Here is a 60,948-nt window from a genome sequence, read left to right as displayed (position 1 = left end):
TTCTAACGCTTCAGTAACTTAGTTATAGTTGTCGGAAATTTTCGATGTGTTTTGATTCATTTGAGAATTTTCTTTTTTCGGCAGAACATTTGTAGATTTAGTGTGTTTGTGCAAACTTAAATGCCCTTTCAACAAAAAATTATTTAGTTTATTTTGGAACATAAACATTTTTGTAATCCAATGTCTCTTGGTTGTGATTTTTTTAAATTATAAATGAAACAGAGTAGGTTGGAAGTTCCAATCGTGTTGACTTTTTTTCGCTAATTGCTTAGAAAAATCAACAATATTAGTCTAATAGTGCAACGAATTCTGTAAAAGCAATAATAGAAGGATTTGAAATTGGTCTTTTACCATCATAGTAATTTTACGATAAGCTGCATGAAGTATTACCGCTCATCTAAAATATATTTTACACGTGGCACGACAATGGCTTCTGTTGGCTAGTTTCTGAATAGAAATAGTAAAGCACATGATGTAAAATTGGTCCTAATAATTTTTAAGATTTCCTGATTATTTAGCTTCGTATAACTAAAGATGTCAAAGAGCTAATATAAAGCCTCTAACTTACCTAACATCGGTATCTCTTCCAAATGTTTAGCATTAAATTTTTGTAGCACCTGCTGAATAATCTTCTGATCAGAGCTTGTGTTTGGAACGAAATTTGACCTTGTCGTTAGTTGGAGGACTCAAGTTATGTAGTACTCTTTACACTAATAGCATGTTATTTGCCATTTTCAGAGGCTAACCAATGTTTTGTCCTACAGAGTAGACAATAATTGCTTTAAAATGATAAAACAATGCTTTACATGTCAGTAGAGAATTAAAAAGAATACTCCATTGTTTACATGTTAGTATCATAGTATGTATATTACTCAAACTCTTCTTTGAAGAGGGGGTTGTTGCGGGGGAGGGGGTTGCAAAAGGGTCATGTGAGTATCAACTACCTTTTTTTATAAAGCTTCCCAATACTATTCTTGCATTCAACACAAATTTCTTCCTGGAATCATCAAGTGAAGTTATGTTTCCGTCAACTTAAATAATGAAATTTGAAGAAAAGAAACATTGAATCCACAACTTAGGAAATCAATCCCGAGAACTGGAATATCAGTAGTCAAATTAGTTGGCTATCTGAATATTCACCTTATTGGTGTGGTTTGATTCTCCATTTTGCAATCTCCTCCTCAATTTCTTCTCCCCTCTATATATAATAAAATGCTAAACAAGAAAAAAAATCCTCTGGGTGGTTAGAGTATCCATCCAATTTCATGACGGAGGAAGACATTTTTAAAGAAAATTAAAATAAATTTTTTATCTCACCTCTCTTTCAAATTAATTTTTTTATACTATCGGTATATACATAAACTAAATCTTGTTATACTTTTATAGATTGAACTAGCTAGGTTCATTTATTACTAACAATGTATAAAGTAATACTACTATATAAAAAGATCTGATAGTGTAAAAACAAAAGAGTATATTCCAAGAAATTACTCTATACGTTAAATATTATTTCTACTTATTCAGTCTACTGATTATTAAAATATATGTTGAAATTTTCTAAATAGAATAACGTTCTTGCGTGACATCTTTCGTTCAGAAATGCCAAAAATCATCACTGTGGGTAGGCCTCAATAACAGAGAGCCAAGAAGGAATTTCAATGATATTGTAACGCGGAAATCCAGCTTCTTTCAACAATTTGTTCCACTCATCTTCACTCCTTTCTTTGCCACCACTGCTGTGTGCTATCATAACCAGATCAAATACGAATCCCAAATCGTCAAATAAGCCATCACCCTCTGACTTCAACACTGCATCAACTATGATCACTTTTCCAGTTTGCATTGGTATCGCCTTTCGACAGTTCTTCAAGATCTTCACACAATCTTCGTCTCCCCAATCATGCATTATCCACTGCGTATATTACATCAAAACAATTGATAATAATCAAGAAAAGTAGGGACGAGTTAAAGTTGAAAATAGAAACAGGATTCAAAATTTTAAATTCACCGGTAAAAATAACTACTGTAACTACTATGTTTTTGTTATCATGGAACGAAATTAGCAAAAGTATATATCTTAAAAGGCCTTTTAGTAAGATATAAACAGTTTTTTGTTAAAGACAACTACTGGGTTGATCAAGGTGGCATAGTCAATGGCAGATCCATATTGATGAGTTTGATAGGTGCTCGAGCACCCATTGACCCCAATTTGAACTATCTGACATACATTACACATAAATTGATGAGCACCTAAATATTACGCAGAAAGACTGATTGGCATAGTGGCCGAGGCCAGGGTGGTAATAGAAGAAGAAGGGTTGGTGTGGTGAGTTGGTCTGCCAAATGGGTGGAGTTAATGGAGGATGGACAAATTTGAGCATTTTTATAACACTAAGGTATATATGAACCGATAGTACAACATTAAAGGTATATGTGGACCAATAGTATACCGGATGACAATATTAAACCCTTTTCAATAGTAGAAGAACACATACGACCCTATTCTCTAAAATGAGCCGGAAGAAGTAATAAAATTTGCTATAATAACATTTTACCTTGGCAAAGACAGCTTCAGCAGGTGGGATAGCCTGAAACATGTCACCCCCAACATGAGAAACACCCTCATATTTTTGAGCTGTTGAAACAACATGAGGCAAATCAAAATTTGTCCCCTTGATATGAGGATATGCCTTGACAATTTCAGATATAGCAGCCCCTGTCCCTCCACCTACATCAACAAGTGATGTAATGGAATTAAACCCATCTTTATACCCCGTAAGTACTGCCTTCATTGTGCTTTTTGTAACTGAATTCATCCCCTTGTTGAAAATCTCATTCAACTCTGCATCTTTTGAAGCCATCTCAAAAATTTCAGACCCATGAGCTTTCTTGAATGCAATTCCACCTTCTTTCACGCAGCTGCTGAAATAATGCCATGGGGCCATGAGAATTGGGTTGTTTTGGAGCAGGAATATTGGTGCCATACTTAGCTCCGTGTCATGTAATAGCCATCTTGATATAGGGGTTAGTCCGTAGAGGGTATCTTCGCCCTGAGATCAATTCAGAAGCACTTATTTGTTACTCTACTTCGTTAACTTATTTAAACCTATTTAATTGAGTACAAAATTATTTTAAAAAAAAAACTTATCTTCTTTAACATGCTATATCATGTGTGGAGCTACAAAACTTTTGAAACTTAATGGGAGATAGTAATCCCTCTGTTTCTATTTATGCAACTCTCAAAATTAATATTTTCTGTAAACGATTAACATGACAATTAAATAGGAACAGGGGGAGTAAGATAAAAATACGCGCTCTAGGAAGTTTACCTGAGAGGTAGCAGCAGTGAAGATTTTTTGACGGACTAGGAGTCTCATGATACGAGAAAGACAACTGATATCCGGAGATGAAGAGTCAATATTAGTGGCTATTTGTGACAAAGTAATAGGGTGGCCATGAGAATGAATAATATCGGCAATACGAAGCTCCACAGCGCATTTGATGGTCATGGAATCCGCGAAAGCGAACATGTATTTATATAGTTGTGCTTGGCCTTGTAGCATGGCCGCTTCATTCATGGAATCAATATCACCCATTTTGCTTAATTCTTTACTCACTAAAAGTTTGTTGAGAGGATTGAAGCTGTTATAACATGATTTAGCACAGCAATGGTGTGGTGTCTTATAAATTATACTAGTGAGTCACAGGGTTAGACTCTATTATTGTGGTATGTCTTGTCTTGATGATCCTTAGGTAGGGTTGATTTCTATTATATATAAGTGTTCAAGATAGACTAACAAAGCAATGAATACTTATATCAAAATTATATAAACAATACACTTTAATATAACAATGAATACTTGTATCAAAAGTTATATAAATTGTCCACTTTAACTAACAATTTTGTTATCTCACGTGGATATATGTCATAGTACTGGACATTTATCCTCTTCTCATGTATACACATAAGCATTTCAATTTTAATTGTCCGACACATTTATTTCCTCCGTGCATTTTTACTTGTTCACTTTTGACTTTTCACGTTTTTTAAGAATTGATAAATGTAATAATCCCTCCGTCCCATATTACTTGGCCACATTACTAAAAATATATGTCCAAATTACTTCTTCATTTACAAAATCAAGATAAAATTTATTAAATCTTTCTCAACTTACCCTCTCCGTCCCATATTACTTGGCTACTGAATATTTATTCTCTTTCTCATGTATACACGTGTTCACTTCAATTGTAATTCTCCGACACATTTATTTTCTCCATGCACTTTTACTTGCTCACTTTTGACTTTTCACGTTCTTTAAGAATTAATAAATGAAGTACTCCCTCCGTCCCATTACTTGGCCACATTACTAAACTACTTTTTTATCCCACGTAGACATATGTCATGGTACTGAATATCTATTCTCTTCTCATGTATACACGTATACACTTCAATTTTAATTCTCCGACACATATTTATTTCCTCCGTGCACTTTTACTTGCTCACTTTTGACTTTTCACATTTTTTAAGAATTAATAAATGAAGTACTCCCTTCGTCCCATATTACTTGGCCACATCACTAAAAATATATGTCCAAATTACTTGTTCATTTACAAAACCAAGATAAAATTAATTAAATCTTAATTTTAATTTCTCCGTAACAATTCTTTTTATCTATAATTGTTAATATAAAAAATTATAATTTAACTAATTTATCCCTTATTAACATATTTTTTAATTAATTTAATAGAAACATTTTATTAGTTTTGCTTTTTAAAAATCCAATATATACAACAATGGTTCTTATGTTTGGATCTAAACATTTAGTTAATTGAGATGGATATCAACCTGTCGGTATACATATAAGATATTTAAGAATTTAAAAGAAAAAATCTAGAATCAAAATATTAATTTCCCCCCATATTCTTACTAATTTTTTTTTTTCACATCGATGAACAACTTTCATTGTGTCCGACTCTTTCCATCTCAAACACTTAATTCCATCATTTTTTAATTATAACTAAAGTGATGGTACATAAAATACATTTTGTATATGGTGCTATATAAAATAACAATTAGAATGTTTATAAAAGTTATCTACAAAATACAAACTTTAAAGACTGGCTAATTAAAGCGACGGAGTTTAAGAAATAAAGATAAACGTTTGAATCTTGTGGTTCTAAATTAAAAATGTATATAATATAATAAAATATCTTTGAATCTTGTGATTATAAACTTGACATGTAAGATATTTGAATTATCAACTTACTAAATATAAAAAGATGCGGACATAACCAAAATAAGACAAATTTTAACAACAATTGAGAAATTAAGGAAAAAAATAAGAGGAAAAAAAACAAAATATAGAGACTTACTAAGGAGAATTACGGTATCCTTTGCAAAATATACAAACCATAAAGACTAACTAAAATGAATAACCAAATTAATCATATTGGGTCCCGTGCATCTCACGGGCATAGTTTGCTAGTCCTACATAAAAGGCTTGAGCCTATTTTGCCAAAAGACTTGGCTGATAAATGATCTTAGGGAGGAAGAAAAAATTTGTGGAGGATAAATTTTGAATTATTTTCCCTTCTCCTCTTTTTGCCTTCGAGGCTACGATTAGCTTGTCAATCAATAAATAGAAAATCAATTCTTCATTCAGGTAAACACCAACAGATAGAGAAAGAATGAGAGATATCACGGACAGCCTAAGAAAATAGAGGTGGAAAAAATAAAAGAGGATTATTTCTTTTGAGTGTATAGTGATAATATTAGTTGCTCCTCTCGATTCGTGATTTTTTTCTTATTCAAAAGGGTTTTCACGTAAAAAATTTGGTGTCATTATCGCTCTTTTTATTGTTAATATATACCGTGAATATTATTTCCATATACTACTTTCTATTTTTCACAACAACTTATTGGGAAATGATTAAGCAATGGGGCTCACGTTGTGTAAATACATGCGGTTTTTGTCTCAATTTGACATTTTTTCCTTTTTAGTTAGTCCTAAAAATAATGATACATAACAATTTAGCTTTGAACTTTCTATTTTACTATTTATAATTTATTTTAGACCACAAATTTCAATATTCTTCCTTTCATCTTAAACTCCGTACTTAATCAAATATTAATCACATAAATTAGAACGTTAAGAGTAATTATGTTGGAAGGTGAACTTAGAGCCCGTTTGGATTGGCTTACAGCTTAAAGCTGTTTGCAGCTTATAAGCTGAAAAAAATAAGTTGAGGTAGTCCAACTTATTTTTTTTGGCTTATAAGTTGTTTTCAGCTTATAAGCTGCTTTAGATAAACTAAGTCAAATGGGTCCAATTATTTTTTTGAGCTTATTTTAAGCATAAAATGACTTTAAGCTGGCCAGCCAAACACTCAAAAAAGCTGAAAACAGCTTATAAGCTAACTTATAAGCCAATCCAAACGGGCTCTTAATCAGTCGAATAGTCCTCCCATCCAAATATGGTATCTTTGTCTTTCTACTGATTATCATTTATAGGATTTAACTGTGTGAAAAAAAAAAAAAAAAAAAAAAAAAACTGGTCATATAATTTTAAATGGAAAAGGGTCAAATATATCCCTGTACTATGAGAAAAAGTCTAAATATACTCTTTGTTATACTTTCGGTCCAAATATACTTCAGTTATTATACTATTCATTCACTTATGTCCCTCTCTATTAAAGTTGTGCAAGGTGGACATCCAATCCTAAGTGAGATTGACATCTGATAAGGGGATACCACGTGGCATGCCACCTCAACACCCCTAACCTATTTTATTACCCCTCTCTATTTGTTCTTCTACATTTAAAATTTCCTTTCCCTCCACACTGTTGCCAAGACACGCCTACAAAAATGGAATTTGCATAAATCAGCCGCTATCAATCAGTGCTTTGTGGAATTTTTGGCCGTGCAAAAGTAAGTTTTGATCATTTAAGGTGGAAGACAGGAATAAAGGAAAGATACCTAATCAGCAACCTTTTTCAACAGGAGTATAAATCAAAGAGGACCCAACTATTTGTTAGGAATTATTGTGAATTTTCTATTTGGATTCTATATCATAATTGTATTTTATTACAAAAAGATTTTCTTGAAGAAAAATATTTCCTTCGTGGAAAAGATTTTTGATCTTTCATATTTAAATAATCCTTTCTTAGAGGAAAAATTTTTGACTTATATAAATTGAAGATCCGTCTCTCACACAAAAAACACAGAAAACCATCCACAATGTAGTCATTAAAAGAGTTTCGTTTAGGAGAGATTATTCTCTCATTGTTTTAATGTTTTCTTTCTATATTAGTTTTTCCAATATGTAGGTCACTTGACCAAATCATATTATAATACTATGCCCTTTTAGATATTTTCGTTGTTGTCTGATTTATCGTCGTTCAAGATTTATAATTGTTAGCTTCCGCATGACGCCCTATTATTTCGATCCCAACAAGCGGTATCAGTGCCAATGGTTCGACGAGGTTGAAGACAAGTTCAAGATAAAATAGTTCAAGTTGCAACCAATTCAATGATAATGAAAGTTTTTGTCCAATTCAATTGATGATTTTTTTTTTTGGAGGTGGGCGTGGGGTGTGGGGGGGGGGGGGGGAAGGAGAGAATGGGATTTGGGTGATATTGGAAGATGAGAGTTGGTGTAGAAAATTGCTGCAAGGTTTTGAAGAATCGAAGAAATTTGGGCAAAGTAGAAGAAGATAGAAGGAAGTTTGTTGGTAGGAGGAAGAAGGCCTTTGGTGGGTTGCGGGTTGGTAATTTTAATTGAAATCGGGTAATTTAATAGGATTTGGGATTTTGCATCCAAGTAGGGGTACGGGCGTAAAGTTTGAAGACGACAAGGGTATATTTATCCACAATCACTAATGGAGGTTAAAGTTAGCCAATAAACAAAATAGAGGGGTATATTTGTTCCTTTTCCCTATAATAAAATTCTAAACAACAAAAAATCCTCTTGGTGGTTAGAGTATCCATCCAGTTTTCAACGGTGGAAGGCAGCATATACTTAGTAAATTTTAGACGTTGTTGGGTAGAGTAATTCATCTACTTTGCTATTAGTGGAAGATAACATATACTTGATGAATTCGTGCATGTGGGTTAGTTAGTTCAGACATTACTTTTTTAAAAAATTAGTATTAGTACCCGCGTGATGCGCGAATGATATTAAAAGATACTAATCATGTTTGAAATGTGATGTCGCTTGTTTTTGTACATTATATCATATTGTTTTAGCAAAATATCTAGTATTATCTAATTTTTCAATATAGTACACTCAAATTAATGATATTACTGTGAAATTAAAGGAAACAAATTAAATCTTTTTGAATATTATTTGAGTTAATCTTTAAATTTAATTCAAAATATGAATATTTATACATAATTTTAACCCCTTTTTCATTCAGATTTTTTCTACTATGATATTTTTACTATTGTTTTCCATTTAGTATCTAATGTTTAATCAAAATAATAACATATATGATATTAATCGTGATTTTGAATTCATCTAAAGTATAAATAGAAACTTTCTCTTGTTACTTTTCATAAGATATATTGATAAATTTAACAATTACAATTTAGCACTATTTTACATAAGCAATTAAATTTTCTTCTCTTTTGCTTCTAGTCCACCAAATTTTGAGTTTTAATTTTAATTATATATATATATATATATATATACGAAAAATCCAAAACTTGGACATATAGAAAAAAATATAGGTAAGATTTAACAAAGATTAAACCTCGTTTCAATAATGGCTAGTTTAGTGACCCGGATAATTAGTTAATAGTACATTAAATATAAATATGTTCTCACATACATATAAAGTAGTCGGAAGACTCTCCACTACTTATCTATCCAATGGATTAATCAACAAAAAACATAATTATTTGATCCTTATTAGAGTTAAGATGCTAGTTTATCGTCTCTTTAATCCCCAAACTCAACTCGCAAGATTTAACCATAATTATTTCTTGAAAATAGATTTAAATTAAAATTTTCAAATGAAGAAAGCGTGAAAGTGGCATCTGCCAGTTCAGAAATATTTCCAAGTGTTAACTATAATTAGTAGACTATAGATAAAACAAAAATATTTTATAAACTAACTACAGGAAATATTACTTAATGTTAATTATAAAAATAAAAACTTTCATAATAAACAAACCTCATCGATGCATAATACATATTTAATCTGGCTTGTTTCAACATATTAGATCATGTTGCTTTAATACATATTTAAGTATTATTTAATTTTTTAATGGAAGATACCAAATAACCAAAATTCTATGAAATTAAAGGAAATAAAATTTAAAGTCATGAGATAATTTAGGATGAAACTAAAATATCATAATTATATAGTTTAGGATCCAAACAACCTGGAAATACATAGCAAAGTTCAAAGCAAATAAAAATACATTGTAATCAAATGAATATATTATCCCATAAATTTAATTAGATTTTTTTTTCTAATATTACTGATTTCTATTTTAACTAAAATACTCTTAATTAATAGGGGCTTTGAAACTATAACAAGGAAAACTTTGTTAATGTGTCCAGGGGCGGCTCAACCATATCGGGGCCTAAGGCTAAACTCTAATGAGGGGCCTTAAATTTTAAAAAAAAAAATATATATATATTTATTTATCTAAAATTTATTATTCTAGCTTTTTGAGACGCAATTACTAATAATTTTTTTTATAATCAATATCTTCTAATAGTTCTTTTTCAATTGACAATATAACTAATCCATTCAATCTTTCTTGACAATATAGTTAATCCGTTCAATCTTTCTTGAGACATATACAGATAAAATATTAATATCAATAAAAAGTATGAAAACTAATAAAAGATAGAAAGAAGATGGATAAATTGATTTTAAAATAATTTTCGCTCTTCCAAAAATCCAAAACCCTTGAAACTTGAAAAAGAAATCCAAAATATATCTTCGACTCTTTTTTCCTCTCAAAATAGTGATTGATCAATTGATTTTGAGCATATGGAGAATAAAGATTGAATAGTTTAGTTGGAGATTGAAGAATAAAAAATCAAAGAGAACTTTTGTATTTGATAAGTGATGAGTATTGAGGAAAAAGTTAAAAATTGTTTAGAAAAGCTAAAAAGTTAAATATAAAGTACAATAATTTATTAGAGAAAAAAATGTATGAGCTATATTCTTGACATGAAATGACGTGTTCCTAAAATATTGTCTATATGAATGGTACTTTTCCTCTTTCTCTCACCAACTTTTCTTATTCTCTCCCAATCCACCACTTTTCTTCCCCTTTTTATGCTTTTTTTTTTTTTTTGCTGATTCCGTTTTTTATGCAACAATTCAGTACGTGGTAATTATTTTCTAAACTACTAGATGCTTTTTTTAAAAAATAGTACATATAAAATAATGTGGGCCCCCCATAATTATGGGGCCTTAGGCAATTGCCTATGTGGCCTTTAAGTTGAGCCGACATTGAATGTGTCGAGAGGAATTTTAAAAAAAGAATAAAATATCTTTTTGATTGACTAAAACATCAATTATTCTAGATCAACTTTTAGATGCGAAATCGTCAATTATTTTGAATAGAAGGGAGTAACATTTTACTTTGGCAAAGACATCATCAGCATGTGGGATAGCCCGAAACATGTCACCCCCAACATGAGAAACACCCTCATATTTTGGAGCTGTTGACACAACATGAGGCAAATCAAAATTTGTCCCCTTGATATGAGGATATGCCTTGACAATTTCAACATGGCAGCCCCTGTCCCTCCACCTACATCAATAAGTGATGTAATGGAATTAAACCCATCTTTATACCCTGTTATTACTGACTTCATTATGCTTTTTGTCACTGAATTCATCCCATTGTTGAAACTCTCATTCAATTATGTATCTTTTGAAGTCATCTCAAAAAATTCACACCCATGAGTTTTCTTGAATGCAATTCCACCTTCTTTCACGCAACTGCTGAAACAATGCCATGAGGCCATGAGAATTGGGTTGGTTTCGAGCAGGAACATTGGTGCCAGACTTAGCTCTGTGTCATGTATTAGCCATCTTGGGATAGGGGTTAGTCCATAGAGGGAATTTTCGCCCTGAGATCAATGCAGAAGCACTTATGACTACTCTGCTTCGTTTAATTTATATAAACCTATAACTATTGAAACGTATCGGCTTTTTTTTCTTTTCTTTTTTTCCAGATTTCGACAATGATCCTTCATGCTATATCATGTGTGTTGTTACATAACTTTTGAAACTTTATGGGAGATAAGTAAATATCACTTTAAAGGATGCAACTCTTAAAATTTATAATTTTCTGTAAACGATTAGCATGACAAGTTGTTAGAATATTTACTTTTGGATTGCAGTAATTTTGTTTTACTGCTTTTAAATAATTTTGTTTTACTGTTAGTAATTAGTTAGTTAGAGATTCTGCAGAGATATTATAGGCTAGGTTAGTTAGTAAAAGATATACTCTGCAGAGATATTCTAGGCAAGTTTTAATTATATTTTTACTCGTTTGTTCCTATAAATGTAGAGCTAAACATAGCTAAATAAAATAATGCTCTTTCACTGCATTGTACTATATATTTCTCTCAATATTTTTCTCTCTGTTATTTCCTATATTTCTTTGTTAAAAACCAACAATTGGTATCTAGAGTCATTTTCTTGAGGGACCTGTGAGAGATGGATTCTGAAAATAGTTTTTGTCAAATAGCTCATCCTGTCTTTGATGGTGAGAATTACCATCTTTGAGTAGTTAGAATGGAGACTTATCTTGAGGTTTTAGATATTTGGGAGGTTGTGGAAGAGGATTATGATGTTCTTCCACTGCCAAATAATTCCACCGTGGCCGAGATTAAAAGTCAAAAAGAAAAGAAAATCAGAAAATCAAAAGCGAAAGCAACTTTATTTGCCGGTGTGTCTGCAACAATATTCACAAGAGTTCTGACTCTCAAAACAGCAATAGAAATTTGAGATTATCTGAAGGAAGAATACACAGGAGATAAAAGAATATGAGGCATGAAGGTGTTGAAATTACTCACTTTGTTAGCATTGTGGCAAAAAAGGTCATCCTCCATTCAAATGTTGGAAGAGGCCAAATGCATAGAGCAAGATCTGCAACAAACTTGTTCATGAGCCAGTGATTTGCAAAAGCAAATCTCCAAAATATGAAGCAGATGCCCAAGTTGTCAATAAAGAAGAAGAAGACCACTTGTTTGTAGCAACATATTTTTCAACTAAGAAAATCTGGTTTTTAGATGATTCACAGTGGTTGTACAAACCACATGACATATGACAAAAAAAAAAAAAAATTAAAGAGTTCAGGTCTATGGGAAACAAGAATGTCAGAATCAGGAATGGTAATTATATTCCTGTAAAAGGAAAAGAGACAGTTGCAATCAAAACAGGTTCAGGTACAAAAATAATTTCAGATGTTCTTTACGTGCCTAATATTGATCAAAATATGTTAAGTGTTGGCTAGCTAATAGAAAAAAGATTTCAATTGTTTTTTTGAAGACAAGTACTACCGAATATTTGATGCCACTAAGCAGGAAATTTTATGAGTTAAAATGAGAGGTAAAAACTTCTCGTTTAATCCAGCTGAAGATGAACACAAGCTAGAATTTGTTGATAATCAAAAGTTGCAACTTAGAGACGTGGATAAAGCTAACTGCACGATCAAAAATGAGTTGGCAGAATTATTCACGAAGTCAATTCCATCCAAGTCTAGAATGTGCAGTTTCAAGACCAAGAAGGAGTGTTAGAATTGGACTGCAGTAATTTTGTCTTACTGCATTTGAATATCTTTGTTTTACTATTACTAATTAGTTAGTTAGAGATATTTTAGGTTAGGTTAGTTAATTAAAGATATACTCTGCAGACATATTTTACGCTAGTTTTGATTATCTTTTTACTTGTTTGTTCTTATAAATGCAGAGCTAAACATAGCTAAATAAAATAACTCTCTTTGACTGTATTTTTTCATAGTATTTCTTTCTTTGTTATTTCCTACATTTCTTTGTTAAAAACCAAGACAAATAAATAGGGACAGAGGGAGTAAGATAAAATACGCGCTCTAGGAAGTTTACTTGAGAGGTTGCAGCAGTGAAGATTTTTCGACGGACTAGGAGTCTCATGATACGAGAAAGATAACTGATATCCGGAGATGAAGAGTCAATATTAGTGGCTATTTGTGACAAAGTAATAGGGTGGCCATGAGAATGAATAATATCAACAATACGAAGCTCCACAGCGCATTTGATGGCCATGGAACATGTATTTATATAGTTGTGCTTGGGCTTGTAGCATGGCTGCTTCATTCATGGAATCAATATCACCCATTTTGCTTAATTCTTTACTCCTAAAAGTTTGTTGAGAGGATTGAAGCTGTTATAGCATGATTTAGCACAGCAATGGTGTGGTGTCTTATATACTATACTAGTGAGTAACAGGGTTAGACTCTATTATTGTGGTATGTCTTGTCATGATGATCCTTAGGTAGTGTTCATCCTACATAAAAGGCTTGAGCCTATTTTGCCAAAAGACTTGGCTGACAAATGATCTTAGGGAGGAAGAAAAAATTTGTGGAGGATAAATTTTGAATTATTTTCCCTTCTCTCTTTTTGCCTTCGAGGCTACGATTAGCTTGTCAATCAATAAATAGAAAATCAATTCTTCATTCAGGTAATCACCAACAGATAGAGAAAGAATGAGAGATATCAGGGACAGGCTAAGAAAATAGAGGTGGACAAAATAAAAGAGAATTATTTCTTTTGAGTAATAATATCAGTTGCTCCTCTTGACCCGTGATTCTTTCTTTATTCAAAAGTGTTTTCATATAAAAATTTAGTGTCATTATCGCTCTTTTTATTGTTAAATATGCCGTGAATATTATTTCCATATACTACTTTCTATTTTTCACAACTACTTATTGGGAAATGATTAAGCAATGGGGCTCACAATGTGTAAATACATGCGGCTTCTGTCTCAATTTATGTGATTTTTTTTAGTTAATCCTAAAAATAATGATACATAACAATTTAGCTTTGAACTTTCTATTTTACTATTATTAGACTCTATTATTGTGGTATGTCTTGTAATGATGGTCCTAATGTAGGGTTCATCCTACATACATGCTTGAGCCTATTTAGCCAAAAGACTTGGCTGATAAATGATCTTAGGGAGGAAGAAAAATTTTGTGGAGGATAAATTTTGAATTATTTTCCCTTCTCTCTTTTTGCCTTCGAGGCTACGATTAGCTTGTCAATCAATAAATAGAAAATCAATTCTTCATTCAGGTAATCACCAACAAATAGAGAAATAATGAGAGATATCAGGGACAGGCTAAGAAAATAGAGGTGGACAAAATAAAAGAGGATTATTTCTTTTGAGTGATAATATAGTTGCTCCTCTCGACCCGTGATTCTTTCCTTATTCAAAAGTGTTTTCATATAAAATTTAGTGTCATTATCGCTCTTTTTATTGTTAAATATGCCGTGAATATTATTTCCATATACTACTTTCTATTTTTCACAACTACTTATTGGGAAATGATTAAGCAATGGGGCTCACAATGTGTAAATACATGCGGCTTCTGTCTCAATTTATATTTCACTTTTTGTGATTCTATGCGAAGTTTAGTTTCTCTATCTATAGAGAAGCAATTCTTCATTCAAGGACATGCCAACAGATAGAAAAGAGAGTGAGATATAACAGATAGCTAGAAAATAGTGGTGGAAAAATGAAGAGAGGGTTTTTTTTTTTTTTTTTTTAGCATGTACTATGTCCATCTCATTTTATATGAAGGTTTTTTACGGGACACTGAGTTTAATAAAAATGAAAAGACTTTTAGAATTTGTGGTCTAAAACAAGTCTTGAGTCATACATACGGCCCGTATAAAATGTACGGGGTCGTATATTGGTCCGTATATCTGGTCGGGATCAGATTTGGTTCATTAAATAAGGGACCAAGTTCTACTTCATTTCATTTCCATATCACACTCCTTCTCTCTAAAACATCTCTCTACATTTATTCCACAAGAATTCAAGAGGTATTAGTGATCAACAACATAAATTAAGTGCATCAAGTGTAAGAAAACCCATTAAAAATCATTCAAGTCAAGAAATCTCATTGGAGATGAACTAGGGTTTTTGCTCAAGTGGAGTGTTACCAACCAAGGTTTGTTCCTACAACATCTAAGGTAAGATTTATGGTATTTCTATGTTGTTTAAGGTATTTGAGAGTTGAAATACTTAGATTGTAGAAGGATATAGAAAAATGGGTCATGAATGTGGAATAGTGCCATTTTGAGTAATAGTTTGAATTGAGTCATGATTCTTGATGTGTTGTGATATAAATATGTTACAAATGATGTTGAGGACATGGGATAGGCAATGTATGTGAATGAACGTAGTCGTGTGTTATGACCATGGATATGGGTGAATGGAAGCGAAGTGAGAAATATAGATAATGTGGATGAATAAAGATTATTGTTATGATATTGTGAATGAATTATCAATGTTTGGGAGTTGATATACGATATGGAGGAATGTCATATAAATAAAGGAGATGTTTTCTGATTTTCTCTAGTTTTAGTCGTGTATGATATTGTGAATGAATTATCAATGTTTGGGAGTTGAACTTCCCATTTTACTATTTATGATTTAATTTAGACCATAAATTTCAATACTTTTTTTTTTTTACTTAATCAAACATCATCACATAAATTAGAACGTTAGGAGTAATAATGTTGAAAGATGAACTTAATCAATCGATTAGTCCTCCCACCCAAAAATGTTACCTTGTCTTTCTACTGATCATCATTAATAGATTTCAACTGTGCAAAATAATTGAAATTTCAAAAACAAGTCATATTAATTTGTTACAACATATTTGATTATATTGATAAATGAACACTCTAGAGTCTAGTGACTGGCCACTAGTTATATATATATAAAAGGTATCGAGAGGACTATCACAGTCAGGTGTGAATTTCTTACCCGAATTTGTAAACTACCCCTTTTCCTATTTAGGGAGTTGAGGCGAAAAGTGGCTTGATGAATCGTTCGTCACGTACCTACGTAGAAAAACTTCAACAGATTTACAGTCTGCCGCTTTTGACCACTCGGCCACTCTCCCCTTCCCGGGATGTATGACGGTAAAGTCATAACCGGGAAGGAAGGCAATTAGAATTAATGGACACAAGCTAAGTCTTCTTCTTGCATAGAAGAATGCAACTGTTGCAAAAACTGGGATTTTAGTATTAGGCAGCATCCTCTCTTAGTTTTGAGTAGGTGGAACCATTCTGTTTTGGTTCTTCTCCACGGATGATCCAGGAATTTGCCTATTATTTTTTCAACTAAGATTTTGATATAGAAGGATCTCTTTATTTCTTCACCGCACAAGTCATGCTTTAACTCTATTTTGTGGTCCCACCATCAGAGGTGGATCCAAGATTTGAAGGTTATGGATGCCATATTGTTTTTAATACAGATGTGTTGATCAAATCGACAAAAAAATTGCCCTATTTTCGACCTTGAAAATAGTAACTTTGGACTTTGGGTCAATTATTTGTCTTTTCGATTTATAAAGATCGAACAAAAAATGAAAAAATTATGACAATTTGGTGCAAAGAAAAAAACTTCGAACAATATTAGTAATTGCATAATATATATATATATATATATATATATACATCATTCATTTATAATTGCACTCGACGAGTTATCATATTCTAAAAACACTTAATAATGGCATAATTACTAAAAGAGACCAAATAATTTCACATACCTAATTTCAATAACAGAGACGAAGTCTTATGCGAAAGTCTCTCACAACAATGGGAGATATAAAAAAAGTCAAAGAAATCAAATGAGATTTCAGTATAGTTTTCATGTTGTCCTTTGTTGCAACAAGCATTTTATTTTGTAAATTAAAATTTTCAACAGGATTTAATTATTATAGTCTAAACTATTTTTTAACATATACATCCAAATGATTTATATAATATTACAAAGAGAAAATTACTACCGAGTTTTTAATGTTTTGACGAAAAGAGAGGAGAAAATTTTGGAGAAAAAATTACTTGGAAGAAGGAAATTAGTAGTCCCTCTCTCTCTATTTATGAGATACCGTTTGACTAGGCACAAAGTTTAAGAAAGAAAGAAAGACTTTTGAAATTTGTGATCTAAAACAAACCTTAGACATTTATATGGTTATAGATCATTTCATTAATAATAAAGAAGAATTTAAAAGTTAAGTTATTTCTAATTATAGAAAAGTGATATTTTTTTTAGATAAACTAAAAAGAATAGTGCGTTATATAAATTGAGATGAAGAGACTAAAATTTAATGCTTAAAATAAAAAGGAAGAGAAAGAAAGTCAGCAAAATTAAAACGAAAAAAATGTCAACAAAATTCAAAGTTAAACTTCAGATTAGGTGTAGTGGTTAAATAAAATATAGTAATGTAAAAGGCCATTATGGAGCTCGTGGCCTAATGGATAAGGCGTTTGATGAGGCAAGTTGTGCGTTCGAGTCTGAGCCTCTTCTATTTTTTTGTAAAAAAAAATAAAAACACAGCATAAAAAAGTCAGTACAAAGCGTGCCAAAGAATTCGAACTCGTGTGACACAAAACTTGACCTTTACTAGTGGCACCATGCCCATGATTCTTACGGGGGCTGTCAAGTTTAGTATTTGTACAATAGCTTATACATGTTATACGTATCTACACAGAATTTCACCCCAGGTGTCCAAGTGTCGTGGCATCCCCACCATAGTACATAGATCCGCTCCAGCTCACCATGAACTTGGGCTTTGCTTAGCCTGTGGTTCTTTGGATGGTGATATCTCAGCTCACATTGCTAGGTCGGATGGTAGTTGAGACACCACGAAAATAGACCAAGTTCATCCAGCCGGGGTAACATCTCTTTCATGGGTACTATCAATGTCTCGCGGTTCTTTAGTAGGTTCGGGTATGATTGAGCCTGTTGAGAAGCTAGCATCCAGTGGTTGTGATAATTAGAGGTGTCGAATGGGCAGGTTGGGCTGAATTTGAGCGGATCAAAATATGTTGAGTTAATAAATGAGCTGATTATTGACCTGTCCAAAAGTTCTTGGGCTGAAATGAGCTAAAATGCGAGTTATAACGTAACCCGCTCAATTCTTACTATGCTATAATTGTGTTATTGTTCTTTTATAATACTCTTTCTGTCCCAATTTATGTGGCACTTTTCACTTCCAGAGATTCAAACTGTATGAACTTTGACCAACATTTTAATATGTATTTTTTTTTACCAAACTGATATAAGAAAAGTTGCAACTTATAGTACTTTTCATGTAGTTCTCGAATATATACATTTTAACGTTAAAAAATTGAGATAATCTAATTCCATTTAGCTTCAAAATTTAGTCAAATTGACTCTCAAAAAGCGAAAAGTGTTACATAAATTGGGACGGAGAGAGTATTTTAGTACCTTATAAATTATTATTTTTCTTTATTATGCTATATATAACATATCAAATAAAGAAAAAATTGTTTGAAACTATTTTGACAAGATTTCTCCTCAATCAATTTGGGCTACATATCAGCTCAACTTTTGATGAGCTGAAATAGATTGGACTGAGATAATAAATGAACGGGTCAATAACTCGCTCAAACTTGGCCGGGTTAGACAGTATATATTCTTATAGGTTGATTTTGCTACTTCTAGGTCATAATACTGTAAAGGTCTGGAAGTTATATAATGGCATATGGAAGATGAATTGCTTCCTGCACTTCAGATACATAGTAATTGGGTGAGAGATGTAACCTGGGCGCCAAAATTGGGGCTTCCAAAGTCAACAATTGCTAGTGCTTCAGAGGATGGTACGGTTGTCTTATGGACATCACAAAGTAGGGCCATCAGTAGGAGGGGAAGGTTCTTAAAGGCTTCAAAAGTCCTGTTTGGAGGGTTTCATGGTCGCTAACGGAAAATTTTGTTGGTAGTGGCTACTAGGGGTGTACAAAGCAAACAAACAAACCGCATCAAATCGATAAAAAAACTTGACTAGTGGTTTGGTGTTAAAAAAAAAAACCCGACCATAATTGGTTTTGTTTGGTTTTAGCTAAAAAAAGTCAAATCCAACCAAACCGACCCGACATTAGGTGTATTCAATTTTTTAAATATTTCACACATAAAAATATTTATTTGTAATGTAATTTGTAAATATTTCTTAAATGTTTTCATAGTTTTTTGTCTTTTATCATATTATTTTAAGCTTGAACTTAGAATTTTGAATACCAATAAGTTTTATATCCCATGGATGTTAGTAACTCAAATAAAGTTCAAATCAAAACCAACTCAACACTACTGCTGATAAAAGAAATTCAATTCTAACACTAGGAATGACAATAATGTTGGATATCTATTCTTTAATTTTGCATAATTGGTTTAAAGCGTAAAATTACATAGCTTATTTTTTTTTTGTCATGTAATTAATACTTATTAGCCGTACTTATTTTAGCATAACTTAGTATTTAGATTAAAGTCATTTTCTTTATGGCTTATTAATTAGCAATACTTATTTTAACCGATTTTATTATCTTTTTTGTTGAATATTTTAATACGATGTCATCACCCATCTCACATTTTATGTTATTTTCTTAAGACACATCTTAATTATATATAGTTGTATCTTACTAGGACTGAAGAAATATTTGAAATAAAAGTCATATGTTTTGTATGAAGACTTTTTCGGAAAAAAACTCGAAAAATCCAAAAAAATCGAATAACCCGAGAAAACTCGAAGTTGGAAAACCCGAATTTTATTGTTTTGGTTTGGTTTATAAATTTAAAAATCCAACGCAATTGATTTGGTTTAGTATTCGAAAAATTCGAACCAACCCGATCCATGTACACCCCTAGTGGCTACTGGTAATAACAATGTCACATTGTGGAAAAAAGTAGTTGATGGTGAGTAGGGATGTGCATGTTAACGGTTAAACCAATAACCCGAATCGATAATTGGGTTACTGGGTTAATGGTTCGGGTTAGTGGGCTAATGGTTCGGGTTAGTGGGCTAATGGTTCAGGTATCGGGTGGTGTTCTATAATTATTGGGGTATCGGTTCGGGTCTCGGGTTCATCACTTTTGTTAACGGGTGAACCGATAACCCGATAACCATTTATTTAATTACAATTATACCCTTTCATAAATAACGTCATATATAATTTATGGAGTCCAGCCCAGTGAATTCATTTCATTATTACCCTTCCATATATAATTATTTAGTAAATCCTAAGTCAATTTATTTCTCACTGGTGAAGTCAACTGCAAGGTTTTACAAGAACTTAGCCCGAATGTCAAAGCTTCTAATTGCTTCCAAAGGTGTGAAACAAACTTTACCAAGCATCAAGTACCAAATGCTTGTGGAAATAACTTGCAGGCAGCTAACAACTCCTCTCTACAATTTTGTGCCACTGATGCAACTGGTAAAGAGAGCAAAAATGAGGAGAGTTGTTGAGGACTCGGATGAAGAAGCATAAAAAAGACAACATTGTCAAATTGGAAAGCTGTCAGCAGTGGTCTGGGTACTAGGATTCATGTAAATATGAAGAAAAGGTTTCAAGTTTTTAACGTCTTGGAGATGCCAGCCAGCTTCCAGTTTCAAACTCCATTTATGGCTAACTGTTGCAGGCACTTTCTTTTGTAGCTACTTTATTCATTTTGCATATCGTTAATTTGTTTCTGATTCTGCTGTGAAGATGGGTTCTTTGTTCTTGAAAAAAATTCGTGTGATATCTTAACGGTTAAACCGATAACCGAACCGATAACGATAAAAAACCGATTAACCAATAACCTATTAGCCGATATCTTAATGGTTCTTTAATGGTTTAACATGTTTACAAACCGATAACCGATAATTTTAACCGATAACTTTCGGGTAACACTGTTGACCACTAGAATTGGAGTTCTCTGTTTTCTTTCCACCATCCAAACCTTTTTCCCTGGCTCGAGGGTTAGTTTTTTATGTTTCAGGACTCATTAATAGCTATCTTGATAAATCCTTTTCGTTGTAGTTGATAAATGTGATGACTCAGTGTACCAAAGCTAGGAAGTTGCAAAAAATTAGTAATTCGTGGAACACATTCTTTTTATGAGAAAATACATCGAAATCCTCTAAAAAAAAAAATTAATCCAAAAAGACAATAAAATACGATTAAAAAAATTAATTTTTGCAATATCTTTTTGTTAAATGTATTTTTTAACTTTTTTCGTTTTTTTTTAACTTTCTCTTCCCTTTTTCTCTTTATTTCTTCTTTCTTCTCCTTTGAAGAGAGCTTGCACTGACCGAAAAATGCGACTCACCGGAATCACCAATAATTCAAGCGAACACCCTCTTAAAACTAGAGTAGAAATCTATTTATGTGTGGATGAGTTTCACATGGCGGTTGAGGAGGTGGGTACGATTGAAACAGGGGTGGAGATCCGATGGAGTTAGCATAGTGGACAGAGGTGTTGCTGGGTTCTCCCATGGTGGTTTCTATTTGACATAGTGATTAGGATCGGAGCTCGTGAGGGGCGCCGTGAGCTCTGTTTTCTCTTCAAATTCCTCCGATTTCCGCTTCACCAAAGCCATATCACTGGAACTCTCATTCTGTGCCTCCACATCTAATTCAAAATACTCACGTCCATTCGAAGCCGCCATTTCAAAATATTAGTTCACTATGAGTTGATAATCATTTTTTTTTTCATCCGATCACATATTCAACTTCCTATCAACTTAATTAATTCAATGTTAAATATGCTGAAACGTATATCACATGAATTAAATTTTTTGATTTTGGACAAAAAATGGCAAAGGAGTCGAATGGCTGAAATTTGTTTTTTGGGGAAGGGACGCTGAAGAAGATGAAAGGGTGGGTATAATGGGGAAGAAAGAGAAAGAGCAAAAAGAAAAAGGGAAAAGGAAAAATAAAGAAAAGAAAAAATGTTTTTAAAGAAATTGACACGTGTCACATAATGATTGGTGCGTGACAACACATTTTTTTTCTTATAGTAATAATTGGGGTTGACAGTTCTATTATCTTTTTTTTAAAAAAGGTCATAGTTGAGAGGGGTTTCTGTGTATTTTCTTTCTTTTTACTCATTTCTGGGTTCCGAGCTGTATGGACATTCTTTATATTGCCTTTTTCAGTGCATTGTTCAAGTAATTTTCAATTTTATACCCCCAGTGTGTCGAATTAGCATTTAAATTAGCTAATGGACCATAATGACTTCATATGACGACCACCTCTTGCTACTTGAAGTTTTGATTATTCGTTCAATTTATGATCCCTAATCAGTCTTTCATATTGTTGTCTGCTCAATGAGCTTGTATGAGATTGCCAACCACAAAATGTATACATAATATAGTGTGTACCTCTGATCATTCAAGAAGCATAAGGTAGTGAATGTCAGGTGATTTTTACGTGCTGTGGAAATAGGACAAACTTGCACTCCTATGATCGAAAATAATGCTTTATTCAATTATGATTAGTGAATGAAAAATTGTAGAAAAACTGCAGCAGATATTTATATAATTGATGGCATTTAGTTTGAGATTATCTTTATATATCTGAATCAATTTTGAATGCAATCTAGAGAAGAAAACAACCATTTCAGTCTGTCTATCTCATTCCAATGTTAATAGCAAACAATAAATTTTAGGCTTAAATTTGGGCGTCACTTTGGGTCGCTGAAGAAGCCATTGATAGACGGCATAATCTCTGGAGACCTGTTACGAACGAACTTCCTAAGAGCATGCTCTGCATATTTTTCCCCTTCTGAAAAGTTCTCCAGCACTCCTGCTCCCCTGTTTTCCTTGGTCACCCTATGTTTTGCAAAACACAAAGACATCAGCGAAACTATAGAATATATTGCAATTTTCTACTTCCTACATTTCTCATTTCTTTATGCGCTCCAGGAAAAACATTTAGGAAAAGCACACATCAATCCAAAGAACAAAGAGCAACATCCATTACAAGTAGCAAGAAGCTGCAGCTCCGAGAAGTTGAAGGTCGGTCCTATTTATAACTTCCTTCTCCCTTTACATGGTTTTAAAAGAAAGCATCTAATACAACAATGATCCTCTTTCACACAGTTTTCCTTCTTCCCTTCCTATATCGATTAAAAAGGAAATGTCTGACATAGAAATGCCTCAACCACTGGAGATCTCTCCACAACAAGCCCCAAAAGCTCATTTTAGACGCTGAACAAAAGTTGCAGTTGAAATTGTTTATATCTCTCATGACCTTTAAGCTTCAGTGATGAGGTGATAAACAAAAATAAAGGAATAGCAGTTGATACAAGGGAGCAAACCAAGCTGTAGAAGCAACTTAGGGATCTGAAATCCTTATGCTTTTTTAAGTCATGGAAATAACTGTTTAGTCTTTTGATAAATTATTAAACAGAAAGAAAGCACAATGCCTCAAAAAGCTCCTTCCAACTATGGATGGCAAAGGGGCAGGGATAAACCACCCTGCCCCGCAAGAATTCACCCTTTTTGAAAATTGTTTGCCTTACTTTTGCGTTCTTTTTCCTCCTTGCAGTTTCATTTCTTCCTTTCATATTTCCATAAAATCGAAAAATTGCCCTAAATATTCACACATGTATAATCTCTGCATATGAAATGGTGTACAAAAAATCTACAAATTCAGTCTCCATTGATTAAAAATGTGTACCAAGATTTTTCACTGTCAATGAATTTAACCAAATTCACAAGCACAGGTATGAAATTAACAAGATGCATTGTGCTGACAGGGACACATCCAAAATCTAAATGCTGTGGTTGCACACTTGCACCTATATTATAATACATATACAAGTTTAAATTTTTAATCTTTGGCTTTCTATATACACATATGTATGTATTACTTATATGCTGGATCAACCTTCATGCATGCCTTTTCATTAATAAGTTTGCTGCTTAGGACATCTAAACATGACATAAAATATACAAATAAAAAAAAAGTAAAACAAATTCAAGCATTCATATTATAATACTTAAGAAATAAACCTAACAGCAAAAACAGAGAAGGGGTTACCTGACTTCAGGGTTGCCACAGATATTGCGAACCAACTGAAACCCACAAATCCCAACAGCTACTCCTTCTGCTGCAAATAGTGGATACACCTATAACACCACAAATATTACATCCTCAGTACCCAGATCTAATAAGTGAAACTATAGAGAACCCAAAAAAACTCATATGTAGAACTAGTAAATGCACTATCATATTATACATGCACCCGTTGCTTCTATACTAGATCTATGACCCAAACAATAAAATACTCCATCCTTTTTAATTTATTTGTCTGGTTTTGACTTAGACATACAGTTTAAGAAAAACAGAAAAGTTTTCGAAAACTAAAAATCGTTTGGACATGGTTTGAAATCATCAGATGAAACCCTGATTTGAAACCATGTTTGGACATGCAATTTGAATTTCTTAAATTCTATTTTTTCTTATAGACATAAAAACCTCACAAGTTGTGAAAACTATCAAAATATTATCAATTTTTATGCAATCTTACTAAATAAGCAAGTCATAGTTCATAACAAAATTAATACACTACTGAAAAGTCTTTTTACAAAATACAACATCAATTAATCAAATTTTATTTCAATAAAAAAAATTAACATAAATAGTAATGTAACAACTCCTTAATATAATCCTCCCATGTGGACATAAATAAAGGTTGGTAAATAATTAATGAGAATAATTGTTAAAAATATCTACCAACTTATAGGTTTATATTTTTATAAAATATAAATTTATGAGTCAAGTTTTATATTTAAAAATTTTAAAACCATGATTTAAAATTCTAAATCATGCCTTTTTGAATGATTTAAAATTTTATGAGATGAAATGCATGTCTAAACGCTGGTAAATCATGATTTCAAATCGCATGTCTAAACGCCTGATAAAGATACGTAGAATATACCAAAATGCTTTTTAATCTTATTGTGCTAATAAGACAAACAAATTAAAATGGAAATAGTAGCAAATTTGCTAGGGACAAAACTTGAAGAGATAGAGAGACAGACCTCGGGCCTTAGCCATCGGTTGATGGTGGATGAAGCCATGGGAAGATGGAGCAGCAGAAATTGGAAAGTGAAGTCACTTCAAACAATATAGCCTTTAGCTGGCGATTGCCTAAAATGTGATTGCCCATATTTATATTTACTCTCAAATGTTCTCATTGGCTGCAATTTGTTTTAGTTCAATCAATGTACGCAAAGGCCCATAGTTTTGAATAGTAATCCAAGTGGCTCTGTTTGCCCCGTAAAACATGTTTTTTATTTCTTCTGTCTCAATTTATGTGATATAATTTGAATGATCATGAAGTTTAAGAAATAAATGATGACTTTTGAATTTTATGATCTAAAATAAATTAAAGATATTTATATGGTTATAAATCATCTCGTTAAGCGTAAAAGATAAATGTTAGATTATATAAATATTTAGTCAAATATATTTTGTAATCTTCTATTTTAGGATAGCGTATGTTAGAATTATTTAGTCAAATTAGTTTCTAATTTGTAGCCTACAATTATGTTGTAAATGTTATATATCAACTCATTCAAGGGAACAAAATAATTAAGGAAAACATTCTTTTACATGGTATCAGACTAGGTTTCTCCTAAAAACCCTAGCATCCTAAACCCTAGCCCTTAGCCGCCGATCCCCCCCCCCCCCCCCCCCCCTCTTTCGTTTTCCTCCCCTTCGGCCATTCCCCCTCCTCTCCATGGTTGACGCGTCCAAGTTGCATCCTGCGACTACAGTCACCAATATCAAATCATGCATTCCTATTGTTCTTGACTATGAAGGAAGCCAATACAATAACTGGGCTACCCTCTTCAAGTTCCATTGTCGTGCAAACTTGGTGATCGACCACATCCTACCTCCTGCCTCCTCCACCGTGCCACCACCGGCAACTGCAGCCGAAAAACTTGCTACTAAGGCCCCATGGGAACGGCTAGATGACATTGTTCGGCAATGGATATATGGTATGATATCGAATGATCTTCTCAACACAATCATTCATCAAGAGGACACCACAGCCGAGGCTTGGAATCGCCTTGTTCATCTCTTTCAGGACAACAAATCGGCTAGGGTTCTTGCTCTTGATGCAAAATTCACCAACACCAAATTGGTGGATTTTTCGAATGTGAAAGCATACTGCACCAGGCTGAAAGTTCTTGCAGACAATCTCACTAATGTCGGTCACAAAGTTTCCGACGAACGACTTGTGCTTCGTCTTCTGCGAGGGTTGTCGGATGAATATAAAACTTTTCGAACAACGGTGCAGCACCGTACTCCTCTCCCATCTTTTGACGTTTTCCGGTAGGTGCTCGAGCTTGAGGAAGATAGCCATGCCGAGGATGCCATTCACGACTCCGGGTCGAATGTTTCTCTTATTTCCCACAATGTTAATCCTCATAATTTCTCCGGTAATGGACAGCCCAATAATTTTGAAAATGCCTTCAACAATCGAGGAAATTCGCACAATCGTGGAAAGAAGAACAACCGCGATCGCAGCGGCGGCAACCGCAAAAACCGCGGTGGCAGCGGGAATGGGCAAAGCAGCGGCGGGGGCAGCTGAAACAATGCCCAGGCATACCAGCCCGCCGCGTCGCAGCAGCAGGGAACTACTGCCCCATCGTGGTATTTTCCACCGTGGGCTGCTTGGGGCCACAATCGTGGGCCACCCCACCGTGCCCGTACCTCACAGCTGGGTGGCAGCAGCCCCGCGGCTGGCAGCAGTCACGCCCAGCTCCCTCGCAGCAGGGAGTTCTTAGTCCTCGTCCTCCACAGTCGTTCTACTCGTCAGCCCCGTCATCACATGGTGGGTATGCGCCCACGGATATTGATCAGGCTATGCACACAATGTCTTTGAATCCGCCCGATGACAACAATTAGTACATGGACACCGGAGCCACATCTCACATGACCAACTCACAAGGTACTCTCTCGTCTTATTATCAATTAAGCAAAAATAATGGCATTGTTGTTGGTAATGGTAACATGATTCCGATTCGTGGTTATGGTCATACATCCCTTCAAGTAAACCCCTCCCTAAACCTAAAAAATGTCTTACATGCACCTAAACTCATCAAAAACCTTATTTCCGTTCGTAAATTTACTATCGATAATATGGTTTCTGTTGAATTTGATCCTTTTGGTTTTTCTGTGAAGGATTTACGGACAGGGAGCAAACTCATAAGATGTGAGAGTTCGGGTGATCTTTATCCATTCTTCAAAAATTATCGAGCCATCTCGTCTTCCGCACCATCTGCTTTTACCGTTATCCTTTCTCATATTTGGCACTCCCGTTTAGGTCATCCGGGGATGTGATTCTTAGTTCTTTACGTAGTAGTAATTTGATTGAATGTAATAAGGCTCGAAACAATGTTTATCATTCTTGCCCTTTGGGGAAATTAATTAAAATGCTTTTTTATGACTCTCTTTCAACTACTACTATGCCCTTTGACATTGTTCACAGTGATTTATGGACTTCACCTGTTCTTAGCTCTTCTGGTCACAGATATTATGTTTTATTTCTTGACAATTACACTAATTTTCTTTGGACTTTTCCAATCAAAACAAAGTCCCAAGTTTATGATTGTTTCTTGTCTTTCCGGATTTTCATTCGCACTCAGTTTGAAAAAGAAATCAAAACTTTTCAATGTGACAACGGGCGTGAATTTGATAATGGTCCTTTTCATAAATTTTGTGAACAAAACGGGATGCTTTTCTGATTTTCTTGCCCGCACACCTCACCCCTAAATGGTAAGGCGGAACGGAAAATTAAATCCATAAATAATATTGTTCGTACACTCCTTGCCCATGCATCCATGCCCCCCTCCTATTGGCATCACGCCTTGACCATGGCAACGTACCTACATAATATTCTCCCTTCTAAAATCTTAGCATATAAGACACCCACTCAGATTCTTTATCAAAAGAATCCATCCTACTTTCATCTTCGAGTTTTTGGTTGTCTATGCTTTCCTCTTTTTCCGTCCACACAAATTCATAAGCTCCAATCTAGGTCCACTCCGTGTGTTTTCCTGGGGTATCCTTCTAATCATCGGGGATACAAATGCTATGATTTATCGAGCCGAAAAATAATCATTGCTCGGCATGTGTGGTTTGATGAAAACTCCTTTCCATTTTCGCAAATAAATAGTTCTATCTTCTACTTCCTATGAGTTTTTGGGTGATGATAATTCCCCATTGAGAATACATTTGTTGCATGACTAGGCCGCTGCTCCACCTCCTGCAACCCACCACCCGAGCTCAACCATCCCCTCTCCTCCCTCGTCGTTTGTCCAGCCGAACCCTCCCACCACCCCAGCTGACCGCCAGCTCCCCCCCCCCCCAATCCACTCGCGGTCCAGCTGGCAGTCCCGCCACTGCCAGCCCCCCGTCTCCCTCGCTGCCAGCCCCCCACCCGCTGTCAGCCCCCCACACCGTGAGCAGGCCCTTCCCTGCCAGCCCCCCGCCTGTTCCTCGCATGACTGTCAACATGGGATATTTAAGCCGAACTTGAAATACCATAATCAAGCTTTAGGTGCCACCACCAATTCCATCTCCCTTATTCCCCGGAATCCCGTCGGTGCACTTAATGACCCGAATTGGAAAAATGCTATGCAAGATGAATATAATGCTCTTATTGATGGTAAGACTTGAGAGTTGGTCCCTCGTCCTCCCAATGCTAATATTATTCGGTCTTTATGGATTTTTCGGCATAAAAAGAAATCTGATGGTTCTTTTGAGAGGCATAAAGCCCGTCTTTTAAGTGATGGCAGGTCTCAACGGGAAGGTGTTGATTGTGACGAGACTTTCAGTCCGGTGGTCAAGCCGGCGACTATCCGTGTGGTTCTTACTATTGCTTTATCTCATTCTTAGCCCATTCACCAACTTGATGTAAAGAATGCTTTCTTACATGGCAATTTGAATGAGACCGTCTATATGTATCAGCCTCTGGGATTCCGGGATCCGGCTCGTCCTGATCATGTTTGTCTCTTGCGTAAGTCTCTTTATGGCTTGAAACAGGCACCACGGGCATGGTATCAGCGTTTTGCTGAATATGTTGCAACCATTGGTTTCTCGCATAGTACATCTGACAACTCTCTCTTCAGTTATTGTCGTGGCAAAGATACTGCTTACATTTTGTTATATGTGGATGATATTATTCTAACTGCATCTTCAGAATCTCTCAGACTAGGTATTATGTCCAAGTTAGCTACGGAATTTGCAATGAAAGACTTGGGTCCGTTGAGCTATTTTTTGGGGATTGCCGTCTCCCGGGACAAAAATACCCTATTCATGTCTCAGAGTTCGTATGCAGAGGATATTCTTGACAGGGCAGGCATGTCACAATGTAAGTCTTGCCCCACTCCAGTTGATACAAAAGGCAAACTCAGCGCCACTTCGAGCGCCCCGTATGAAGATCCTACGAAGTATCGTCGTCTGGCAGGTGCTTTGCAATACTTGACATTTACTCGGCCAGACATATCATACGCGGTCCAGCAGGTTTGCTTGTTTATGCATGATCCCAAAGTCGAGCATATGGAAGCATTAAAACGCATTTTGCGTTACATTCGAGGTACGATTGACTTTGGTACACACTTATACAAAACCTCTCTCCAGTCACTACTTTCATATACAGATGCTGATTGGGGAGGATGTCGAGACACTCGACGCTCCACATCGGGTTATTGCGTATATTTTGGAGATAACTTGATTTCTTGGTCTTCCAAGCACCAACCTACTCTATCTAAGTCAAGTGCTGAAGCTGAATACCGAGGGGTTGCTAATGTTGTCTCTGAATCTTGTTGGATTCGTAATCTGTTGCTTGAACTCAATTATCCTATTCGTAAAGCAACTTTGGTCTATTGTGATAATGTGAGTGCCATTTACTTGTCTGGAAATCCGGCACAACATCAACGTACCAAGCATATTGAAATGGACATTCACTTTGTTCGTGAAAAGGTTAGACGTGGAGAGGTTCGTTTCCTACATGTTCCGTCCCGTTATCAGATTGCCGACATTTTCACCAAAGGTCTTCTGCGCGTACTATTTGATGATTTTCGGGACAGTCTAACCGTTCGTAAACCTCCCGCTTTGACTGCGGGGGTGTGTTAGATTATGTAAATATTTAGTCAAATATATTTGTAATCTTCTATTTTAGGATAGTGTATGTTAGAATTATTTAGTCAAATTAGTTCCTAATTTGTAGCCTACAATTATGTTGTAAATGTTGTATATCAACCCATTCAAGGGAACAGAAAATCAAGGAAAACATTCTCTTACAATAAACGTTAAAGTTAAATTATTGTCAAATAAGGAAATATATCATTTTTTTAACAGGCTAAAAAGGAAATTATATCACATAAATTGGGACAGAGAGAGTACTTTTTTCTTTCTTAAAAGAATGTTTTTATTTATTTACATAATTTGGTGGAAAAAAGAAAGACACTATGTGATTTTAATTGAGCACCAAATATTACTCCTCTTATTTTCTTTTTTAATCGTGCAAAAAAGTGATATATTTTTATATTTAGTATTAATTTAACTCCAAAACACCAATTTTATTCTTAATGAGATGATTTATATTCACACAAATTATATGACTTATTTTAGAGCATGAATTTCAAAAAAAAAAATCTTTTATTTATTAAACTCCGTATTTAATTGAAACACCACACATAAATTGAAATAGAAAGAGTTTTTTTTTTATCTGAAAAACGAATAATTTCATATTAGTATTTTCAGAACCTTAAAATATTAAAATACTGAATGGTGAAGCACTTTAAGTGAACGTATGATTCTATCCAAGGCTAAAAAGTTGTGTATTGTGCCAAGGTGAGAATCATTTTACCTTTTAAACTCTAAACAATCTTCTAAAACTCGTATAATCCTTCACTATTACGTTATCTTTAAAGAACTTTCTTGCTCACTCATAAAACTTTAATATTCAAATATCAAAATGCCATCAGTAATATAAAATTAGTATAAATACACGGGTGGATATCTATTTTACCACCCGCTTTGTTTTAAAAAATCAAACTCCCCCCTCAACTTTGAACAATAGTCATTCTCTCCCCTTTATCTTAATTGAATTTTTTAGGTTCCTATTTTATCCTTACTTTATCAACTTGTCTTTTTTATTTTTACTTCTTTAAAATCAAGGTTTTTTTATCTCTTTAATCTATGTAAAAAATTTCCTATAGAAAAATAAATATTACTTTCGAGACGAAAAAAGAAAAGTGAGAAATACAAGTTGAGTATATAACTTAATGTCGTTCTATAATGAAATAAATGAGAAGAAAAAGAATTTCTTTTTATTAATAATAATCAAAACTCTGATATTTATTTATACAAGTAAAAATAACAGGTAAAAATAACTTTATAAATATCTTTCAATCAAAACTCGTTTATATATTGACAATAGAGGATAAGAGAGAAGTGAAACTTAAATATACATATACATATATATGTAAAAATAACAGATAATATGCGCGCGCGCGCGCGCGTGTGTATTAAAATATCAATCACAAAAAGTAACATTAGATTTTGTGATAAATTCATAAAACAATTATTCTACGTATAATATGAACTTAAATAATAATCTATAAATACCTAGGTTAAAAAAATAAATCTTATATAATATAAAAATGTATTACATAGATGAAGGATTGAAAATGTCAAGGGTAAAATAGACATTGCGTAGAATAAAGGGAGGAGAATGACTATTGTTCATAGTTGAGGGGGGAGTTTGATTTTTAAAACAAAGTTGGAGGTGAAAATGATTTTATCAAGAATTCCATTTGGCTGACTGGTGCAACTTGCAAGAGCACTATCCAGTTCTAAAGATAAACATTTTGCTCACAAAAATATATAGAAACTAGGTAATTTACTTGCTCTTCGTGCAGTCGTGAATGACCTCATTTAGCTTATAAATGGTCCTTCGCTAAGATCCAAATAATAAAAATAACGTAAAGGTCATTACTTGTAAAAAGTAAAGACATTTATAGCAATATTTTCAAACATAAACGTGGAGATTCAATATTGTCACATATCTCAAGAAGCTATAATAAATGATAACAAATGTCAATACTTTTTGATCAATTTTATCTTCTAATAAGTGTTTCTGATTGTAACATTTGTTCCTTGATATAAAATTTTCTCTAGTTTTGTATACAATAAAAGTATTGAATATACAATTTCACAATGGACAATATACTTTATCATGATTAAAGACTTGTGGAGATCAAAGATTTGTCGAGCCTAGACTTTTACTGCTCTCTTTATAGTGCAGTTTTAGCAGCCTTTCAACACACTTTCAGCACAATTCACCAGCCCATTTCAGCACACTATACTTCATCAATAAAAACTGTAAATTTCAAGACATTTTCTGCGCATTTTAGGACTGTAAATGTCACATTTTAGCACATATTCTACCCATATTGGGACTCTAAAACTATAGCTAAAAAATCTCCACATTTCAGCATATTTTCTGCAAATCCAGCACTCTAAATTTCACAATAAAACTTCTGGTGTACTCATTCATTATTTTATGTCTATAAAAGGAAGAAGTTTCTAACATGTTATTTTCTTAGATGCCTAGATTAATGTCTTGGTAGTTACCTTCCGAATGACTCATTCAGTGTGTGAATTTTCAGGAACTAACTTCAGATCGCAAGTTAATATTTAAGGTGATAATGGTACAACTCTTGTTCTCTTTTTCCAAGAGGCATAACTGCTAGATTTTTATGATCACGGGATCGTTTGTCTTTTCTCCTCCTTAATTGCTTTTGGTTTCTTCTTCTTTCCTTCTTTATTCTCTTAAAGTCAAAATTATAGATACACAAAAGCAACAAATCTTTGACTATTAAGAATGAGAATGGAAAAAATAACTGAGAAGTTTGTGAAAAGAATTTAGAAATACAAAATTATATGCATAATTCTATAATATGGGGAAAACGAATATCAGATAGCTTGATACTATTAGTAGAAAATCACTAAATCAATGTTACTTTCACTTATAGAGCATGCATCCAAATATGATACCATAAAAAATCATTATAAGTTGTGTCATGTGTGATAGTACGATTGTGATCCTTGCCTCATTGTGAATTTGCAAAGAGTAGCAAATTTTGGAAGTTGTTGACCAGAACTTCTTCACAGATTAGATGCATTATTAAATGTAGTTACGTTTGGTGCATTTTTTCACAAATTAGATGTATGAAATAGCAATTACAGAACACAAATAATGCCGAGCATGACTCGTGAAATCAATACAGAGCATAAAAACACTCGCTCCAAAATAGTTATCAAAGAAAAAACTGAATTAATCACGTTATATCCAAGTTTTTACCACTAGGAAAACCTCATTGTATTTACGAATTAGTATTTTTCTAATATCCAAATAATAAAGAGTATTATCTCTTCAAATGAAAAGGAGACAACAACAACCTCACAAAGGAAGTTCCATTTATTTTTTAGGAGAACTATCCCATACTCTAAAGTTAAAGCGAAGGCATTGACGATCATCAATCCCAAGTGTGGTATTGATGTGATCAACACTAACCATGTTCAAAAGTATAGATGCCAACAAAAAATGATGAATAAAAATGACTTTCAATTTTAAAGTCGAACATATCAAAGCAACTATTTAATTGTGAAGAATCATATAGTAAGAAAGTCGAAGAAGAGATGAAAAAATAACAAAGAAAAAATGCTAAAATAAGCAACAAAGAATAAATTATAGGAGTATATATATTTGTAAATCATTCAAACTTAAAACTAACGGAATAGTATATTTATGCTTTCCAAAACTCATGTGACCATATCTGACGATGAAACTTCCGCCGCCATTGAACTTCCTTTTTCGTGTTGATGAATGTATGTTCGCCTATTATGACACAAGAAGAAATTCGGAAGGGTAGATTTCTGATCTGCACCAAAGTGATGGCCTTATTTGACACAACTCGACTATTCTAAGATTTTTTTATGCTCTTCTTGTATTCTTATTTCAAATTACTCTTCTTGGGATAATTTGGAACAGAACAGAAAGGCAACAGTCAACACATCTAACTTTCTGGTGTGGTGTGAGAAGGGAAGGAAGAAAAGAAGGAAAAGTTGATGTTTGAATGTTTTTTTGTTAATTAACTTTAATTGCCACCATTACCTAGCAACATTTAAAATTGGTACGTTATTTTAGGAAGTTGCAACCATTCCACTCTTTTAGGAAGGCAACAAATGCAACTCTTGATTCCTTTTTTCATAATAATTAGGAAGATAAATAGGGGAAAAGTAAAAAAAAAACAGGGAAAAAGATAAATAGCAATACTCATCTATGAGAGTGCCACTTCATCGGGCCTTTATCCCAGAATTATAATAGATATATCGGCAAAGGCTCAAATATGCCCCTGAACTATACGAAATTGCACATATTTGTCTGTCGTTAAAAGGTTGGTGCAAAGATGCCCCTAACGTTTTTTTCCGCTATATATGCCCTTGAGTTAACGGAAAATGTTGAAGGACATATTTGTTCAGTTTCGCATAGTATAGGAGCATATTTGATCCATTGAAATTCGTGAATATCATGACACAAAATATCATTGCATTCCAAAACATAAAAAAACATTTGTAATTACAATCCATCCACCATTGCATTACATCAAAATTATACAACTAAAAGAGCAAATGCAATTACAACTATCTTTTAAAGACTGTTTTCACAAACAAGAGCACCATTTCCCCTTTTCAAAAGATTTTTTTTACTAATGATAATACCATTTTTATTTTTCAATTTGTTGATGATCTGGATAGTTCTTTCTGGATATTTTTCGTCTTCTCAGTCCCAATATCTACACGATAATGGATGCAATAATTGCCGCAATAAAACATAAACATAAAATAGGAGATAACTTACATTAGACTTATGACACATGAAAAAATGTCTCCCGCAGTGCTAAATTTTTTGATAATAATAATAGAAAGAGTATCACATTTTAAGCATTTATACGATTTCTTACATAACATTCAATGTGGTTTGGCCCTTTCGCGAATTTCACGCATAATCGAAATTTATTAGAATTATTTGAAGTCCATAAGTGAGATGGAGTGCAGTAACTCCACGTCCACAAACCCTTCCACAACTCCATATCCACAAACCCTTCCACTACTATTTAAAGAACTCGAAGCTTCCGACATTTCATAAACAAGTGAAAGAATAAGAGAGAAAAGTGAGGGGTTGTACGATAAGTGTGGAGTTTCAAAATGCAGTTGCAATAAATCATTGGCTAGCATAAAGTGCACTACAAAAAAATCTGAAAACTATTTGTGCCATAATATTCACGAATTTCAATGGATCAAATATGCCCCTATACTATGCGAAACTGAACAAATATGCCCTCCAATATTTTCCGTTAACTCAAGGGCATATATAGCCAAAAAAAAAAAAAAAACGTTAGGGGCATCTTTGCACCAACCTTTTAACGACGGGCAAATATGTGCAATTTTGTATAGTTCAGGGACATATTTGAGCCTTTGCCGTAGATATATAGATGACACTAGGTGGCTGCTTGTAGCAGAGAAAATGATCAAAATGGTCCTTAATGTATTAGGTTGTTTCATTTTGGTCCTTTACAATCACATAGTCCTTAATGCATGTACAATGTAGGTCCTAAAACCAAAACTAACAGATCTTTCAAATTTTGCTGTTACCTTTAACAGTTTTATCCATGTACACCTCATATGAAATTGTAAAACAATCAGAAGTATTTTTCCCGATCGAAAACCTTATCTTCGAAACCAGATTGTGTGTGATTTGCTATAGGATTACTTCTTAAGATGTCTCTACACCACTTTATGTCTTTGGCTCCACATAAGGCATTACATTGGTATAAGCCAACTCATTTCCTTTAACAGAAGGATTATAAAACCACTCTCTGAGCTTAAGGTGACCTATAGATTTGTTGCGAGGAGTATAATTTTAACCTTACTGATGAGTATCCGATCGCAATTGATTCTAAGGACTTCGAGTTCTCATAAACAAGAAAGGACAGCAATTTGACCGCTAAATTTAATTAATTTTCCTCTTGCTTCCATGGATGTTATGCTAATGCCAGCTCTAAGGTTAAGGTGGTGGTAGTGTCATAAATATACTTAAACTGGAGAAACAATATCAAGAGGCAGTGTAGAACCATGTCAAAAACCACATTGCAAATGTATTTGGCAACAAATTTTTTTTTGTTGCCATGGATTGATTATTGTTACAAAAAGTACTTTTGGCAACAATTTTTTTTTTTGTTGCATGAACTTTTTCCAACGGCTGTTATTGCAACAACCTGCAACAACTTTTTTTTTTGTTGCCAAAAGTACTTTTTGCAACAATAATCAATACTATGACAACAAAATTAAATTCTTTGGCAACAAAAAATCATTTGCCAACAATAAAACTAAGTTATTGCCAAATATAAAATTTTTTGTTGCGATTTCTATACTTTCTTGCAGTGTTGATGAGCTTTTTTAGGAACCTATTTAACCAAGAAAAGATTTAATCAATATGATTGATGATTTACTTATTACAAATGAGATGCACTTTCTTTGTGATTTGCTTCCCGGTTATTATCCAAATTCATGCGAGGTTACTGCAAGTTGACCAATTTTCAATTGCTTTTTCTATGGCATCACTTATAACATTGAATATCGACTTCAAAGAATTGAGTATCTTTACTGCAATACCGAGACTATTAGTATCTTCAAAGACCCTCGTAATAAATCAGTCAATATAACCCCTCAGCAATTGGAGCACATGCATCTTCATATTGTTGGACTCATCAACTCCGGAATGGGGACTGAAGGAAAACTAGTTTGTATTCCCACCTCGAAATGAAACACATGTATTTCTCTTCTTCCATTAGGAATTCAAAACTCACTAGCCCGACTAATCCACATTTGCACAGAGAAACCTACTAAGGAGAGAGTAAAAAGCTCCCCACCAAGAGGTTCGCCGGTCCCTGAGCTCGAATTGAAGACCTCTGGTTAGGATGAAAACACACACTTCATATATAACTAGACAAATACATAAATGAATGATTGAAGGAAACACCTTGCCAAGAAGGGAACAAATCTCACTTATGTTTAGCATAGTTCAGGAATTGGAATATGTATTATGTACAAGATTAGGGACTAAAACCCACTATGTAATATTTTTAATACTTATAATATATAGTAATATCTTTTAACCCAAAAAAAAAAAGGTTATTAATTATTTTTTATTTTGGGTTTCATATATTAAAACCCTGTTATATGGTCTTATCCATAGTTTGAGTTTTTCTCATTATAATTAAAAGAAATCATTCTCATCTATAATTAATATAAGTCGTATTATTCTATTTTTAGCGCGGACTCTTTTTTGACCATTCTATTTTTAATGCTGAAAATTTTGATTTTTTTCATTTTTTGTGTTCCTTATTTTGTGATTGGTTTCTAACAAACTTTATATAGACCAATAAGATTTGATGGAGAAAAAAGAAAAGGCAGTGAATTTTGACACTATAAGAAAGTATAGAAATGACAATAAAAAATTTAATATTTGACAACAACTTACTTTTATTGTTGGCAAATGAACTTTTTTGTTGCCAAACAATTTAATTTTGTTGCCATAGTATTGATTATTGTTGCAAAAAATACTTTTGGCAACAACAAAAAAAGTTATTGCACGTCATTGCAATAACAACCGTTGGGAAAAGTTTATGGAGCAATTTTGTTTTCCAAATAGTTAAGTAAGCGTTTGGCCATGAAAACCAAATATTTCTCACTTTATTTGGAATTTTGAAGTTGGAGTTGAAGATGAAGTTGTGTTTAATTTGGTTATAGTTTTTGCAAAGAATATTTGATTGTTTAAATATATTGAAAGTGAAAACAGGATTTTAGGTGTTTTTCAAATTCCAGTTGTATTTGGAATTTTCATGACTAAACGTTGATTTCCAAATAAAGCGAAATAATAGGTGAAAAATTCTCATGGCGAAACAGGTAGTAAGTATCACAATCCATTCGTACTACAATTGTAAAAAATTCTTAACTATATTTTATTTCTTATGTGTATAAAATTTGGTATAGGGAAGATATATTCATGATTTTTATTTAGTTACCAAAAAATTTCAAACTCAATCTCCCATCTAATTAATTCCCTAATCTTCCTCATGTCTAATTAATTCCTCAATCTCTTATCTAATAAATCCCTAATCCTTATTAGATTTGTCTTAAATATATTTAGATTTTGTCTTAAAAGTGTCAATTGGCTTGTTCATATTACGCCACTTGGCTTAATATCAAACTAGATTACCCTCATTTTAATATAATATAGATTAGAAATAATATTTGGAATTACTCTAAACTTTAAAGATTATTTCTACTTATTCAGTCTACTGAGTAATACAACATGTTGAACTTTTTAAAATAGAATAAAATTCTTGCGTGACATCTTTCGATTAGAAATGCCAAAAATCATCACTTTGGGTAGGCCTCAATAATAGAGAGGCAAGAAGGAATTTCAATGATATTGTAACGCAGAAATCCAGCTTCTTTTAACAATTTATTCTACTCATCTTCACTCCTTTCTTTGCCACCACTGCCGTGTGCTATCATAACCAGATCATATAGGAATCCCATATCGTCAAACAATCCCTCACCCTCCGACTTCAACACTGCCTCAATTATGATCACTTTTCCAGTTTTCTCCGGTATCGCCTTTTGACAGTTTTTCAAGATCTTCACACAATTTTTGTCTCCCCAGTCATGCATTATCCACTGCGTATATTAAATTAAAACAATTAATAATAATCAAGAAAAGTGGGGAAAAGAGTTAAAGTTGAAAATAGAGACGGATTCAAAATCCTAAATTCACAATTAATAATAATCAAGAAAAGTGGGGAAAAGAGTTAAAGTTGAAAATAGATATTGTTACATCTATGCTTTTGTTATCATGGTACGAAATCAGCAAAAGTATATAAGAAGACTTTTAGTTAGATATACACAGATTTTGTTAAGGACAAATACTGGTTGATCAAGGTAGTAGTGGAAGAAATGACATATTCTCTGCATCGTATATTCAACCCATATAATTTCGGCGGGTCAGGCTAGTGGAGCAGACGGTTAAGATGGGTAGCTTTTTATTTTTAGAAGTTTGGCTTAAAAAAGTTCCACATCAGCAAATTCATGAATATATAACATGAATTGGTTGAGAGTGACTTTTCATTACAAAATAAAAAGTAACTTTTAAGATAATTACTATTAACTGAATGCCCGTTTGAGAAATCAACTCCTTTAGAGAAATGAATAATAGCCACATTACCCCCAGAACTCAAGTAACAAATATCACTCATGAATCTCAAGATAAAGCACCCTTTGCCGATGCTGTGGTAACGACTTCCATCTCTCCGGCTACTATTTTCAGACAAGCAAAGGAAGCTGTTAGAGCTAAAAAGACTTCTCACAACGGTAAGACGACTGTAATCTTTAAGACCAGACAATACCATGGAGTTATGGCAGCGGATAGTAGAAGAACCATTGTTGGAAGGTTCTTGAGCAATCGCCCTCAAATTGACAAAATTAGATCCAGATTCTCTGAACTGTTCTCCCTTAAAGGTACGGTTAGAATTGGTGCCTTTGATAATTTTAATGTCTTCTTGGATTTCACCAATAAAGAAGATTTTAATACTACTTGGTTTAGAAGATCTGTGGACATCAATGGGCTGCACATGTGGTTACAAAAATGGAGCCCTAATTTCGAACCAGAGGAAGATTTACCATAGCCCCAGTTTGGGCACTTCTTCCTAAATTACCTATTCACCTACACAATTGGCTCTATCTTAGACAAATTGCTAGTGTTATTAGTACCCCGCAAGAGTCTGATGCCGCTACCAAAAATAAGACTAGGCCAAGAATGGCTAAAGTGAGAGTAGAATTGGACCTTTTGAAACCACTGGTTGAAAGTATATGGATTGGGGATAAAGTTGAAGACTCCCCTTTGAAAGGTTTCGAGCAAAAGATTGAATACAAGTTTATGCCAAAGTACTGTAAACATTGCAAAAAACTGGTACACTCTGCCACTGAATGCAGAGTACTGGAAAGGATCAGGGCTAAGGCAAAGATGAACAATGAAGAAGGAAAGAAGGAATCCGAAAAGGAGGAGACAAAGAAACAAAGTGAAGAGAATAACAAGAATGAAGGAGGGCAAAAAGAAGAAACTGATGGCAGTGGTACAAAAAAGAGACAAGAAGGGAAAGGAGAAACTGCCCCTAATAACAAGGAGACTAAGAAGAAAGCCAACAAACAAAAAGAAAATACCAAAGAGAAATCCAGCCAAGTTAATGACAAGAGAGTCAACAATGAAGTGCAGGATATTAATGAGGTGCAGGAAGTAGATGACAAAAACAAAAAAGAGGAAAAAAAACAAGCAGACATTATCACACAACAAGGAAGGACAATTTGAAGTTATCTCTATCACACATCAATCTGATGTAATGGTGCAGGAGAAGACTGAGAACAAAATGAGCATAGCTTATGCAATGGAAAGAGCTAGAAAGAAAAAAAAATCAGAAAAAAAGGTAAGCCAGAAAGCTGAAAACTGTCAAGACTAACAAGATCAAGCATCTAAAAATGACTTTAGACAGGGATCAAGAAAAAAGTATGGTCAGAGATGCAGATGATGAAATTGAGCTTAAGGAATACAATGAGACCCCTAAAAAAGTTTGAAAGATGGCAACATTGATAACAACATTGAGGGGGAAAGTATATATAAGACTTCTGATCCCCCTAAAGAGAAAGAAGTAACACAATCTACTAATGAAGCAGATCCTATGGGAACCCCTGATAAGGGAGGAGCCATCTCGATCCATCTTAACTTTGCAGAGTCTCCTATAAAGAAAGATACCAAGGAACAAGATGATGGACTGGAAGTTTCAGACAAGGACTCAGACACACCAAATAAACTGATAGAGGCTTTTGATCCTGTCACAAAGCTGAGGTACAAGCTATTAGTATGGCTTTGGATGCAGTTACTCACAAACACAGTTTGTCTCCAAGAGGCAGATCCATAACTAGAAATATGAGAGCTACTAATGGAAATAGATCTAGAAGTAGGAGAAGACAAAGAAGCAGTGTTGCTTGATCTCCCCTTATCCCAATTGTGTTATTATGATTAATACAATATCATGGAATATTAGAGGGGGTTAAGTCCAAAAAGGCTTTTATAAGACTGATTAAAATTGTCGAAATGAACAAGGCTCAGTTTGTGACAGTTCAAGAACCTTTCATAGATGACTCCAATCTGGAAAAAATACAAGAAGAAAATGGGTTTTCAGAATGCAGTAGCCAATAGGAATGGAAAAATATGGTGTTTTTGGGAAGATAAACTAGATTGCTCTGTTACTTCCAACAACAATCAGCATATCACTATGAAGATCAAACAGTTGACCACTAATAGAAACTTTTGGTTCGTAGTTATTTATGCTAAGACCTCAGCCAGGAAAAGAAGAAAACTACTGGCACAAGCTTAGACAAAACTCTTCTCAAATAGATGGTCCTTGGGCTGTCCTCGGAGACTTCAATGTGATTTTGTCTCCCAGTGAAAAGAAAGGGGGTATACCTCATAGAATGAGCCAAAGTATGGATTTCATCACCTGCTTAGATGATTGTGGACTAGCAGATGCAGGTTACAGTGGAAATCCCTTCAATTGGACCAATGGTAGGCAAAAAGGCAACAGGATATGTAAAAGACTAGACAAAGTTCTATACAATGAGGACTGGAATGACAACGTGGGCATCAGCATGGTTAAGCACAAGGCTAGGACAAGTTCAGACCACAATCTAATTTTATTTAACTACAAAGAAGTTACTAACAATTCTGTGAGCTATTTTCGATTCTTGAATTTTTGGATAATGCAGCCAGATTTTCAACAAATTGTTCGGAACTCTTGGATGGAGGAGGTGCAAGGCAATGCTATGTGGATTCTATAAGAGAAGCTGAAAAGACTTACTAAAGTATTAAGTAAATGGTCCAAAGAAGTCATTGGAAATGTCTTTGAAAAGGTCAAGCAATATGAACAACTTATTCCTGACCTTGAAGACAAAATGTACAATGATGACTCTGAGAAAAATAGACAAGATCTAAATAGAATCAACGCTGAGTACATTAAATGGGCAGGCTCACAAGACAACATGCTACAACAGAAAGCTAATATCCAATGGAATGAAGAGGGAGATACTTGCACAAAGTATTTCTTCAGCTCTATTAAACACAAGAGAAGAAGGGCTACTCTGAATAGAATTAAAAACTCAGATGGAGCCTGGGTGGAAGGAAATTTGGCCATTGGAGATGCAACAGTGCAATATGTTGGCAATATATTCACTGAGACTGCACAAATTCCAGATTTTAGAGTTCTTCATCATATTGAAAAGCTAGTCAAGGAAGAGGATAGTCAGAGGCTGAACAGGTTTCCAGAAGAAGAAGAGATTAATAAAGCAATAATGGATCTCAGTCCTAATAGTGTTGCTGGTCCAAATAGCTTTAATGGTTTCTTTTTCTAGAAATGTTGGAGTATCATTAAAAATGACCTGATCAAATTTGTGCAGAGTTTCTATTGTGGTAAAAGGTTAACAAAGTATTTTACTCGTACTTGTTTAATTTTAATACCTAAAGTAGATGAACCTACTAGTTTTTCTCAATTGAGGCCTATCAGTCTGACTAATTTCTCTAATAAAATTATTTCTAAAATCATGGCTTCGAGATTAAATATTTTGTTACCTAAATTAGTATATGAAAATCAGACTGGATTTATAAGTGAAAGACTCATTACAGAGAATATTCTACTTACCCAGGAGATAGTTCATGATATTAATAAAGGAAATAGCAATAATATAAATTGGATATGGAAAAAGCTTATGGTAGAATTTCTTGGCTTTGTATTAAGGCTACATATCGGTTTGTTCGGTTCGGTTTCAAAGTTATTGGTTCAACCTATTGGTTACCGGTTTGTAGACATGTTAAATTAATGGGTTATCGGTTTGACCGTTAAGATTTCACAGAAAAAGTTTTCAAGAACAAAAAACCCATGCACGGTTTTGAACGAAAGAGAAATATAAAAAATAGAAACAAGAGCGAGAATTGAAAGCAATGTAGAGAGGTAAAAGAGACCCACTTCTTTTATTTCGAAGGTAAAGCAAAAGACCATCAAAACTTGGAAGTTTTAACATTAAAGCTATATTTTGAAAATAAACTTTATAAGTTAGTAGAACCTGTTTGCGGTTGTCAAAGAAGAGGCAAGAAAAGCACTCAAGCAGAACCAGAAAGTGATGAAATGCAAAACATAAAACCCCAATTATAATTTAGTACCCTTTTTTCTCACAAGCAATGTTTACGAGTCAAGTGAAATCGCCACTTGAGACTTGAGAGACTGTTTATGAAGTGGAAATCAAGTAATAACCCTAAATCTGGTCAAGTGACTTTGTATATAAAAGCTAGAATTAAAATTAAATAAATGGTTATCGAGTTATCGGTTCACCCGTTAATAAAAATTGCCAAACCGCGACCTGACCCAATAAGCTAATAACCACAGGGCACCACCCGATATCCGAACCAGTAATCCATTAACTTGAACCATTAACCCGATATCCCAATAATCGATTTGGGTTATTGGTTTAGCCGTCAATATGCATATCCCTACTTTGTATCATATTTATGCTTAGAAGGTTTGGTTTCTCTGAATTCTTTATTGACTTAGTTTGGAGACTGCTCTCAGATGTCTGGTATTCTATCATCATCAACGTTGAAAGTAGAGGCTTTTTTCACTCCGCTAGGGGTCTTAAGCAAGGGGATCCTCTATCCCCATCTCTTTTTATTCTAACTACTGAACTTCTTACTAAGTTTCTTAACAAGATTCATGAAAAATAAAGATACATTGGTTACAATATGAATGCTAAAGGTCTAAGGATCAATCACTTGGCTTATGCTGATGATGTTATCCTCTTCACATCAAGGGATAACTACTTTCGCAAGAAAATTCTGAGACAACTCAAGAAATATTAAGAGGTCTCACGGCAAAAGATTAACAAAGAGAAGAGTATGTTTTTAACTGCCTCTCATGCCTCTGATGGTACTTTAAGAAGAATCAAGAGAATGACAGGTTTCGAATCAGGTACCTTTCCTTTCACATACCTTGGGTGCCCCATTTCCATAGGTAGGAAGAAAATTGCCTACTTCTTTGATATTATCTCTAAAGTTTTTAAAAGAATTGGGGGTTAGCAAGGAAAACTAGTGTCACATAGAGGAAAGGCAGTGATCATACAATAGGTATTGCAATCCCAAACTCTTCAATTGTTGGCTGCCTTAATCCCCCATCCCCCCACCCCAAACTATTTTAAAACAAGTTGAAAAATACTATGCCAACTTTTTCTGGGGTCATATTGATGGAAAAAACAAGTACCATTGAGTGCTTGGAAAAATCTATGTTACCCTAAAGAAGAAGAAGGCCTAGGTTTTAAATCCCTTGTTGATATTCAAAGCTCTTTCATTCTGAAAAGGTGGTGGAGATTTAGAACTCAAAATAGTCTATAGGTTGAGTTTCTTAGATCCAGTATTGTAGTAAAGTCAACTCAGTGGCTAGAGCCTGGAGCTCTGGTCAATCTCAAAGTTGGGAAGAGCTCCTAAACTGTAGAAGCATAGCTGAGCCTTATATGCTTTGGAAGATCAATTCTGGATCCTCTCTATTCTAGTGGGACAACTGGACCGATTCAGGTCCTCTTGCCTTGATGCTTGAACCTGGTCCAAAACTTGATAACACCTTGGTCAAGGAGTTCATCAGGGATGGTAAATGGATTTCTAGCAAGCTAATAGGCACAATTCCCCCTAACCTTCAGCACAACATTGAAAATATCAAGATTGCTAATAAAAGTATCCTTGATTCCTACATTTGGACCCACAATAGTGATGGTAACTTCACTTGCTCTTTTGCCAGAGAGATAACTAGACAAAAGAAAAACAACAATGATACTTACAAAAATTGCTGGCATAAAGGCATCCCTTTTAAAGTGTCCTTTTTGAACTGGAGAATTCTTAAAATAATGCTCCCCTTTGATGACATTGTTTCCAAGTTTGGTCAATAGGTTATCTCTAGATGCAACTGTTGTGTCTATCCTCAAGTTGAAAACATGACCCACGTTTTAGTTGAAGATGGCATTGCAAGGAGAGCATGTAATTTCTTTACTAACCACTTGGTTATTAGGCTTCAACAGGGCAGTGTTAGACAAGTGATGTGGAGTTGTGGGCTCATGATAGCTCAAATGCTTTACACAGAACTCTCTGCAAAATCCTCCCTATGTATATCAACTGGGAGCTTTGGAAAAGGAGATGGACTAGTAGGTATGGACAAAAGTATATTCTGTACATCGAATTATTCATAATATTAACTGTCATATTAAGATTTTACTATATAGGCACTTTACACAGATTAGCCTTCACTTGTCTTGGAAAGATATTTGTGTCGTTGCAAATGAATATTTAACTCCAATCATCACCTTCTCAGTATATTGGGAGAAACCTCATCCAAACCAGTACAAAATCAACACAAATGAAAGCTCTTTATGTGAGCTGAGGAAATCAGGAGCAGGAGGAACCATGAAGGAAAAATGATCCTTGGATTTTCTGAGTCATTAGAGTTCTGTACCAACAATATGGCAGAGATCAAAGCAGCACTCTTAGGACTGCAGTACAACTCTAATTTAGGACTGCACAACATCGTCCTTGAGATGGACTCAAAGCTAATGGTGGAAATGATTAAAGGCAGCAGCAAACCTTCATGGAGATTTCAGAACTTGATTGAAGACATACAAGATTAGCTGTACAAGCTAGGAGGAACTGTGCAACACTGTTATAGAGAGGCCAACATTGTTGCTGATATTATGTCAAAGCATGGTTATATAAAAGCTAGGAATTGCTTTTCAGAATCCTCAAAACTTACCTAAGGAAGCTATTGGGCCATATAGACTTGATAAGAGTGGAATGGCCAACTTCAAAATTAGGAAAATGAAGGCTGGAATAGGCTAAGTAGATAGGAACAAATGATGAATCTGGAAATCCTCACAGATTCAACATTTGTTCTAATATCTTTTTGTAAGCATATTAGAATAGGAGGAATCCCCTTTTGAGCTAGAATGGCCTGTCATTCTTGCTGGGTAGTTACTATGTAATTGTCCCCCTTTGAAATAATAAAAGCAGACTTTATAAAAATAAAAAAAAACAATAATAACCACATTTAGATAACAAGTTTCAAAAATCATTTTTTCTTAAATTTTGTATCCTATATTATCGTCACATAAAATGAAACGAAATGAAAGAAGTAGTAAAATTTGCTATAATACTCCCTCCGGTCCAAAATAATTGATGTTTTAGACTTGGGCACATGGATTAATGAATTCACTTACTCCTAAAAAGTAAGAGGTGTATTGACTAAAATACCCTTAATTAATAGGAGCTTTGAATCCAGTACCTATGCGTAGAACATAATTTTATGCGTAAAAATTACTTAATAATAGATATGAACCATAATTTTAAAAATATAAAATAACAGGTTAATGCTAAGAATATTAAAAATTGAACCTACAATATTTAAATCTTGAATCCGTCTTCATCTCTCTCCATATCATATACCACTTACTTTCACCACTAACAAAAGTTCTGAAACTCCGGAAGCACGACCTGTAAAACTGTTACTCACTGTTTCAACTGATCACTCTCCAATAACAAATCCACTCGCTCACTATTTTGTTTTCAATCCCATTGAAATTTCTTCCTGAACACATGTCTTCGTTAACACCAAACAAAGATAGCAACTACAATACCCATTACAGATTCCCAAAGGCCCATTGAGTTGTTGAGTGTAAATTAGCAAGTAACGTATTTTAATTTACTTACAATAATGATAATGATAAATAATTTAATTAATGAGCAAAACTGTATATTTTTGTTATTCTGCACTATCTTTTTAGGGAGAAAATAACCACACAAAAAAAGGCAAAAAATTGAGAAAAAACATAAATACCAATGTTGGCCATAGAAGGGCGTCAAATCACCTTGTCTATGCCTAGCTTTATCTATCTACATATATTAAAAACACGAATAATTTTCGCTAAATGTTGAACGACGAAAATATCCTTTAAATGTTGATCGACTTTTATGCCCCTAAAATTTACTTGCTCTTACATTATTAATGTACAAAAAGGTAAAGTCGTCATTAAGAAATTAGAATTTGTAACGACCCGACCTTATGTGGCTTTTGACCATTTTAACCCTATTGATCAATTTCTGAGATTATTAAGCGTTTCTAGTGAAAACTGAAGGATTTAGAATCCTTAAGTGAAAGTGTTTGACCAACAGTTGATTTTTGGTAAACGGAACTTTTTCTGATTTCCGTTGATTATGTGAGGTCCGGAGGGTCGATTATGATTTGGTGGGATGGATGGTTCGGTTCCCGATGCGTTTGGTTGCGTTTTGGGTACTTGGTTGGAAACTTAATTTTATCCATTTAGGGTTGACTTGGTAAATAAGATCTCCATTGGGAATTCCGAGGGCATGGGTGAGTTCGTAGCAGGTTTTTGAGTATGTCGGCATGTTGGTTTGCATCTGGAAGGTCTCGGATAAATGTCGGGTTTTGGGAAGAATTGGTGGAAAAACCAAAAAATGTTCGAGTGTCTGCTACTCGCTGCAGCGAGGACCAATGCGCCACAGCGGACCCGCCACAGCGTGTCCTGGTCCGCTGGCGGGGGTTTTGAGGGAAATTGGGAGTCCTCTCCAACGGATGGATTTTCGCTAGTGCGGGACTTGGGAACTTTTGGGGCATCCGCTACAGCGGTAGTCTTCCAGTTGTAGCGAGGTCGCCATAGCGGACCACCACCGCGATAGCGGGTCCGCTGCAACGAAACTTGGACCGCTGTGGCAGACTACGCGCACCAAAATCATTTAATTAAGTCTAATTTTCGAGTCTTAAGTCCCATTCACCAAAAACCTAATTCTAAGAGCCAGGGGAGGCGAATATTGAAGAAACTTGGTGGAATCATCTTTGAGGGTAAGTTCCAACCCATTATCTTGCTTATCTACCTTTCTTATCTAAGATTCCATAGTGGTTTAACGTCCTAGAATGGTGGGTGATTAGACCTAGGCTTCTAATCATAAACCCTTTTTATAAATTGATTAAGTGTTGCTTCAATTACTGTTTGTATCATCTAGAAGTGTAGGTTGACACCTTCTAGGAATAAATTGCTCTATAGTTCAAGAATTTAATCATGAGACTTAGGGTTTCACCCAAATTGGGGGTGTTTCCAAATATGTTTTTTCTTGTAGTGCGTGAAGAGCCATATGATGATGCAAAATAAAATGTAACGATGTGCAATGCAATGTACTGGCCAAATACCTCAACCTGTACACACATGCTAAAGGCATTGGTTGCACAATAGTCATGACACGCAGGGGACCCATGGAGTCCATGTACCACTCGCTCCAGAACTGACCTCAGATCACGAGTCCACTCACTCTGGAATAGACCTCGGATCACGAGTTCTCAAATAGGCCACATCCTTACCCCCGGTCAGATGTGCCTTATATACATATATTGTATGCAAAATGAGTATTCAAAATATGGTTCAAGTCTAGAACCCCAATATGAAACACCAACTCAAAAGTAAGCATGATAAATCAATGAAATCAAATTCCAATGAAAGTACATGTCACAATGCCATATCAGGACTTAGATAAATTAGCTCAACCATGGAATGAATCATACAAACCATCTCAATCAACATAAAGAGTCGATGACACCCTTTACTTCCAAATATGACAAGTGCACCTCACAACTAAGTCTTCTGTCACCAAAGTGCTCCATTTTCTCATGTATCATCCTCAGTACCAAGTCATAATTTGATATCAGTAGACATGTGAAATGAGAATGTATGCCATGCATGATATCATCATAATTATACAACATGATTCAAGCCTAATCTCATTATCCTTCCTTTCTCCGAGATAAATGACACAACAAAAGGGAAATGAGTGTAACACGTATCACAACACAACAATTAAGGTAACCAGCCTAATCAACAACAACCAACCTAATAGAATTCCATCTCAAATCACCACAGTACAAATACAAATACACCATCACAATGCGTAAATAACAGTGACAATCCCACATATTCAGAAGTCATACCAACCTAGGTAATATCCGACCAGAAATTATGTCCGAAGACCTAATCGTGCTTTCTCCCGTCAATTCTACACAATATATATGTTTCCCTAATCAAAGTCTAACTAAGGTAAGCCGTAACCTACTTCGAATACAGAACAGGAGCCACGAACTACTCCACACGAGCCTTCTGTTTTCAAAGCGCCTCAGAACTATGGTAGTCTAATAAATAACATCGCAAGTAAGTAAATGACCATGACAACCAAATAATCGAACGAGGGATCAATTCGAGAAAGGTTACTCAAAATACCCCTAATGAGTCACCAGGGCAAAACAGGAAATTAAGGGTGAAATTACTTTACCCGTAGTCCCAATAGCCATAAACCTTAATTACGTAGGTTTCTAATCACATTAGACCTTTCAATTTCATCAATATTTCAAAACCCCCAATTTAGGTGAAACCCTAAGTCTCATGATTAGATTCTTGAACTATAGAGCAATTTAATCCTAGAAGGTGTTAATCTACACTTCTAGATGATACAAATAACAATTTAAGCAACACCTAATCAATTTATAAAAAGGGTTTATGATTAAAAGCCTAGGTCTCAGCACCCACCATTCTAGGACGTTAAACCTCGATGGAATCTTAGAGAAGAAAGGTAGATAAGCAAGATAATGGGTTGGAACTTACTCTTAAAGATGATTCCACCAAGTTTCTTCAATATTCGCTTCTCTTGGCTCTTAGAATTAGGTTTTTGGTGAATGAGACTTAAGACTCAAAAATTAGACTTAAGTAAATGATTTTGGTCCGCGTAATCCGCCACAGCGGTCCAAGTTTCGTTGTAGCGGACCCGCTATCGCAGTGGTGGTCCGCTATGGCAACCTCGCTACAACTGGAAGACTACCGCTGTAGCGGATGCCCCAAAACTTCCCAAGTCCTGCATTAGCGAAAATCCATCCGTTGGAGTGGACTCCCCATTTCCCTCAGAACCCGCGCCAGCGGTCCAGGACACGCCGTGGCGGGTCCACTGTGGTGCACTGGTCCTCGCCGCAGCAAGTAGCAGACACCAGAACATTTTCTTAGTTTTCCACCAATTCTTCCCAAAACCCGACATTCATCCGAGACCTTCTAGATGCAAATCAACATGCCGACATACTCAAAAACCTGCTACGAAGTCACCCGTGCCCACGGAATTCCCAGCGGAGGTCTTATTTACCAACTCAACCCCTAAACGGATAAAATCAAGTTTCCAACCAAGTACCCAAAACGTAACCAAATGCCTCGGGAACCGAACCATCCATCCCACCAAATCATAATCGACCCTCCGGACCTCACGTAATCAATGAAAATAAGAAAAAGGTCCGTTTACCAAAAGTCAGCTATTGGTCAAACACTTTCATTAAGGATTCTAAATCCTTCAGTTTTCACTAGAAACGCTTTATAATCTCGGGAATTGATCAACAAGGGTAAAATGGTCAAAAGCCACATAAGGTCGGGTCGTTACAAATTCTAATTTCTTAATGACGATTTTAACTTTTTGTACATTAATAATGTAAGAACAAATAACTTTTAGGGGCATAAAAGTCGATCAACATTTAAAGGATATTTCGTCGTTCAATATTTAGCGAAATTTTTTTGTGTTTTTAATATATGTAGATAGATAAAGTTAGGCATAGACAAGGTGATGTGGCGCCCTTCTATGGCCAATATTGGTATTTATCTTTTTTCTCAATTTTTTGCCTTTTTTTGTGTGGTTATTTTCTCCCTAAAAAGATAGTGCAGAATAACAAAAATATACAGTTTTGCTCATTAATTAAATTATTTATCATTTTCATTATTGTAAGTAAATTAAAAGACGTTACTTGCTAATTTATACTCAGTAACTCGATGGGACTTTGGGAATCTGTAATGGGTATTGTAGGTTCTATCTTTGTTGGCTTGTTAACGAAGTCATGTGTTCAGGAAGAAATTTCAATGGGATTGAAAACAAAATAGTAAGTGAGTGGATTTGTTATTGGAGAGTGATCGATTGAAACAGTGAGCAACCGTTTTACAGGTCGTGCTTCCGGAGTTTCAGAACTTTTTGTTGGTGGTAAAAGTAAGTGGTATATGATATGGAGAGAGATGAAGATGGATTCAAGATTTAAATATTGTCGGTTCAATTTTTTATATTCTTAGAATTAACCCTTTATTTTATATTTTTAAAGTTATGGTTCATATCTATTATTAAGTAATTTTAGTGTATTTTTACGCATAAAATTATGTTCTGCGCATAGGTACTGGATTCAGAGCTGCTATTAATTAGGGGTATTTTAGTCAATACACCTCTTACTTTTTAGGAGTAAGTGAATTCCTTAATCCATGTGCCCAAATCTAAAACCTTAATTATTTTAGACCAGAGGGAGTATTATAGCAAATTTTATTACTTCTTTCATTTCGTTTCATTTTATGTGACAACAATATAGGATACAAAATTTAAGAAAAAATGATTTTTTTAAACTTGTTATCTAAAACTGGTTATGGACGTTAATGTGGTTATTATTATTTTTTTTTTGTATAAATTCTGCTTTTATTATTCAAAGGGGGACAATTACATAGTAACTACCCAGCAAGAATGACAGGCCATTCTAGCTCAAGAGGGGATTCCTCCTATTCTGATAAGCTCACAAAAAGATATTAGAACAAATGTTGAATCTGTGAGGATTTCCAGATTCATCATTTGTTCCTATCAACTTAGCCTATTCCAGCCTTCATTTTCCTAATTCTGAGGTTGGCCATTCCACTCTTATCAAGTCTATATGGTCCGATAGCTTCCTTAGGTAAGTTTTGAGGATTCTGAAAAAGCACAATTCCTAGATTTTATATAACCATGCTTTGATATAATATCAGCAACAATGTTGGCCTCTCTATAACAGTGCTGCACAGTTCCTCCTAGCTTGTACAACCAATCTTGTATGTCTTCAATCAAGTTCTGAAATCTCCATGAAGGTTTGCTGCTGCCTTTAATCATTTCCACCATTAGCTTTGAGTCCATCTCAAGGATGATGTTATGAAGTCCTAAATTAGAGCTGTACTGCAGTCCTAAGAGTGCTGCTTTAATCTCTTCCATATTGTTGGTACAGAGCTCTCATGACTCAGAAAATCCAAGGATCATTTTTCCTTCATGGTTCCTCCTGCTCCTGATTTCCTCAGCTCACATAAAGAGCTCCCCTCTGTGTTGATTTTGTACTGGTTTGGATGAGGTTTCTCCCAACATATTGGGAAGGTGATGATTGGAGTTGAATACTCATCTGCAATGACACAAATATCTTTCCAAGGCAAGTGAAGGCTAATCTGTGTAAAGTGCCTATATAGTAAAATCTTAATATGACAATTAATATTATGAATAATTCTATGTATAAAATATACTTTTTGTCCATACCTACTAGTCCCTCTCCTTTTCCAAAGCTCCCAGTTGATATACATTGGGAGGATTTTGCAGAGAGTTATGTGTAAAGCATTTGAGGTATCATGAGCCCCTAACTCCACATCACCTGTCTAACACTGCCCTGTTGAAGCCTAATAGCCAAGGGGTTAGTAAAGAAATTGCATGCTCTCCTTGCAATGTCATCTTCAATAAAAATGTGGGTCATGTTTTTAACTTGAGGATAGACACAATAGTTGCATCTAGAGACAATCTGTAGACCAAACCAAAAAGGGGAGCTTTCGTTTAAGAATTTTCCAGTTCAAAAAAGAAACTTTAAAAGGGATGCCTTTATGCCAGAGATTTTTGTAAGTATCATTGCTATTTTTCTTTTGTCTAGTAATCTCTCTGGCAGAAGAGCAAGTGAAGTTACCATCACTATTGTGGGTCCAAATGCAGGAATCAGGGATACTTTTATTAGCAATCTTGATATTTTCAATGTTGTGCTGAAGGTTAGGGGGAACCGTGCCTATTAGCTTGCTAGAAATCCATTTACAATCTCTGATGAACTCCTTGACCAAGGTGTTACCAGGTTTTGGACCAGGTTCAAGCATCAAGGCAAGAAGACCTAAACCAGTCCAGTTGTCCCACTAGAATAGAGAGGATCCATAATTGATCTTCCAAAGCATATAAGGCTCAGCTATGCTTCTACAATTTACAAGCTCTTTCCAACTTTGAGTTTGACCAGAGCTTCAGGCTCTAGCCACTCAATACTTGGATCTAAGAAATTCAGCCTATAGACTATTTTGAGTTCTAAGTCTCCACTACCTTTTCAGAATGAAAGAGCTTTGAATATCAACAAGAGATTTAAAACCTAGGCCTTCTTCTTCTTTAGGGTAACATAGATTTTTCCAAGCACTCCAATGGTACTTGTTTTTTCCATCACTATGACCCGCGAAAAAGTTGGCAATGTATTTTTCAACTTGCTGTAAAATAGTTTGGGGTGTTGGGGGGGGGGGGGATAAGGCAACTGTTGACACCCAATTTTGTCCCGCCTCTCCTCCGAAATACCTATTTACGCTTCTAATATTTTTTGGAAAATTAAAATATATTTATATTTTACTATAATTATTAGCCTCTTATCAATACCAGCGTTTCATTATTCTATTACAGTTACTAGCTATTATTATTATTATTATTATTATTATTATTATTATTATTATTATTATTATTATTATTATTATTATTATTATTTAATTCACAATTTTTATCTATTTTTGGCATTTTACCAGCTTATGCACACACATCACATTTATCTTCGCGTAATTTAATAATAACATTTACTTACTGTTGAATTTCAAATATATTATCGCCCGGCTATTACAGCGTCATTTTATTTTCATCTAAATATTAATAAACACATACTTCATATTAGAGGGGTATTTTAGCACACTCAGTATATGATTAATTTAAAATGGGTCTCTTATTTAAATTTGGAAGTCAAACTATTTCTTCCATACAACCCAATATTTTAAAACAACCAGCCCATACTTTAATACCCAGCCCACATTTTAGCCAATTCAGCCCACTCCATTACCCGACCAAATCCAAACCCAATCAACATAAACATTTTAATCAACCCAGTCCAAAAAAGGACCCGACCCGTTTTTTTTAATTAAATGGAAACAGGTAGGGTTTCCTTACATATTTTTTTTTCCGCCGCATCCCCCCCCCCCCCCCCCCTTTTCCTCTCCTTCATCATCTCATTCTCCCCACCATTACCGCCGCTCCCTCTCTCTACCCTACTTTCTCCATTTTTCATCCACCACCGCCGTTCGCCCCCCGCTCCTCTCCCGCTCCCCTCTCTCTTCTTCACAAATGAAACCCTAGCCCAAATCATAATCGATCGATATAAATAATCGATTTTCCATTCAAAAAAGGGGAGAGTTTTTTAGGAAAGCCGAAAGAAAATTCCCTTGTAAAAAAGAGGATCATCAAAAGACACTGAAATCCGATCTAAGAAAAAAAACACCCGTTTATTCTTTGAGAAAATAAGTTCTTCAGTAGCAGAAATTCCCTCTTAGAAAATATCAGTTCTTTTAGTAGTGTTGTTGATATCAAGTCAAAATCTAAATCGTTTTCTTTTGTTCTGTTTTTGCCCTTGGCATCCGTTTGGATTCGAGTGTAAACAAATTCGGGATTTTGTGTTATTTCGAGGTAGTTCGGAGACCCGAAGCCTCACTTCGCTGCACCCGAAGAAGGTCAGCAATTTCCCCTCTTCTTTGAAGTTCATTTTTACTTTCGATGCGATGTTTTGTATGAGTTAGTTTCCTATGTCGACATGTAGTTGTTTCGGTTTCAGTATTAGTTAAGGAGTAAGCATCGTCAGGTGTTTGATTTGGGCATGTTGAAGTTTGTTAGTATAATTATGTTGTTCAGTAGTTTAAACTAGGATTGCATATATGAAAGTTGGATGTGTTTAGTTGTGTTCTTCTTATTTGCTAAGTTTAATCATGCTTGAGAGTATTTAATTCCTGCTTATTTGGTAGCTTAGGTCCTGTTTAGTCGAGATTCAGTATGTTGAGTAATCAGTTTGATCGACGTTGTGCATATTTCAGCCTCTGTTTTGTATTATCTGCTTTCATATGCTTTACATTTTCATTGGTTTAGGTAATGTGATGATACTGATAGATATTATTCCAGTTCTGCTTAGATTAGTTTGGTTTAGTTTTGTTTAGTTTGAGTTTAGTATGTTTCACTCTCTGGTGGGTAATTTGATCTTCAGTATATCGTTTGAACATTATTAGCAGTCTTAAGGCTGTGTGTGGCCATTACCTTCTGTGTTTCAAGCTGGTTTATATTCTTAATGTGTTTGTGGTTTATTCACATATGTGTAATGTACTCTATTAATTATTGAAATCATGTTTTAGCAAGATCAAATATCAGTTTTAATTTGGACAAAGGCAGATGTTAATATGCATTTTGATTGAACATCTAATATTGGGATTAGACAAAGTATGTTTCTTTGTCTTGTATTTGCCTGTTGATAAAAAAAAATGAAGCTGCCCATGTGTGTGTTTGCCTAAGATAGCTGATAAGAAATGTTGGCTGTGAGGTTAAATATTTATTTGGAAGATCCCAAGATAGCTCAGTGTGTTCGAAGTACGCTGCCTGAATTCGTATATTAGATTGAAAATGGGTAGTGATGAAAACAGGCCTTTTCACCTTTTAAAACCGCTTTAGGAGTATGACAACTGTTGACACCCAATTTTGTCCCTCCTTTATTTCAATTTATTTATTGGAACTTCTAAATTCATTGACGAGCTAAACACTTTATTTTCACTATTATTAATTTTCACTATTTTTACTATCTAACATTACTAGTATTACTTTATCACAAATTTTAAATGGTTTGTCATCATTTTATTTTCGGATTTTTGTATTCGTTAAATTAATTATACTTTATCAAGTCTTTTATTTTTCTACATATTAATCATTAATTAACACAATATAAGTGTACTAGTTATTAAACTAGAAGCCCAAGAATAATTAAGATCGAGGAGGGATGATCAACAATTTTCAGCCAAACTATTAGCCCATATTCTAATTAATTCAACCAGTCCATTACCCTTTAAACTACCCAAACGGACCAGCCCATTACCACTATTTTTAACCAGCCCACGTTACCTTTCACCCGATCCAGCCCAAAAAATACCCGACCCGGCCCATTTTGCTTTTCTTCCCCTAAACCTATTCTCTCTCTTTCTCTTATTCTTTTCCGCCTCCTTCATCATCATTCCCTTTCCCTCATTCCCTCTCCTCCTTTTTCTTTTCCTCTTCTCACCGCCGCCCCCCCACCTCACTCCTCTCTCTACCCTACCACTACGCTCCCTCCACTCACCGCCACACGCTCCACCTCTACCCTACCTCACTTTCTTTTTATCCTTTTTATCATCACCGCCGCTACCCCACTCCTCCACTCACCGCCGCACTCCGCTCCCCTTCATCATTTCTTCACCCCACCACCTACGCTCCTCCCTCTCTCTCTCTCTCTCTCTCTCTTTCTTAAACCAAACGAAACCCTATAAAGGGGGTGCGAATTGAATCTTAAAAGGGAGGGGATTCAGTGTTTTGAGAGATACCCACCATCTTCCAAATTTGATTTTCTTTCCGGTGAACTTTAGCCGGGAATTACTCAACGTTTTCAGAGATTTTTTTGATCAGTAGCCTACTCCAAACTTCATACCATTTGATAAATCATTTTTTACCCGTTCTTAAACATGTTCTCACATGAAAACTTTCGGGGGTTTAGTTTAGTAATGGGTAGTTAACTCCACAAATTACATTCACTTCTATTTTCTAAACTATTTATAGTATCTATAATGTTTATTTGAGTAATTAATTTTCAAATAGTATGCCGACATACTTTTGGGTTAAAGGAATCATTTCTCATTATTACCATCTTAGGAATTTCAAAATGTCACTAACACACAAAATATGAATCCAATTGTATTTTATAAACATTTTCAAGATTTACTCAATTATACATATTTTAGTCGAAATTGGTTAAATAAAGAGTAATAAATAATAAAAAAAAATTCATAGCCTTTTCATCATATTCAAGAACATAAGTCCAAGCAATTTTCATACCATCATACTCATATAATATCATTTTTTCTTAAAGATCACATTTTGTCACATTATCTTTTAAAAGACTATTATTCATAGGCGAATCATCCTATTTTCTACAAATCTTTTTTTTTTTTAATAACATTACTATATTTTTTCATTTAAGGTCTTAGCAATATTTTAAGTCTCATTTAACATTTAGAATCTTCTTTTACGCAAATTATTATGTTTTCTACAAGTATTATTTTAAACAAACTATTATACTTTCTTTTAAAACCTTAAAAAATTTACAAGTCGTATTTCAAAAAATAGTATTAAAAGTACTTTTTATACAAATTATTATTTTTTACAAGTTCTATTTTAATAGCATTCTTACATATCTATCTATAATTTTAATCATACTTACAAAGCTACTTTCTTTTTCTATAATACTATATTTACACTTAGCCTAATTAATTATAAGTCCGGTCGGTCAACCATTATTAATGGGTCTTAAAGGGTGCCTAATACCTTCCCTTTAGACTAATTGAATCCTTATCCAGAATCATAAGTTTCGCAGACCTTAAACAGAGTTAACTTTAAATATAACTTTCATAAACTTTAGGTGTCCTAATTCACCGTAAATAATTAGGTGGCGACTCCTTAAAAACAACAAAAACAGGAATCTCCAATATGTCGTACTTCTAATTTAACCCGATTAAAATGGGGTATGACAACAACTACTTATTTGGTTTATTCTCTTTTGAGTATAGAATCGATTTTATATCTTTTGAATTAAGGACAGATTCTGTGTTTCTTTTTTTTCTCTCCTTCGAAACCAGTTGAATTTGCATCTCATGTCAATAGCCTGTTTTCTTTAAAAGAATAGGGTAGTTTCCAGTTTTTAATTCCCTACTGTAGCTGTGGTTTCAGACCTTAATTATTAATTTGTGGAGGCTTTTAATGATCTGTAGAATGGAAAAGTGTGAAAGGGTATTTCGAGTCCAGTTTAGCTTCTGCTTGTTGTCATGTTATGGTTTAGTTTGTTAGTTGACATTAGCAGTGCAAGCACGATTAGGGTTGCCTTTAGGTATTGTTTGGTGGTTAAGTTAAGTTAGTATGCTTAACTCGTACTGTTTAGTTAAAATTATTGTGGAATGTCTATCCAGATAAGTTTGTTTATTGGTAGTGACTTAAATATGGTAAACAAACATTTAGTGGCCATATTAGTTAATTTCCTGATTGATGGTTGCTTAAGCATGGTCAAATGTGCATAAGTTTGTTTGGATGCCATTATTTAATCCGTGATAACTCCGAAAAGTCTTGTTTGTTTGCCTAAGGCCAAATGTCTATTTATGTGATATTCTTCATGTCTGAGCAGATCTTTTCCTCTTCTTACATTTTGAATCTGCTCATGTGGGCTTGTCCCTTCCTTACCCTTTTGTTGATCAATAAGCATGTTCATATGGTTATGTGTTTAAATCCACACATAGGCTTTAACATTAAAGTGTTTGATTTTATGCCTGTTGAGCCATTTTGCTAAGTTCAGCGGAGATTGTTAGTCTAACTGAATTTCTGTGTCGATTAATCATATTCCAAGTCAATTCCTCTATGTGGTCTGAATCTTGTCTATGGGGATAGTTGCTGGTGTGTTACTGTGATTAGAGATTTTCACTTAATTTTGTTTAGTTACAGTTCTGAAAATACACCATCCTTTCCCCTTCTATTTCATTTTCTTTTTTTCTTTCCTCTCTTCACCCCATACATTTTAGCTTCTTAGTCGTTATGTATTAGTATTAGTATATTGTCTTCATGATTTAGCACATTCTTATATTAATTCAGTTTATGGGTTATGAAGCATGTGATATGCTGCTGGGATTTGATAAAATGCTTATGTCTTAATCTTGCTTAGTAGTTAACAGTGGCTATATGCTTATGTGTTGATTCAGTTTAGTTTTATTTCAGTCTTTTTCTAGTTCCCCTGTGGCTGATTGTACTGATTCCCCACTCGTTTAATTGATATATATGATCAAATAAGCTAGCTATGGTTACATTATATTTTAATGTTCGTTATGTAGTTTTCAGCCCCTGTTTCTGTTTGTTCAAAATTAGTATCAGCAATACGATAACAACAATAACGACAGTTGAATGTTTGAATTAGCATATGGTCAGTTAATTAAATTTCATAGATGTTTAAGTTTTGCATCGGCTATGGTATGGGTATGAAATATGGAAGGTCTTCTACCAGCCAATCAAATCTTTGTTTATTTTTTTTTTGTAGCTTTTAAGCAAATGTGTGTACTGTGTTTAATTATGTATATATATGTATATGACCAGCATATCTCAGTTAATACATTTAAGGGAGGACGGGGGCGAAAGCTTTCCAATATTAACCTTCTATACATCCTTATGAATGGGTATACATGAGATATACCTAAATATACACAGTATATACATAATCTGTTGATTTGTTTTTTTTTAGTTATATTTACATGTCTGACCTCATTCGTTGACTATATGCTAATCCTTTTCCTTTTCTTTTTTTTTATGCATGACATCTCGCATACGAGTCCAAGCGACTCGTCATCTCCTCCCGCATTTGGCGTTGGGCTAAAAGCCCAATATGAAATTATCTCCAGCCCCCTGTCCGCAGCACATGCCCAAAAGGAAAGAAATAAAATTCTGGGCCAAAGCCCAATAGACAGGAATACAGGCAGCAGCCATAGCAGTCTATAAAAAATAGCTGGGCCAAAGCCCAACAGCGGCCTGTTCACAGCAGCCCAAAAATGGGTTAAGCCCATCTCATTATATTTTACACCTCTATTTTATGTTGTTGCATTTAACTTGTATTATGTGACTAACTTTTATTTTGTTTTTATTTTCTTAATTTAGGTGAACTTTAGCGAATTTAGTGGGTTAGCTTTAGTGAAAGGGTAGTTAAACTTAAGAAAGATCAATTAATTCCATTAGCTTCATTTTCTTTCCCTTTTATGTCAAAACTGTTTGCGACATCTAGTATTTATTTTTTAGAGTAATTGATTTGCAAAATAGCATGACTATATATTTTCGTGTTAAGAGAATCATATTTTATGCTCACTATCCCAGAAATTTCAAAACGTCACTAATATGCAAATATAAGTTCAAATACATTCTATGAATAATTTTTCAAAGTTTATCCAATAATACACTTCTTTTAGCCAAGTATAGTTAATATAAAAGAAATTAAACTCATACCCTATCCATCACATTTTAAAGAAAATAAGTTTGGATATTTTTACATCACCATATTGATATAACACAAAATTTTGTCTAAAGTTCACATTTGGTAAAAGGTTATAGGCGAGTTGTTATATTTTTGCAAGTCTTATTTTCAAGAATATTATTACATTTTCATTCAAGGCTTTAGCATGTCCAAGTTTTATTTTAAATAACCTTTAAAATCTTCTTTTATGCAATACATCATATTTTCTACAAGTATTATTTCAAATGACATCATTATTACTTTCATTTAAAGTCTTAGCAACATTTATAAGTCCTACTTAAAAAAAATAGCATTACTCTTCTCATTCAAAGTTTTAACAGCAGTCATAAGTCTAAGCGTTTCCTTTATGAAATTACTATATTTTTCTACAAGTTAATTCAAACGAC

At 34.3% G+C, this 60,948-nt stretch overlaps 3 protein-coding genes and 2 pseudogenes across 3 annotated transcripts; 2 read left to right on the top strand and 3 right to left on the bottom strand.

The window, feature by feature from the left end:
- Window positions 1-1,597: 1,597 nt before the first annotated feature.
- On the bottom strand, window positions 1,598-3,782 carry LOC132624053 ((R,S)-reticuline 7-O-methyltransferase-like). The gene is made up of 3 exons (XM_060338874.1): window positions 3,330-3,782; window positions 2,556-3,050; window positions 1,598-1,912 (listed from the first exon to the last, which is right to left on the bottom strand). Exons 1-3 carry the CDS (start codon window positions 3,594-3,596, stop codon window positions 1,613-1,615), a joined length of 1,062 nt encoding a protein of 353 aa, XP_060194857.1. The 5' UTR covers window positions 3,597-3,782; the 3' UTR covers window positions 1,598-1,612.
- A 6,104-nt stretch (window positions 3,783-9,886) lies between these two features.
- Window positions 9,887-11,105, bottom strand: LOC132624374 (desmethylxanthohumol 6'-O-methyltransferase-like; annotated as a pseudogene).
- Window positions 11,106-17,672: 6,567 nt separating this feature from the next.
- LOC132624373 (protein transport protein SEC13 homolog B-like) lies at window positions 17,673-20,512 on the top strand (annotated as a pseudogene).
- Window positions 20,513-22,539: 2,027 nt separating this feature from the next.
- On the bottom strand, window positions 22,540-25,231 carry LOC132623265 (uncharacterized). Its single transcript, XM_060337996.1, has 3 exons — window positions 25,079-25,231; window positions 24,075-24,163; window positions 22,540-22,861 (listed from the first exon to the last, which is right to left on the bottom strand). The coding sequence occupies exons 1-3, from the start codon at window positions 25,115-25,117 to the stop codon at window positions 22,714-22,716; spliced, it is 276 nt and encodes a 91-aa protein (XP_060193979.1). The 5' UTR covers window positions 25,118-25,231; the 3' UTR covers window positions 22,540-22,713.
- A 548-nt stretch (window positions 25,232-25,779) lies between these two features.
- Window positions 25,780-26,382, top strand: LOC132624372 (uncharacterized). The gene has a single exon (XM_060339163.1). The coding sequence runs from the start codon at window positions 25,780-25,782 to the stop codon at window positions 26,380-26,382; it is 603 nt and encodes a 200-aa protein (XP_060195146.1).
- Window positions 26,383-60,948: the final 34,566 nt, after the last annotated feature.

Source organism: Lycium barbarum, chromosome 12 (assembly GCF_019175385.1).
Source record: "Lycium barbarum isolate Lr01 chromosome 12, ASM1917538v2, whole genome shotgun sequence".
Taxonomy (NCBI): Eukaryota; Viridiplantae; Streptophyta; class Magnoliopsida; order Solanales; family Solanaceae; genus Lycium; species Lycium barbarum.
The sequence above is the reverse complement of the archived record's forward strand: the minus strand, read 5'-3'. Positions and strand labels throughout refer to the sequence as shown.

Excerpts from the sequence above, each read along its gene's own strand:
- LOC132624053 (XM_060338874.1), bottom strand. The coding sequence starts at position 3,596 with ATGGGTGATATTGATTCCATGAATGAAGCGGCCATGCTACAAGGCCAA. Across the intron at positions 3,051-3,329 it reads TCACTGCTGCTACCTCTCAG|GGCGAAGATACCCTCTACGG; the intron begins GTAAACTTCCTA and ends AATTGATCTCAG. Across the intron at positions 1,913-2,555 it reads CTGAAGCTGTCTTTGCCAAG|TGGATAATGCATGATTGGGG; the intron begins GTAAAATGTTAT and ends TAATATACGCAG.
- LOC132624372 (XM_060339163.1), top strand. The coding sequence starts at position 25,780 with ATGGTTGACGCGTCCAAGTTGCATCCTGCGACTACAGTCACCAATATC.
- LOC132623265 (XM_060337996.1), bottom strand. The coding sequence starts at position 25,117 with ATGGCTTCATCCACCATCAACCGATGGCTAAGGCCCGAG. Across the intron at positions 24,164-25,078 it reads ACCGATGGCTAAGGCCCGAG|GTGTATCCACTATTTGCAGC; the intron begins GTCTGTCTCTCT and ends GTGGTGTTATAG. Across the intron at positions 22,862-24,074 it reads TGTGGCAACCCTGAAGTCAG|GGTGACCAAGGAAAACAGGG; the intron begins GTAACCCCTTCT and ends TGCAAAACATAG.